This window comes from Antechinus flavipes, chromosome 3 (assembly GCF_016432865.1).
Source record: "Antechinus flavipes isolate AdamAnt ecotype Samford, QLD, Australia chromosome 3, AdamAnt_v2, whole genome shotgun sequence".
Classification (NCBI taxonomy): domain Eukaryota; kingdom Metazoa; phylum Chordata; class Mammalia; order Dasyuromorphia; family Dasyuridae; genus Antechinus; species Antechinus flavipes.
The window spans coordinates 90,830,593-90,902,681 of record NC_067400.1 but is presented as its reverse complement, the minus strand read 5'-3'; the positions used below and the strand labels follow the sequence as shown (position 1 = coordinate 90,902,681).

Here is a 72,089-nt window from a genome sequence, read left to right as displayed (position 1 = left end):
GTTACAAGGCTTTGCTTGGCTATTTAAGGAGCTTTGCCATTTCTGGATGAAAGGGGTTCTGTGTGAGTGCCAAATGTCAATAGTGCCATGAAAAAAAATGCATAAAAGGGCAGTCTAGAGGATAGAAGGAGTGTTTGCTGCAGACTAGTTTGGGTTTCATAATTAAATTTAAAGATCCAGAGATGAAAAAGGAAATATAGAGAAAGTAGGAGATAAGGGCTGATGCTTTTTCTTCTCTATCTCCGGTTAGATTTTCATTTGGGTTTTTGATTTTCCCTGATGTGCAGTGTTACTGGGAAGCTGCTAAGCTTTTACAACTTGGTGAGAATCATAAGATGAGTAGAGAACCAGAGGACTCCTAAACAGTGAATTTTAGGGTCACTGCTGTGAAAGAAGAGATGAGGAGGAGTGCATCAGAATACCTCCAAACCTCAGAGATATTGGATGTTGTGATGAGTCAGCTTTCAGGTACAAGGTACATTGCTTGAACCAGCCTAGAATATAGCCATCAACTCTTTGATCTTCACCAGAGCCATCAAAAAGATGAAAAATTTGTTAAAGGGCACAATAGCCTGGAAAGGAATATTTGCCAAGAGAAAGGGGAAATAAGGATTTATAAACCCAGGTCACAACCACTGAGAGGCTAGCCAAAAGTACACAAATTCCCAGAGAAACCAGGCAAAACTACAGCATAGTAAAGATAGGCTGTCAAGTAAAAAGGTTAATAGATATGAAACTGGAAAAGATTCTAGAGGTCATTGAACACAATCCTCTCATTTTACAGGTGAGAAAACTGGGGCTGAGAGAGGTTAATGATTTACCCATCCATAGGTAATAGAAAAACAAAAGATATCAATGAACTTTATTAAAATGAGATTAGATTAAATGATTTTTAAAATTCCTTCCAGTTCTAAAATCCTACAAACAAGAATGTGTATCTCCAGCTTGTCCTATTAGTGGTAAGTGGTAATGCCAAAATTCCAACCCAAGCCCTCTGATTCTAGATGCAGCATCTTTTATATTATACTATTCTAGTTTGTGAGATTTTTTCCTATGGGCTAAACCCAATTCATTATCATAAATGAACAAACCCTAAGGCAGTGATTCTAGGATTCTGACAGCAAGGCACACAAAAAAATGAAAGCTATTGCAAGTCATTTTTGAAATTATGAAACACTTCCAAAGTATGAAGGATGTGATTATTAATAATAATAATTTCAATCCATCAAACCTCATTTGCTTCTTGCTTCTTGTGAGATCTAGTTTGAGCCAGAAAGTGTCTAACAGTTAGATCCATGATTGCTTCTTAGCATGAAGAATAATAAATTGTCTTTTGTTTTTAGTTATTGTCTATGACATAAGCCTTGAGGGTTTATCTTTGTTTCTTCAGCAGAGTAACTTGCACATAGTAGGCACTTAATATATTTTTAATTGAAAAGAAATTCTATATTCTTTAGCTTAGATCAACAAACTTGGGATATTTAATAAACATTAATAATTAACATTGACTAATTCACACACTCTAGGAGCTCATTCAGTATTGCTTTCAACCAGTAAATTTTAAATTCCTTGAATATAATCCCCCACATCCAGGGAATAGTATGAATCCATGATCAGAGTAGGCTTTCCAGCCCTATTTCTAATACTGATAAGATCCAGGGGTAGTGTGAGTTAGTGAAAAGAGCAGTACATTTGGAGGCAGAATACCTAGGTTCCAAATATGGCCAAACTAAATAATTTCTCTGTACCTCTGTTCACTTATCTGAAAAATGAAGAGATTTAACACAATAGGGTACCCTTCAATTCTAAAATCTATGCTCCTGAGGTATTTATAGTATAAGTGGCTGGTTCATTCATTTGTGTAACAGATTCTTATGCAGCACCATTCTAAATGAGTCTTTGTATTCTAAAGTTCAATTAAGGCAGTACTCTGCTTTCTATCCTTATCCATGACCCTTATTCACTCTTCACTTTTTGTTTTAGTATCATCATTCATTTGTGTCACATCCTTGCACTATAAGTTCCTTCAAATCTTATCTCCACAACATTCTGCACATAGTAGGTATTGAATTTTTAAAAACTTCAATTCAATTGTAAGTATTTGAAAAGAAGTTCTGATTGGGAATGGTGACCCATGGCTGTAGTTTCTCCTACCAGGAGGTTGAAAATAGTAGATTGATTGGGTTTAGAAAGTCTTAGCTATAGTAGGGCTAAAACTCAAGGGATATCTGCACAAAGTCTGACACCAGTGTGTTAAGCACCTAGGAGATTAAGGGGCCAGGCCTCCAAATTGTCAAGGAGGGATGAATCAGTCTAGGTCAAAATATAAGTCAAAGATTTTCTCCAGTGGCAAGCACTTTCAACCTGGGAAAGATAGGGAGAGTCAGTCTCAAAAAAATTACAGACTCTCTTTTTTTGGAAGTATTTTAAAATAGGGTTGCTATCCATGGACTATAGTCATGCTTGAGATTGCAGTCATACATAGACAGTAGTGGATAAAATTAGCTGAGCCCCAAATGGTTTTTTCTGGACCTAGAACTCTTAAAGGTCAAACAAGAATGAACAAGGCACATATAAGAGAATATTTTAAAGGTCTTCAGATTAAGCCTTTTTCTAAGAGTACTAATCAAGCCAGTTTCATTTACATTTTTTTCATATGTAGACTCAAAGAGAGATGATGGGGAAAGGAATGTTTGTTGACCCAGAAGACAAGAGGCTCGATTCTATTTTCAAAAAAGATTGGAATTCTTAGACAAGAAGTAAGATCACAAGAAATAAAAGAATTGCTTCTCTCTGGATTTTTTTTTTCCCATCCCATAAAACAAGTAACCTTAGGAAAGGGGAACATAAAGGAAGAGAACTGGGTGTTTGTCCATCTCTAAACCCAGGATTTCAGAAATTTTTTTAGGAGAAAGGCTCAACAACATTGCTCTGCAATCAGGAGCGTCACCTTCAGGATGAAGAATAAAGAGATAAGAAAAGTATGAGAAAACTGCATTATTTACAATTAGCTAATTAAGTACATTAGGCTGTATTAAGCAATTAGCATACAAGCTAGTCAATGGAGTTAGAAATAGATTACAAACAAATAGGAATGTGTTATTTCCACATCAGAGTTAAATGAAAACAAGAGAGAGTTGTCCATTATTCCCTGGCAACTCAGAATTATCCTTTTGTGGGAGAAAAAAGCTTTGTCCTTAAAGGTAAATGTGTCCCTGAAATATTTAGAGTTGGGTTCTGAAAGACAGGAATTTGGCCCTTAGCATCACCTTCTCCCTCTGGGTACTGGCTGGCACCCGAATATAAATGATTCCCTCAGACCTGAGAACCCCTTCCCACCAAAATATGTTACTTAGATTAAAACTGTGCAGGTCTTTCCCTTAAACACATTTATCAAAAGAGAAACATTTTAGTCAGAACTATTTGGGAAGGTGGTAGTCTCAGAAGAGGGTGTGGAATGTATTCTGACCCATGATAGAACAAATTGTCTTTCCCTTATCACCTCCTCCCAGCTCCTGATCTCTTCTCCCATTTCAAGGACAATGCATAATCATCTCATTTCTCTGTGTGTGTGTGTCTCTCTCTCTGTTTCTCTGTGTGTCTCTCTATCTTTGTCTCTGTGTCTCTTTGACTCTATTTCTTTCTTTCTATGTCTCTGTCTCCCTGTTTTTCTGTTTCTGTCTCTGTCTCTTCTCTCTCTTTGTTTCTCTATCTATATCTGTCTGCTTCTCACTTTCTCTTTCTCTCTCTGCCTCTCTTTGTCTCTATCTCTGTCATTCTGTGTGTCTTTCAGTCTCTGTCTCTTTCTATCTCTGTCTCTATCTCTCTGTCTCCCTATCTCTCTCTGCTCTATCTCTTTGTTTCTCTCTGGTCTTTCTCTGTCTCTCTCTGTCTCTGAATTTCTTTGTTTGTGTGTGTGTGTCTCTCTTTCCCTCTGTGTGTCTCCCCCTCTTTCGCTCCACCTCCCTGTTTCTCTCCCTTTCTAAATCCTCCTCTTTCATAAATGTTTTCTAAAGGAAATCAAGGGGTCAAAATATCAAGGATCTCTGGGTGAATTTGGGGAATTAGAAATGGAAGTTGTTTTCTGGGCATAGTTTTTCTCCAAAAGATTTATTCAGGAGGCTGGCAGTATACTGCTTGCTTTCTTCTCCCCACCAATTGTCATTCAACTCACATCGTAGCACACATGAGAGTCAAGGCCAAAACACAGAGGCACAATAAAAATAGTCCAAAACAGAACCTTTTTTCTAAGGAATAATCCTCTTTTTTCTCACTTCACCCAAGGGCTGGCACCTTCTAGGAAGAACGTCCCATTTATCATCCCCCTTTCCCAAATGACTCCTTTGCTTTAGGATGCTTTGGTTTTATGGATTTGTTTCTTATATGTCAACCTGCCTAGCTGATTGAGCTCCTGAAGCTGGGATTGAGTTGGACTGTGGTCTGTATTCATAGGGTGTGGGTCTAGCCTAGCCTAAGCCCATTTTGCAGATAACTCTAGAAGTCCAAAATAAGGCTAGACAGCCAATACCCATTTTGTCAGACCCCTCATATATACCCATGCTCAAATCTTGGTTCATCCAGGAAAGTCTGAAGAAATATAGAATCATAGATCATTCTTACCATTGTGATCAACATTCTATTATTATTTTTATCATTTAGGTTATACATGTAAATTCATTTTTTTTACATAGTTCCATATGAGTTATATTAGGAGAGAAAAGTAAGGACAAAAGGGGAAAATGATAAGAAAAAAAAAAATGAAAAGAGTATGTGTTGATCCACATTCAGTCTCCATAGGTCTCTCTCTGCATGTGGACAGAATTTCCCATCCAATTTATGGGGATTGCCTTGGATGACTGAATTGCTGAGAAGAACCTAGTCTATCATACTTGATCATTATACAATCTTCTTGTTGCTGTATACAATGTTTTCCTTTTTCTGCTTGCTTCACTCAGTGTAAGTGCATGTAAATCTTTCCAAGCATTTCTAAAATCAGTTTGGGTTTTTTTTGTTGTTGTTGTTTTGTTGTTGTTGTTGTTTTTTTTTTTTTTTTTTTACCAAAGCTTTGTTTCTTTCAAACTTTTCTTGTGATTCTCAATTAATTAATTTCATGCTCTGCTTTCTACTTTTCTTTCTCTGTTGGTCTTTGTCTTGCTGTCTTTGACTCTCTGTTCTCTCAATATTTGTATGTATCTGTATATTATATACATACATACATACATATAAATAGATGTGTATAACTCAGTTTTCTAAATCTTAGAATTTTGCTACCCTAGTAGCAACATGCTACTTAAATATGACTATGGATTGTTGGTATAAAATAGGGTAAATGGCAATTAAGTGACACAGTGGATTGAATGCAAGTTTTAGAGTCAGAAAGACCTGAATTCAAATATGACCTCAGATATTTTATTAGCTATGTGACCCTGGACAAATCACCTAACCCTGTGTGTCTCTGTTTCCTACTCTGTAAAATAAGCTGGAGAAGGAAATGGCAAACCACCCTAGTATCTTTGCAAAGAAAACCCCAAATGAGTTTAAAAGGATTATACATGTTTAACCTGTCTTGGGGAGGGAGAAGATAAGTGAGAGAGGGAGAAAAAAAATTGGAACAAAAAATCTTACAGAATCAATGTTGGAAATTATCTTTACATATATTTAGAAAAATAAATTCTACTGAAAAAAGAAAACCCCAAATGTTGTCATGAAGAGTCAGTCACAACAACACAACAAAGGGAAAAGGGAAGATTTAGTATGAGATCTTTGGAGAGGAAAAATATTATTCTTCCTTCTTCAGGAGAGAATTTTGTAGTACCAGGCTATTTGGGAACTGACTTTAGGGAGAAAAAAAAATAGAAAGACTTTCTCGCAGATATGTCAAGAAAGTCAGTCCTTCACATATTCTTGATTTTCAGCTTGCTTCACCAAAGACTCAAGAGAATTTCTCCATGGGTCAGATCAGGACCTTTCTTTGTAGATCAAATTTTCAACTCACTCCTATCCAAATATCTAATTCACTCCTGTGTTTCTTTCCTGATGTATTCTATTCTGTAAAACTCTGATTTCTATTTACTTTATTCTCATACAAATTGATTTACCTGCTTTCCTCTATTTGTAATGATCTTTTCCATAAGTGTTTGAAAGGAACGAACCCAGTGGATAGGAATCTGGAGTACCATCCCAAGCTAAAATTTATCAGCCGGGAGAATAACCTTTTGTTTTTAATTGATTGTGTCAGCAGAGAAGATAGTGTTCTGGTCCAATGACTTTCTCACAGAGAAGAACAAGATAGACAGCTTTGTTCCTCTTGTTTCTGCTCCCTTAAATCAGGAATTGAAAGGTCCCTTGGAAAAGGGTGTACACATATCCATACATCAATGATGCTCAATATCTCAATGATATACATAAAGAGAAAGAAAGAGACAGTTACATCAGTATCTCTCTCAAGACACCTGTCTATCAGACATCCCTGGCTTTCATAAACAGCATGTATTTTACATACATACACACATGTATATGTACATAATTGGGTACATACATCATATACCTATGCATACATACATGTATATTATCTACACGACCCATGTGTGCACGTACATACATGTATTGCATGTGCAAATATACATACACATACATGCACCCACATGTATATATACATGCAAATATATGCACAATAAATACATACATTTATACACACAAATATATACATATATATATATACACATACATATATACACATACACAAGTATATGCACCCACATATATACATACACATACATATAAATACATTTATACACACATTCATACATAGAAGCAATGCATATACATATACACAGGCATACCTATACATAAATACATTCATGTAGCTACATGTGTATTGATGTAGCAGCTAGGTATTGTGGTAGACTGCTGAAAGTAAAGTCAAGAAAGCCAAGTTTAAATAATTTGTTGGGCACTTACTGACCGTGTAGAAGTCTCTATCTCTCTGAGCTCAGTTTTCTTCTTTCACAATGAGCACAATAGTAACATCTCCCTCACAGGATTGTTGTGAAGATAAAATGAGATAATATATGTGAAAGCTTTAAAAACTTTAAAGTGTTATATAAACATTATAGCAAGTATACCTAATATATCCATATATAAACATGTATATTACATAAATATATCTATTATATACATGTATGTGTTTTGTCAGATCCATAATTTTATCAGTACTGGAAACTCCTTGTGAGGAATTATATCAATTCAGGTGGCAAATTATTGCCTTAGAAATTTGCCTGGGGCACTAAGAAATAGCTACCTTGCCCAGAGTCATGCAGCCAGTATGAATAGGAGACTCATAAACTCAAGTCTTAGTGATTCCTGTGCTAGTTCTCTATTGACTATTATGCTGACTTTCATAGGCATAGGAACAGAGAGAGGAATAAAGATGCAGACTTGAGCTGTAAGTGATTTCACTGGTTTGAGAAAAATATTACGAGAAAATATAATACATTTTCCCACTTGCCTCCTTACTGGTCCCCAAATAATGGCAAAGGGGAGAGGAAAAAGTGAAATGTGAGAAAGGTAAGAAAAGAGAAGAAAAAGGAAGGGAAAAATAGGAGAGCAAGAATGAGGAGTGGGATGGTAAGAATCAGTGGGGAAAGTAAACAGAAGTATAGCATCTGCCTTGAAGGTATCTATAAAATTGGTGTTGACATCAATGATGGATGCCTGCCGATCAGAAGAGAAATCTCTAGTACAGCCAAGTCGAGTAAAACTATGTTTGCTTTAATGCTGCAGTTTGGGGGGAATAGGTAGGACTGGGGTGAGGGAAGAATGGCATGGGGAATCTGAGACTGCTTACCAATTCAATTTCCTACTTATTTATTCATTTATGTCTGTAAGTACTTTGAACTTGGGCTATCATTCATTTTGAAGATTTCTGAAACCATGTCTGTGTGACTAAAAATCTGGTGATATAACTCAAGTAAAAGTGACTTTGTCATTCCTAGAAGCCTAAGCAGAAGAAAATATTCTTCATGCATAGAGTCATTGTAGGCAAGGACCTAGACACAATCCAATTGGGTTGTACCTGAAAAACCAGAAATAAGTCTTTAGCTTAAGAATTGAGGTGGAGAGAGGTTTTTAAGTTTGAAAATGTGCATTTGCAATTCAGTCCTGTAAACTGCAGGTCTGGTATTTTATCTACAATCCAACCCTTAGTTGGCTCCACAGTTTTGTTTTCAGTGCTTTAGGACTGTTTCAGTCAGCCTTTTTGATAGCATTCGGGATTTCAGATGTACCTTTCTAATTGTCAGTATCTGATGTCAACCTCCAGCATCCATTGACTAGCAGTTTTATCAACACTGTGACTAGACCCATAGAGAGTGCTCCAACTTTACCTTTACATATCTATATCTATATCTATATATATATATATATATATATATCAGTTAATAACATTATTTTTTATTTTTACAGAATAATTTATTAAGATTATGAAATATAAAAATGTTTTTTGAAAAAGAATTTTAAAAAGTAAAGAATTAAAGTGATTCTAACTATATATGAAAGGAAAAGTTTGTCCTCATGTTAAGGAACAGTTGAAATCTCAGGAGAAGCAAGATGTGAACTACAATTCTAAGGAGAAGATCTAAGAATCTGTAGCAGCTCCTGAAGATCAAATATAACCCCTATCAAAGCATTGTATGGAAAGGTATGGGCTGCTGCTGACTGTATCCCAGGTTTTATATTAAAGAAGTTTCACCATTGCCACAACAGGGAGAATGCAGTCAGGGATACCACCTATCCCTGCTACAGTTTGTGGGTTCACACAGCTACAAAGAGTGATGACAGTAAAATACTTCAATCCTGATTTTGGGACAATGTGATCCTGGCTGAATGTAAGTCACACCCAACAATTGCTGAGTCTATAGTACTGTGGAACAGAATGCCAAGAATTCTACATTCCCTTTTTCTATCTCTTCACCTTCTCATTCTCTCTCTAGGGAGAGATGAATCAGTTCTATTAGTCCTTTTTGATAAATCTTTTTGCTTTTTGTTTTGTCATCTGTTCTCAGAGAAACTGAAGACACCAAGGCTATTGACTTTATTACTGGTTAATGTGTGCCCTTGGAAGTTAAATGTAACTGGTATCAAGAGTAATAAGTGGAGAAGCACCCAAGAAGGGAGAGATATTTTTTATAATGGTTAGGGACATTCTTGGAATTAGGGCTCAAAGATGGACTTAAGAAATTTTATTAAGTTATTTTTAATAACTTCCCAAACACAGAGAAATGCTAAGTGAATACTGACCCAAAGAAAGCCAGGTACAAGTGAGCTGAAAAGTCCAGCAGCTTCTTGTATGGTGCATTCCCTTCGTTCTTCTAGCGAAATGGGAAAAAACTCCACTCTCATCTTATCTCATAACTGATGGCATTGATTTAAAAGAAAAGCATCTCTGAAGAAAGGAGTTAGGAATGTATGAGTATGCAGACAAGAGGAAATAACCAATTTTTCTATTCCCTAACACATCACTTTCTACACTACAAACTGCTACAAGGACATAAAATCAGTATCAGAAAGTGTGAGGGAAGGAAGAGGAGCGAGAAGTAAGACAAAAGGAAAAAAAGGAGGAAGAGGAAAAAGAAGAAAAGAGTAGGGAGGGCAAAAGATAGTGAGAAGAGGAAGAATAGATGGAAGACTGAGAGGAAAAAAATTAAAGCAGAGAAAGAAATGAGTCAAAAGGAAGAAAGAACAGGGAAAAAAGTGGAAGAGCACGTGAATAGGTACAGGGCAGATAAAAAACAAAAACAAAAAAAAAAACACTGTTCTCCCTTGCCCATTTAGGAGAGCTTCAATGCGTTGTAAGCAGCACCCAGAATGCTCTAATGGTTTTTTATAAATGTTAGCCATGACGACCAAGGAAGACATCAAAGATCACAAGAATCATAGAGATCAAAGATTTAGAGTTAGAAAAGGCCTTTGAAATCTACTTTTGATTTTGCTTCTTCACAAACAAGACTACTTCTTGGAAAAACTGTGAAACTAGCAAAATTGGTCTGCCTGTCAGCCCTTTCTGTGCCCTTTATCCTGAAGATCATAGTACCATGTATCCCTCATCTTCCCCTGCAGATTCTCAGTATCCTCAAGACTTCCTCATTAACACACTATCCAATCCAAAGTTTTCAAGAAATGTTCTTATAAACATTCACACTAGGATATAACTGATATGGTTTAAGTTACCTCTCCAAAATGAATTTGCATTTCAAACAGATTAGGGGAAGGGGAGATTCTAAGTCTGGACTGAATTTTCAATAGTCTAATTTGCAAAATGTGTCATCAATAAGGGTATTCATCATATCTAGGAAACTATATCACATAGGTTGCAACTCTGTTCAGAGGTGAAAACCATCTCATCTTCCCATTTTTACTGTATTAAAAATAAAAAGTAAAAAGAAACTATGATACAGTGAGTTAAACCATGAAATAGAATTAGATGACCTCAGCTTGAATTCTCTCTCTGATATTTATGTCCTAAATGATTATAGGCAAGAAACATTCCTACTTGGGATCTCAGTTTACTTAACTTTAAAATGAAGAGATAATATTTAAAGACCCTTCTAGTGAAAATCCTGGTTCTAATTTTTGAACCCTAATGTTCACTTGCACGAATGGTCTCAGGAATATCTCAGGAATTTATACCTTCCAGACTGATTAAAAACAACTTCTGTGATTGTGTAATTACGTGTAGACACCATCCAAATTTAAGCAGTCAGAGAACTTAGGGAAATAACTGTTTGGGGGATGTCCTTGTAGATGGTTTACATGTACTACAAAATCTCCTCTCTTCCTATCAAAAAAAAAATGAAATTTTCTCCCTCCAGGCAATGATACTAGTGATGCAAATTCCCTGCATATATACACTCCACTGCATGGTTTGAGTCTACAGCCAGACTGAATGGAACAGCACCCAGCCAGAACTTCCAGAGGTACATCTTAATTGGGCATGTGAATTCCAAAGCAAGCTAATGACCATTTAAAACACTAGCACCATTAGCTGCTTCACTGCAGAACTACCTACCAGATGTGTAACAACCATATTTACTGGTTGGTTTGCAGCTGGTTGTACCTTCCCTGGGCTGATGCCCTGTTCATTTAAATGACTGCTTCTCCATTTGCTAAAATGAGCAGACCACATTAAAGCTACAGGACATGATGCCTTGTGCCTGTGCCCAGCCACTTCAATAAATATTTAGGAGGAAGAGGGGGGCAGAGGTCAAACAACAAGATTCATTCAGCTTTATTAAAAACAGCATTTAAAAAAAACAATCATCCTATTGCTGCCGGAATATTTTTTTTCTACTGGGAGAGTGAAAGCTCTCTGCATGTTTTATTCAGCAGCAACTAAAACAAATTAGATATTTTCTCTCCTAACTTAATTCTATGCTCCCAAGCTGCCAGAACTCCTTTTCACCATGATGGTCCCAACTTTCATCCATCAACTTCTGAGTCCCCACTAGGAAATAAGTGTTCTCTGCCACTGAAAAAAAAAAAAAGACTGAATTTTTCAGCAGGGCAAAATCACTAATCCATGTTCATAGGCTTAACTTAGAACATGACCCAGTGTGATCTGTAAAATATTAGGAGATGTAAGAAAGCCAAATCGGTCTTACTTGAAAATTCCTTATTTCTGTATGATAAGTGAATCATCATGGTACAGTAAAAAGAACATTGACTTTGGTGTTTGAGGACCTTAGGTCAAATCCTACCTGTCTAACACTGAATAAACCACTTAATTTCTCTGAACTCTTACCTATTTATCTGTGAAATGAAGGAATTGGACTCTATGGCCTCCAAGTTCCTTTCTTCATTAATGGTCTCTTCATTTAGTCCAACTCTAGATCGGATATGTAAACAGCTTTAATATTATAGAGGAAGATCTCGAGTCATGGAGTCCATCCTACCACCTTCAAAAAGAATTTTAAATGATTTATTCTGATAGAATTGGCTTCAGATAGGAGAGGGAGAATGGGAACATGTTCATTATAAGGTTGGTCAACAGAACAAGATCATAAAGGAACTGCATCCCACAGAAGGAGAGTAATGGATCTAATTTTAGAAATAGCTGTTTGGTGGTGGAACAAAAGTGCAAATTTAATTTGGGCCTTGTGGAGTTCATGGTTTCCTTTCCTGTTGCCAGGATGTATATCAGTAGCATTCCAATAACAGGCCTTTTTTGGGACAGTTTTAAAACAGCTGTTTTGTTATCATGATTCTGAAGTCTATTCATACCAAACATGCTGCCAAAGCAGATGCAAGTCTCAGAGACAAGTGGCAGGTCCGGGGTTACAGATGTGGGACCTGGCAACTGCACCGACAACTCAAATAATTTCTTGCATCAGTGAGCCAAGCTAGTTGGCATATTTCACTGTATGGGGGTTTCAGAAACTTGTCTGAATTTCAGTTTCTGACAGGCCAGATTTCATCTTTTTCTTCTTCAAACAAACTGCTGGAATGTCGATCATTCTCTTTGTACTGATGTCTTTCTGTGCTAAGCTATTGCTCTTGCCCAGAATCCCTCCAAACCTGTTCTAGGAATGACTTAATGATTTATGGACCATCTTCATGCCCCTGTACTTTCTTGTACCAGGATTTCCCCTCCAGCAGCACACATGTAAATCAAGAAAAAAACCAAAAAAAAAAAAAAAAAAAAAAAACATTTAAGGCCAAAAGTAAGAAAAAATCCAAGGAAACACAGATATGATAGTTAAAAGAAGCATAAAAGCCACAAACCAGGGTCCAATCTTCTTTGAGATTCTGATGCCTTTGGAAGCTGTAACAGAGCATTTAGAAAACATAAATGAGCCAGGGACTATTCTCTATTTTAGACATGTTTAGAGGATGAGATGTGACCTAGCCTTTGTTTCATCTTTCACTGGGCCAAAAAGAAAAAAATCAGCCTCAATTTTGGCTGCAATAATATTGGAGATAGAAAAAATAGAAACTGGCAGTTAAGGCCAGGATTAAATATGAAGCTCTATGATATTAAAGCTAAAATGAATACCATTCTCAAAACTTTGTTATAGCCAAATGCCATCTATTTCAAAGAACTTCTGTGCTAGTGGTTATAATAGAGAGAATATTTAAAATCTTCGTCTTGGCTTTCTGTATCAGGAAGTCAACTAATGCCTTCTCTAAGCCTCAAGTCTCTCTCTGACAAAATGGGTAAATTCCAAAAGAACAAAGAAGATAATAGTGCTATTTATCCCCATCTAAAAAAAAGGCAATGAAGAAGATAATAGTAACTATAAACCTATATGCTTATTTTCTTAGCTCTATAAAATTTTTATGAAAATAGTCTTTGTACAAATTTAAGGTATCCCTGATGAAAGTCTGAGAGGAGAGCAAGTAGAATCTTGATGACAAACTCACCTTAATAGTCACAAATCTGATGGAGATGTAGGTTTTAAACCAACTCTCTTTATTAGCTGGTCCAGATCCTTAATGATAGACCATGTCTAGGTCTCTCTTTTTCCTTTTACAAATAATTTCTTATCTGTTATGTGCTCTTCTATTTTTAAACTAGATATTCCTTTAAGTACCATAAACTTACAGTTCATCAGTCTCTTTTACTAGTGTGACTCATATCTTCATTCTAGTTCAAGTATCCACATGGAAAATCATCCATTGCATCTCAGTCTAATCCACTACTGTGCCATCTCTGATCTCTGACATTTCCCTCTCCATCTATGATCTCCTCATCTATCTCACTCTGTGTATCATTCATCCTATACCTACTTTTTGCCTTCACTAGGTTTTCTGGTCACTCCATCCCTTATTGTTCTCCCTATTAATTACCCCTATCTGGCCACACTTTTCTCTTTTCACAGTCTTCAATCTATTTTTAGCAACTCAACTATGCATTATACCACCATCTTTGACTTTCTTTTTGTCTTGTAAGCTTGCAAACCTGCATCATTCCCACTAACTGCTTTCTCTGTTCATCCTCCCAAACTGCTATATATTATGATGGAAGAAATCATACCACTATACCAACTGTATCCACTAGAAATTTACTCTTACTGATTCATAGAAATTTTTCTATTATTCCATTATTGAATCACTATGTCATTTCTCTTACTGATACTTTCAAATTCTCTCTTCTCTCCTCAAAGCACCTATAACATCTCTCTCTCTCTCTCTCTCTCTCTCTCTCTCTCTCTCTCTCTCTCTCTCTCTCATCTCTATTTTCCTCAGAAGATTAAGATTATGTATTTTGAGATCTCTCAAATTCTGTATTTAACTACTAACTCCTCCATCACCACTAAATATTTCCATAAAAAGTCTCAAACCTTCTTTAAAAAATCTATTATCTAGTTATCATCATATATATATATATATATATATATATATATATATATATATATATATATATATATATATATATATATACTCTCTTTCATTGCCATACTCATGGCAATTCTATATTGAGTATTCTATACTCACTGTTTCACCTTCTTACCACCCTCAACATGTTTTGGCCCCCCTATTACTCAGATAACCAATTCTCCCAGACTATAGATGCTAATGGTAACTTATTAGGTATTAATTCCACTGACCTTTTTTTCTCATTCCTCATTTTCCATTGCAGCTTTGACATTGTTGATTATTCCCTCTTTCTGGACACTATATTCTTCCTTCCTAGGCTTCTATAACACTGTTCTCCTTTGCTTATCTCCATTACTGGGTATTTTCTAAGTTTCTTGAGACTTCTTTTCTATATATATATATATATATACTCTCCCCTTCAATGATCCCATCTGCTCCTATGAGTTCAAGGATCATCTCTAAATGTATAACTTTCAAATCTACTTATCTAGTCTGCATCTATCTTCCCAACTCCAGTTCCTACATCATTAATTGCCTGATGAATAGCTCCTGGATTCACCCAGAAGGATAGGCACTCAATAAGTGACTTCATTGACATAAGGAACTTCCAAGTGATAAAAAGTCCTTTGTTAATGCATTCTGGGACTGTCTTTTGGAAGTTATAATCATAGGGAATGTCCTCACACACTTAGAGAGCCAATAATTTGCCCAGAGTCAAAGGGAGGATTTTAAACTAGGTCTTCCTGATTTCAAGAGCACTAAGCCATATGGCTTAGGATTCATTTTGTCTAAAAAGGAAGTTATTTCTGCCCCTACACCCTTTCCCAAACTACCTTATTTCTACTAAGGCTACCATCATCCTTTCAGTTATCTAGCTTGGAGTCTATAAATTTGATCCTTTCCTTCCCTCTTACCATCCATATCTAACGTTGCCCCATCTCCAATGCCCTTATCTCTGTTCATATGGCTAATCATCCTGATTTAGACCTTTATCGTGTCCCATTTGGACTATTATAATAGTGCCCCCATGTTTTCACTTTCTGTTCTCCTCGATCCCTTCTGCAAACAGCTACTAAAATAATCTCCCTAAACTACTGTCACTTCCCTAGTCAAACATTTTCAGAACTCCCTAGTGCCTTAAGGATAAAGCAGAAACTCCTCAGGCTGGTATCTACAAACTTCTACAATTAGTTATAATTTAACTTCTCCAGACTTATTTCATACTGTTCTCCTTCACAAACTTAACATTCCAATTAATTACTAGTTCCTGTTCCCTGAATGTGACTCTAACTTCTCCTTAGCTCTAATATTCACACAAGCTAGTCCTCACACTTGACTCCTCCTCTCTCTCTTATTACCTATTCTCTTTCTTCAAGGCTCAACCCAAGTGTTATTAAGCCTTTGTGTGATTAGGTCCCCATCCTCTAATTATTAGTGTCTTCTCACTCTTCAATTTACTTCATGCAATACTAATTCCATTATAAAGATTCCTACCTCCTATTATCTAAACTCTAAGGGCAAAGACTTATTTTTCTTTTATATCCTCTGTTTTGCATATAATATATGATTAATAAACATTTTAATTGAATTTAACATACTGATTTCTCTATTATTTTTTGATTATAAAATGATTCTTTTTCTAAAAGCTGTTTTGCAATATATCTTGACATCATAGAAGAATTTTAAAGAATCCTTGATCAAAGCAACCACAAAAATAACTTTGTTTAACAATCCTGTGATTATTCGTTTAATAGCTGATATTTATGAAGCATTTTAATGTTTACAAAATTATTTACATATATTATCTCATTTGATCAAGTATGTCTTAAAATAAGGATAAATTTCTTACCAAAAGTTTTTCCTATTGTCATAGAGTAGACTTTCCTACATAGAATCCAAATGGAATTTCTTTACATAGTTGTTTCCACAAATAGTCCCGTTTTCAGCTGACCTTGTGTTGACTACATCAATCCCTCCAACTCAACAGGGTATCCATTATGCCTCAAAAGATATTATCCTAGCAAAACACACAGGAAAAATCAAGAGGCTAAAGAATGTCTGTTGTTCCAAGTATAATACAGTCGGAAGAATAACCCATTGAGTACACCAGAATTTATATTTGGGCAAGCATGTTAGATGGACAGTGAGTGGATCACCTAATAGTAGAAGGGTGTTGAGGGGAGATTGGATTACATTTGGAAAATTGTCCCTAACTTTCAACAATTCCAAGTAACTCAAACTATTTTCTGATATAAAGGTCATTTCCTCAAAACCAACATTCCCCCAGGGATGCTACAAAGCTTGTAGTAATTGTTGATAATTCAAAGTCCACAAGAGAATCATGAACTACTACTTTAATAACCATTTAATTGAATTTCATGCTCTCAGTATCCCTCTTCATTCTATCCTTCATCATATTGACAACAATGGCTTGTACCCAACAAGTAGTATAAAAGACAGTAAGGATGTATCTGACCAGAGAAAAAGATGACCAGTCATAAAGGGAGAACTAGAGACAATATATGAACAGATTAAATAACTCACTGCCATCCATAAAATACTAAAATGTCTAAAGAAAAGCCTCTAGGTTGTCACTGTTGTCTATAGAGTTAAATAATATCAATTAAGTCATTCAAAATATAATTGTTAAATATAATAATTCCTGAGTAACTATTATATGTTGAACATTGTAGTAGGTGTTAGGGATACAATTACAAAAATGAAATTATCACCTTTCCTCAATAGGTTTACACCCTTAGGAGTAGGGGTAGGAAAACACACTAAGGAGTAAATTAAAATATGTACAAAGTAAATAAAAGATAATTTAAGGACTAAAGAAGTACTAGAAGATATAGGAATCAAGATAGTCTTCATTATGAGGTAACTTAATGAGGTAGCTGAAGCTGAGCTTTGGAATTCCAAAAGACAAAGTTAAGGGTGGAGAGCATTTCAGATATGGAAACACTGTAGAAAGATATAAAGACAGGTGTTGGAATGGTTTGTAAACAGAACAGTTTATCTGGACCATAGAATACATGGAGAGGGGAAGTAAGGATTAGGGAGACAGTTTGGTGTAGGAAAAAAGCAATGGCACTGACATTCATTTACTACCTTTATAGAAGATACTTGAGACAGGGAAACTAATTAGAAAACCATTGCAATAGTCCAGGCAACAGACAACTGAGAGACTAAACTAGAATGATGGCCTCTAGTTGTAGAGAAGGGAATGGCTATGAGAGATGTTCGAAGGAAAAGAAGCTGTAGGAAAGTGGAAAGTCAAGGATAACTGAAGTGGAGAAATTGGGTAATAGAAAAAAACAGTGAGGACTTCGACATAGTTACAGAAGTAAGAATAAGGGAAGCTTTTGAGAGAAAGACAGATAATTATGTTTTGGACACATAAGTTAGAAAAGCCTACCAAGACATATTCTAAAGAAAGCATTCATCACATGGAACAAGAATAACAATCACATAAGTTGAGAAGGCATGGATGAATCAGAATCTGGAGTGGGAGGGATACAACAATTTTAAAATGCATACAACATGCATACACTTAAGTATATTTAAGATAATTTATAGAAGGAGAAAGCAGGAACAATGAAAGGAAACATGAAATTTTCTACGAACTAGCACTAGATCCAAAAAAGGAAGGGATCCAAAGAAGTGGAAATGAGGAGAGATTGCATCCCAACAATGGGAGACAGTCTGTGCAAAAGCATAGAAACAGGAAATAAAATGCCTAACTGAACAAAACCAATATCTAAGAGAAGGCACTAGACCTTGGCATATGTGTACCATTTGACACTAAACAAATGTGAACTTAAAAATGAAAGCAAAAGAAAAGGAATAATGTTGTCTTCTCTGTGTGGTGATTTTCTTCTTTTTAATATAATAGTTCTCTCTGTGAGAGAAGGTTTCTCGAGGAGATTTTCTGGAGGCAGCCTTAGTATCAGTTCAGATAATAATTACCCCAAATGCAGCCAGCTGGTAAAAATACAAATGTTTATTTCTTCTTCCAAGTCTTGTCTCTTTCGTTGGCCCGGATAGCTAGATTCTTAGAGGCCTATCTTTCTGCTCTGTTCTGAGAGCTCCTGCCGCTTTGTCCTTTGCCTCTGCTCCCTTCAGCCTCCAGCCAGCACAAAGATGAATCTGTCTCTCTTGCCTTCCGAAGTAATTCTCTCCTGGCTCTAGCTCAACTCCGACTCGTGGCTTCTTCTGACTTGTCGCTCTCCTCTCCATGTAATTTGGCTGAATTCCCCCCACTGGGCCTCTGCTTTCTTCTTATATACCAGAGAGAGGGATTATGGATTTTCTCCCATAGTGCTCTCTGGCCCTAAGAGCTTCAAGGGAGGTGTGAATTCAGATCTCTCATACTAAACCCTGAAATCTCCCAAACGTGTGAACTCCAATGAGTAAAGGTGTAAACACAAGCATTGTATTAATTAGTTCTACTTAGTACCTTGTTTCAGGTTCTGGCCCAAAACATCAACTCTAATGAGTTAGCAGTTTGTAAAGGTTCCAACATCTCTGGAGTATATAGAGAATTTGTCTAGTTATCAGCAAACTAGACAAAATTTCTCCTGAGACAAATTTAGCAATTCAATTAATGGAGGAAAGGAAGGAAAGTGTAGGATTATAGAAGCGGGGAGGGTTTACAGGAACCAATGGAGTTGTTGAACTAATTTGTGCAGTGAAAAGAGGTTGGCCAAACAGTCTTCATGCACTTCTAGAAGACTGGGAGATAAGATACAGGATAGCTGGGGCTAAGGGGATCAGGATAGCACATAAATATACACCCACAAATACATACATACACATGTATACACATACACATTTGAGTGTGCACCTGCACATACTCACATACATATTTGCACCTTGGAGCAAAACTTCTTTTTTGTTTTAGCATTTTTTTGTTATAATTCTGTCAGAATAAAAGACTGGTATACATGTTACCTGGGGAACAGCAGGTCTCACTCAACAGAGAACTCTAGGATAATTAAAACCTAATGATTCCTTCTGAAACTGCACTCTGGCTTCCAACAATTCAACTGCAATGCAACAAAACAACATGTGAGAGGCACCTGGAGGCAGCATGGCCAGACCTAAATGATGGGCTTGGGATAAGAAAGATTAGGGTTCAAACTCTATTTAATAGATTTTACTAGCTTTGTGACCCTAGGCAAGTTATTTAATTGAGCCCAGTGCCCTCATCTATAAAATTAACATTTTCACAGCAGTTATCTCAGAAAGGAGATAATCTATGCAAAAATATTTCACAAGCCTTAAATCCTAGGTTTATATCACCTCTCTTGGTTATCATACAATTAGAGATGGAGATCTCTTGATCTATAGTTTTTATTAAGCCATCATGCTGAGCTTTAGGGAGAGAAGGAAAGGCTTGCTCTCAGAAGCTTGCAATGTGATGGGACAGAGTACAAGCAAACAACTAAGTACATACAAAATACATATAGAGTATATATGGAAAAGATTAGAAGGAGATATTAGCATTGAGGTGGACCTTTCTGGCTAAGGAATTCTCTCCAAAAGCAACAGAGTGGTCCTCTAAACTCAGTAAGGAAGAATTTCTGCAATAATCCTTCAAATACATGACTACTGCTGCAGTTTCCATGCAAGAGTGATTTTGTGTGGGTATGTGGATAAAATCTATGAGAGGGAAGAGTTTATCATCACTCTTTGTCACCATTTGACCATTCTTATTGGGTCTGGTTGGATTCTTGGTATAAAATTGTTTTAATTTCAGCTTAAAACTAGCATCATTGTTTTTACCCTGGATTTTATGAAATGTGTGTCCTTATCTTTACACTGATGACCTTTGAAGCCAGTCATCCATGCAACTATTCTCATTGCTGGAAAACTAGAGGCAAACCTAGCTTCCCGTCATTAAATGCTCTGGTTAATGTCTGCCTCAAAGTCCTTGGCACAGATACTGAAGGAAGTTGAGATAAGAATATTGGGTCATTATTTTTTGAGCATTTCCCTCTAGCTTTTTCTTATCTCTCCAGCTATATGTCATCTATCTCCTTTGTATATTATCTATTGTAAATTCATGTCTTCTCTCACTTATGACCTCCTGGAATCCCTTGTCCTTACATTCTGATTGTTGTTTAGGGAAAAGTCATGTGGCTTCTGACCCGTGTTAATGATTCTAATTGGAAGAAGATCAAAAGTCACACAAATACAGCAGAGGATTCAAAATAATTAATCTATTCATGCAAATGAGGACATGTGGCTACATCCTAAAAGAATAAAAGCAGTCCTTTAGGATATTCAGCTACAGAAAAAAATGAAAATATTAATGAAAAATTAAAATAATAATTTTACTAAATGTTTTTAGACCATTGAAACAGTCTAATATCAAATTCAAGCTCAATCAATTAGCAAGCATTTATAGAGAGGCTACTTTATGCTGGAGACTGGGAATAGAAAGACCAAAATGAAAGCATTTCTGCCCTCAAAGAGCTTATATTCTATTGGGAAGGAGGACATGTACATATGTCTACAACAGTAGACACATATACAATTTTATGCAAAATGGATGCATGATGAGGTAATTTGGGTCAGGATTCATTCATTTATTTATTTAAAACTTTATTCTACCATGTGCGAAACATTGTGTGAAATGCTTGGGAAAATTCAAAATTCAAAGATATGATTCCTACCCTCAGAGAAATTACAGTTTAGTACAGGGATAATATGGAGACAAAGGAATTTATTACATATATGATATATACATTAGAAGAATGCAAAACAAAATCCTAAAGACCCAAAGTCATTACTAAGGGAGATCAAAGAAGGTTTCATGGAGGAGATAACATTTGGGCTTTAATACACTCAATGGGCTTCCTAATGATAAGAAGAGGGAATAATGGGAAAGGGGGAAAAACTGGGCAAAGACACAGAAAATGTTTGGAAAACATGGTGGACAACTTAGAATGAAGTTGAGGACACATAGAGGGTAGTTATAGGCAATGAAAGTTATAGACTAGAAACATAAGAGGATAATAGGTTCTTAAAATGATTGGGAAGTAATAAGGGATCCACTGAAGATTTCTGAGCAGAAGCATTGCATAACCAGATCTATGTATAGGAAAGATTCTGGGAGAAATATGGAGGAATTAGAGAAGGGAATGAATGGAAATGGCAAGATCTTTCAGAAAGCTCTTACATAGATTAGGAATTGGTAATAAGAGACCTTTCTAGAGGGCAGATGTTCATCTTTCATATCAAAGAAGACCAAAAGCATCATGGAGTGGTATTTTGACTTGTGCATGAAATGAATTTGTGAGGCACAAAGTCATCAGTGTCTCTTCCAGAGTCATTGATGTCCAGTAAGACAAATATCAAGATGTCTGCTGATGGCCTGGAATGCAGTGGATGACCTTGGCATCTTCAATGTCTGACCAATTCCTAAGTGCTTCACAGGATCTACTTTAACTGCCTTCATGAGCATTGGAACAAGTTTTTCTCATCTGCCAGTCTTTACATGGTTGGGATAGCCATCCCCCCAACTCACTGACAAGTTTGAAGCCTGTCTATTATCCTCAACCTGGTTTAGACTGTATACCAAGACATTTTTATCGAGATATGGCTGCTTTAAGTGCTATAGCTTCTTGGAGCCACAAGTGAGAGTTGGGTGATGGATGGATTCCAAAGATGGATGAGTGGTCCTGGAAAGGATTCATCAGGCCCTCACACCAGAGGAACTAGTCCTCCAAGGACACTGCATAAATCCCTAGAAAACAATTAATGCAAATAGAAAGGAAGGATAATCTTCAAGGCTCTACTCTAGACTTTTTTTCTCTCCACCCTCTCTGGGTGATTTCATTAGCTCCTGTGGTTTAAAATATGATCTCTGTGTAAGAAGACTCACAAATCCAACCAACTATATTCCTTTTCTCGAACATTTAACACAGTATCTGGAACATAGTAGGTATTTAATAAATGTTTATTGTCTGACTGAAAATGCTACATCACCAATTAGACATCTTCAATTGATTGACCTGTAGATATCGCAAGTTCAACATGTGTAAAATGGAACTAATTCTCATTCTTCCCCAAACCAGTCCCTCCCCTAAACTTCCTAATATCCTACTATCCTTCTAGTAATTCAAGTTCACAAATTTGGAGCCATTCATGACCCTTCTTTTCTCCTTCACTTAATTGACCCATATATAAGCTATCAAGACTTGTCAATTCTATCCATACACAAAGAATTTTATGTGTTTACACTTTATATCTATCCCCTTCTTTCCACTCATTTCTCTGGACCAGATCCCTATCACCTCATACCTAAATTAAATACAATCCCTTTGAGATTACTTTCTACCTTTTCTGTATTTTATATCTTCTAGTATATAGTCATTTCTATGTTGTCTTCCTTTTTGGAATGTGAACTTCTTGAGAACCATGATAGCATCTATGCCTTTCTTTATATTTCCAGTTCTTAGCAGAATCTGACACATAATGAATGAATAACAAGTTTTTATTGACTGATTTGTAGTTTTCAACCTTTCTAAATAGAAGGACGTCCTTCTATTTAGGCCATCCTCGCACAGTTGACAAAATAGTCTTTTTAAAATACAAGTCTCAAGAGGTCACTCCCTACCCAATAACTTTCAGTGGCTCTCTAATTACTCTAGTATAAAATAAAAGCTTTCTCAGTTTTTCATTGAACATTCTTTAAAATCTAGATCCAATTGACCTTCTACATGTATTTCACATTGATCATTCTTATACACTCTACATTCCATCCAAACTGACCTACCTGTTTTTTCCTGCACCCCACATTATACCTTTGCCTACATTATTTCTACCTCTTAGAATTCCTAACTTCACTCAAAGTTCAGCCCATATTGGTGAAGGGAAAAGAACAAGCATTTGTTAAAAACCTATTATTACCAGGCACTGTGCCAAGTAGACTACAAATATTATCTCCTTTAGTCCTCATGACAATCCTGGGAGATAAGTGTTATTATTATCCCCATTTTGCAGTTGAGGAAAATGAGGCAGGCAGAAATCAAGTGACCTTTAAAAGGTCAAACAGCTAGTAAAACAGATGATGAGGCTGGCTTTTTCAGTTCTTCTAGTTATTAATGTGTTCTTATTCCTCAAATTACCTTATATTTATATAACTGGGTCCATGTTTTAACTTACCAGTAACATTTAACCTCCTTGAGAGCAGGGACTATTTCTTCCTATTGACTTTTTATTCCAAGTATCCTAAATAAAAACACTCAATAAATATTTGCTGGATTAAATGTTGCAGAGTTGGACTCAACAGGACTTAGTAATTGAGTCTGAGAAATAATTGGATGCCCCCCAATGAACAAGTGGTCAAAAGGTATAAGTAAATAATTCTCAGAAGATGAATTGAAAAGTCTCAAGAATCATATGAAAAATTGCTCCAAGTTGCTAAAAAGAGAAATGCAAATTAAAACAACTCTGAGGTTTTACCTCACATCTAGCAAAATGGGAAAAAATAGCAAAAGATTAAAAGAGTTCACATTGGAAAAGCTGGACACACTAAGGCACTATCAGTGAATTGTGAATTGTTCTAACTATTCTGAAAAGCAATTTGGAATTATTCTAAGAAAGGCAATTAAGATATTCATATTCACTCATTATTACTATACAAGTTCAAGGAAATCGAAGATAAAAAGAACTGTCCCATATATACCAAAATATCCATTGTGGCACATTTTGTTGTAGCAAAGAACTACAAACAAAGTAGGGGGCCATTATTTGGGGAATAAGTAAAAAAAAGGCAAAAAATGATAAATATTAAGAAATTAGAAAAACATGGAAATATATGTGTAGATGCATGTGAAAAGGAAAGATCTGATATAAACAAAATGAGTAGAATAGTATATACAATGACTGTAACCATGCAAACAGAAAAAAACAAAAAACATGAAATTGAATGCATATGATTATAATGACTAAGATTGGCCTTGAAGAGAAAATGACATAATATACTTTCCTCTGTTCATTGTAGAAGAAGAGGACTATGAGTGTGAAATATTATAGAAGAAAAATGTTTAATTGTTTTGTTTAACTGAGGGTTTTTTGTTCTTTTTTTAATGACTCATTGGATAGGATGGGGAGATATATTCAGATAAAGTGCAATATAAAAATAAAACTGTAAAAAAAATTTAACATGAAAAGATAATTGGATGGATGTCTGTGACACTGTTATATTTTTCAAAGCAAAGACTTGTTGTACCTAACAATAAGGCTGAATTAGATGAATGTAATTCTTAGGTTGAGGTTTTTCTATAGAAATGTAATAATAAAACTTAAGGCAACTGTGAAAATATGACCCTGTTCAATTAGTGACTGGAGAAGAGTCTAATAAGGATATGTAACATAATCACTACCTGTCCCATTTGGTTTTGCTTGAAAGTTTTTTTTTATAATATATAAACAGCTTAATCTTAGTGTTTTTCTCAAACTGAAATTTACTAATCCATTAAAATTAAAGCTTTTACATCTTTATCATCTAACATCTTCATCATATCCCTTGAAGATATCCTTATATCATTCAGAAAAGATGTAATACTACATGGACATAATCTTATTTGTGATTAAATAATTAATCTGATTAAACCAGTAAGCAAGAAGATGGTGAGTCTAAGAACTGATTTTCTATAGTCAGAAAATGGTCAGAACAATAAAAATCAAAACAACAGAGTCCCACATACTTTGAAATGGTTTTTAAAAGCATCCAGTCTATAGATCCAATCAAGAAAAGAAGGACCCCAAGCATAAAGGTAGGATATAAAGATGTGGTTAAAGCCAGTAACTAAGAATAAGGCCTTAGCTGTTCCTTTGTTTGAGAAATGTCAATAGGAGATTAAGGTTTAGCCAGGGTGAAAAATAAGGCAAGGCACAGCATAAGGATACAAGATTCAGTGAAGAAAAATTTCACCTTGGAGTCCCGGGTCCTACTGTCTGATGAATCAGAGTCCTTAATCTTTTTTTGTATGTCATTGGCTTCTTTGGTAGTTGGGATGAAATTTATAGATCTATTCTTTGAATAAAGTTTTTAAATGCACAAAAGCTATAGAATTATAAAGAAAATGAATTATATTGAAATTCAGTTATCAAAATATTGGAGGGAGGAAAATCAAGTTCATGAACCCCATATCAAGAACCCCTGGGATTCTAAAGTAATAGTTTAAAATAACAGCCCATCAGAAATGTAAATGATGGAGGGAGAAAGGTAGAGAACTTCTAGGAATTATAATAACAAATATTAAATAATAAATACTTGTTGTCTTGTATAGAGAAGGGTAAGGGAAATAGCTTTAGGAGATATATAGGAAATTATCATTTTTGACTAGTTAATTGGGAAACAAGAACATTATATTCACTGGTTCATGGTCAGCAAGAGTAGGATAAAAGGGAAAAATGTCAGAAGCCCACAGTATGGCATAATGGACAAGGTTCTGAACATGGAATCAGGAAGAACTAGATTTAATTGCCATCTCAGATTGCCAGAGATGAAAACCTCAGTTTTCATGCATAAAATGGAGAAAATAACAATCTCAAGAGACACAGGATAGAGATGTCTTAGAGTCAGAATACCTGATATCTGACACATATTGCCTCTATAACTAGAGACTAAACCTCTCAGTGCCCCCATATAATTTTTTGCCCCCATGTAACTTTCTAAGCCCATGTTGCCAGCATAGGTACCCATCTACATTAACAAAGGTAGTTTCTTATACCAATGAAATCAGAAGTATCATGCAAAAGAAAAAATTGATAGTCTCCATTTCAAATATTCTTGTGAGGATCAAATGAGATGATATATTTAAAGCACTTTTCAAACCATAACACTAGATATAAAAGTCACTCTAGCATATCCAATATATTTTCACTTCTTGATTTGTACTTTCATATCTCTGATATTATATCCTCTTCTCTTCACCTTCACAGCTTCCATCCTCATTATACATCTTTATTGTACATCCTCATTGCCTCATACCTGGATTATTACAATAGCCTTCTGGCTGGTCTCCCTACCTCAAGTCTCTTCCCATTCTAATATGTCCTCTCTTCAAGCTCCAAAATAATCTTCCTCAAGTTTGTCTGACTATGTCACACTTTCCATATCTACTCACACTTAATAGATTTCAGTGGCTCCCTATTGCCTCTAGAATCAATCAAATATTGTTTGGCAATTAAATACCTTCACCAATCAGTCCTTTCCTATTTTTCCACTCTTCTTAGACTTTATTCCTTTCAATATACTCTTTTTTAGCTTTTTATTTTCAAAATACAGGCATAGTTTTCAATATTTGCATTTACAAAACCTTATGTTCCAAATTTTTCTTCCTCTCTTCCACCTAACTCCTCCCTTAGACAGCAAGTGCAATTTTTCTAAATATATTTCCATATTTAACATGCTGCACAAGAAAAATCATATCAAAAAGGAAAAAATGAGAAAGAAAACAAAAAGCAAGCAAACAATAACAGCAAAAAATGAAAATACTATCTTGTGACCCACATTCAGTCCCCACAGTCTTCTCTCTGAATGCAGATGGCTCTTTCCATCACAAATCTACTCTATATTCTCTTGATCCAGTGACAATTAACCTCTTTGCTTTTCCTTTCTCTCCCAACTCCCTGCTTGTTTTTGCTATCTGTTCCTCACTCCTGGAATGTTCTCCTTCTTCCTCCTGGTTTCCCAAGATTCCCTCAAGATTCAGCTCAAATCCTACCTTTTGCAGGACTTTCATACTTCCATCTCACTTTCATATTAGCACTTCCCCTCTGATATTACTTTCCATGTACATGTTTGTACAATTTGATTTGGTTTTTTTGAGGAGCACAGACAGTGTTTTTCCCTTTATTTGTATTCCTAGTACTTAACACAATATTTGGCACATAGTAAGTACTTAATAATTTTTTTTTTAGTTGACTAAATAACTGAACTAACATTAAGAACAAGACATACTTGAAGGGGGAGGGTGGAAGAACAAGAAATGCAAAGACAGCCAAGAAATAGTAAGGCTTACTTTCTGTAACTGGTCTGTTGAGTTCTAAGAACTTTAATTTATTGTCAATCTTACTCTTTAAAAAAAAATCTGTTGCCACCCACCCTCCGAACTCCACATGCTAATGCTTTCTCTATAATGCTTGATAATTGTTTTTAGATACTGAGGATGGTGAAGGGCTACTTCTTAGGGGAAAGGATGGAAAAGACTCAGCATTCTCCTCTGAAGAGTCAGCAGCATTTCTAGGAACCCAATAAAAAGAGGGACAGTGGTTGATAAAATGAAATTTGAAGTGACTATCAGGGAGCTGTCTTGGGATTAACTGTTGCAGCAAAGAAATACCATCACTTGGCAAAGAGTCACAGGGAAGTATGGGTGGCATTATCTCTCCCAATGCACTCATCCCTGATAATCAAACAAGAATTTTCAAAACTGCACTTTTAACAATTTATTAACAGAAATCTGAGGACCTATTTTTACATACTCAATCATAAGAGGTAAACAGAGGCAATTCAAATATATATATTGAAAAGGTATATTCCACCTCTTTCCCCCATAGCTTTTCCCATAAAATAAGTATAGAGCAAGAAAAATAGTGATTTTTTTATTCTTAATCATTCTACATTTCTAAAGGGGAAAGAGAAAAACATATTTTTAACATATTTAATAAAACAATTAAAAAGGTTCACATTAAAATTTCCAAATACATTTCAATCACATTATCACATAATCAAACATCACAGAAACAAAGTAGATTAATATTACCATCAGCCCTATACCTTATGTCAGTAACACCATCATCCACGTGCCTATACACCTGAAACAAGTAAAACTTTATGAGGAGCCAAGTAGTAAAAAATTTAATTTTATTTGTTTTATGGCCTGTGCCATAGAAAGCAAAACAGAATGGACTGGTGCCTCTTTGATTCTTATGTTCAAAGCTGCCATATATGCAAAGTTATGCGATAGGTGGCTTGTGTCAGCCTCCTTTTATCGATGGAGAAACAGGGCATATAAGAGTTAAGTAGCTTGCCTGTAGACACTACAGGGACAGGGACTGGAACCATGATTATATGAGTTCAGGGAATTTCCAGATGAAGAAAATTTCTTTACCAATTTCAGTACCTCATCTGTGATTTAAAGTCTTAGAAACTGTTCTAGAATCATCAGAGGTCAAGTGTTTTGGCCTGGATCATAGATTAGCAAGAACATAGACCTAAGTCATGGTGGATCCAAGATCAGATTTCCATCTCTTACAGCAAGCTGTCTGCAAATAGACAGAATGAATCTTCAACATTCTGTGTGACCTACAGAAGTGCCTTTCCACAAGTTCAAAACAGTATGTTGATAGAATAAAGGACATTATACCAGATTCCACAGGGAATGAGAAAATATTTGATATAGTCCCTCAAGGAGCTGACAATGCCTTAGTCCCAAAATTTATTTAGTTATCAAGATCATGATGGAGAAGCAGGGGATATAGCATAGGTCCCATAGCTCAATACATCAAAAGCAGAGCATCTGCCAAATACTTTCTTTGAGGCAATCAGATTAATAATTTAGCCAGGATCACATAACTACTAAATGCCTGGTTCAGATTTAAACTCAGATCCCCCTGGCTTCAGGGCCTGTGTTTTAGCCATTGTCCCATGCCATATACTTTCTTCTTCATAGTAAAGTCTAACCTTTCAATGCTTTAGTTAAGTGATTTTCTAGGTTACCCTAAAAATCAGTGACAGAGAAAGGGGATATAATCTAAGTCTCTAGCACTGTGTGACTAATTTCTTCAAGGACTACAGTTAGAATTACATCACCTGTGTCATTGCATTCTTTCCTTGGAGAATGGAGGTAGACCCTTTGGGTCACAGTACAACTTTTCAGTTGTTATCATTATCGCTCTGTTATCAGACACATACACAGATAAATCTGGATCTCTGCAAAATCCCTAGCCTTATGATTGAAGCCCCCCATGGGGACGCAAATAAGGTATGGACATTGAATAAAGGTATAAGCAACTCTTATAAGTTATAAGTTATATAAATTCTTTCCTTCCATGTCAAAAAGGTCACCAGAGATTGACTAGAATAAGCTACTGCAATGAATGACAGAAGCATTGATATCATGCACTGGTGTTGTGCATGAGGTAAGTGTTATAAGTGCTTCATCTTTCAGAAATTCAATCTCTTCAATTAGTTAAAGTCACTGCTAGGTTGGACCAAGGATTTACAGAGTCATCTTTTCTTAGCTGTGCCAAGGAGATACAAGACACACTTCTATAAGCACAGGTCAAGTGGAGCACTCTCCCCAATATGAGGCTTTTGTGAATTCCCCAGTTGTTCATGTCCTCTGTCTCTTAGAAATACTGTTGATTTCTTGGTTTTGCCTGTCTGTGTATGTGTGCTGAAATACTCTCAATAGAATATAAGCTCCTTTGGGCAAGGACTATTATTTTTGTCTCTTTTTTTATCGTCAGCAACTAGCACAGTATTTGGCACACAGTAGGTACTTAAAATGCTCACTGAATTAGGAAGAATAAGATTCATTGGAAATATTACTATCCCAAACCCCTAAAATATTTTTGAAGATACAAAAAGTGATCCAAATATTAAGCAAACTCAACTTGGCTATAAGTAAATAGGACACAAAGAAATGGGAACATTTCACTTTTTTAGGAAAAGTTCAATTTAACTCTTCCCCTCCTATTTATCAAAGTCATTGTAACTGTTGAAATGAAAGATCATAAGTCACAAGGTAACCATTATTATAGACATAGAGCTTGTGGTCAAGGGGGTTGTAGTTGATACTCTGTATTTTCTCTAGCTTTTTGTCCATGATGATACTCAGTCTGCCCTCTTTCCTAGTGTTTGTGTCATAGTAGTAAAAAATCTCCTCCTCTCTGGTGTTCATAGGTCGAACGGCATATAGAACCCCACATACAATGAAAGCATTGGTGACAGATGGCTTGTACTGCATGGTTTGCCAAGTGTTTAGCACCTCAAGTGAAGTGTCATTGATTCTGCTAATCACAATGTTACCAGTGCTGGCTTCAGTTGAATAGATAGCCCACAGTCCACTTTCATCCACAGACAAGTCTATATCTTGCCAATTGACTCCAGCATAGGAAAAGCGGTTGTTATAAACGGCATTGGGAAGAGTCTTTCTCAGAGTAATACTGTTGGTGTTTAAGTCAAGCTTGGCAATGTCACGTGTGGAACGATAGTTGAAGTACATGAAGTTGTTGTAAACGACCATACCACTGCCTTCTCCATACATGATTCGAAAGTTTTGGGCGGGTCGGTAGAGCAGCAAGTCATCCAGAGAGTTGTAAAGTCGATAATACTCTAAATACCTTCCATCTGTGTTCAGGGGGGCCACCCAGTAGAGGGTTTTCTCCGGATTTCGTGGGGTATAATCTTTCCCCCAGGCTCCATAAATATAGGAAGCCCCTCTCCAGTTTAGCTGAACAATGAAAGGTTTACTGATATTCACCACACCTCCATGCCCACAGCTTCCTATATCCAAAAAAGAAAATAAGAGGAAACTTTTTAGAACTAAAGAATCCAAATGTTATAACATTCAAACAACCAGAAGAAGTCATGAATGATCTGTAGAGATTTAATGATAGTAGTCTGGACTCTCAGAGGAGAGATAAAAATCTCAATTCTATTTCAGTTTCTGAGGCTGACTTGCTTAATTTTTCCTAAAAATTAATCCTCCACTATGTTAGAAAAAGGAATAGAGACCAAACCTATAATTTATTGGAAAAGGAAACTCCTTCTACCAAATGCAAACCAGCATCTTCTCTGCAACAAATAGTCTTAGAGCACTGAGAAGTGTGTCCAAAAATAGGTTTTCCTAGCTTTGTTTAATCACTATGCCGAGCTGCCTCTGCATCATTAGGTAAATAGAGATCATTCAGCTTGTACCCAATGTTCTTTATTTCCTAGGATGGTATTTCACAACTTTTCTTCTGGGATATTTGTTTATTTATTTACAAAAATAGGAACTAAAGCAGGAAAACATATAACATGATATAAGGGAAAGAATGCTATATCTAAAATCAGGGAAAACCTGAATCCAAAACTCAGCATTGGCACTTAGTAGTTCTGTGACTGTGGTCAAGTCACTTAAAGGAAGAAGAGGGCAACAAGCATTTATTAACCATTAACTCTGTGTTAATCACTATGCTAAGCACTGTACAAATAGTTCTTCATTTGATTCTTGCTATAACCCTAAGAGTAAGTTTATTATTATCCCCATTTTACAATTGAGAAAACTGAGGGAAGCAGAGCTTAAATGTCATTAAATGGCACACCTCTAGGAAGTGTCTGAGGCTGGATTTGAACTTAGGTCTCCCTGACTCTTAGCTCAGCACTCACTACTCCACTTAGCTGCTTCAACTAACTACTCAGTCTCAATTTTCCATCTATAAAAGGGGAATGATATTCACACTATGAAGGTGTAATGAAAAAAGCACTTTGGAAACCTGAAAGCCTTGTGTAAATGAGCTCCATCCCTAAGGAAAATTAGGCAGTGATGATTTTGTCCTCAACATCTTCCAGACTCCTACCCTCTCCCAAATAAACTGTCAACCATTCCTTAATAAACTGTTAGCTAATGACAAGTTAAGACTCCTCTTCTTTCAGGAAGTATTTGCCTCCTAAGAAGGAATCTTAAAAACTGATGAAAATTAACCTTTTAATTCTGGCTTTTCTGGTCCCCTAAAACAGTCAATGGGAAAGAAATGTAATTACAATACCTAACATTAATATAGTTCTTTAAAGTCTGCAAAAGGTGATATCTACATTGTCTCATATCTGAGGTCCCCCTAACAGCCCTGTGAAGTGGGTAGGATAGTTATTATTGATCCCATTTGACAGTTGAAGAAACTGAGGTTCCTTGGAATAGAAACATGAAAGTGATGTGGCTGACACATAACAAGTACACGTCAGAATCCAGATTTGAACTCAGATCTAGCACCTTAACTATTATGGCAGATTTCCTCCATATTTAAGCAGAGGAGCTTGACCAGTGTCCTTTAATAACTTCACTGACATAACCACTTACACCACATATTTTGGAAGGCCATTATCATCATTAGAGAGTCCTGCTGATCCTTTTGGATATAGTAGAAACAAACCGAAGCTTTGTCATTCGGATCTTAACACAACAAATCTACCACAAAAGACCCCAGAATCAATGATCTAGCCCATCCGTGGGAAAACACCCTATCTCTAACATGTGGATAAATGATTCAGGGTAGGCATCTGGCCCTCCTCATTGCTCTCATTCTGTAATGACTGCCAATCCAAATAGCTCATGAGCTATAAAGAGAACAGAATTCTGCCAGTATTTTTGCAATAACAATCCAAGTAGTTTACTACCCAGTTTCTGAAAAACATTTCAGAGTTTCTCTTAGAAAGAATGAAAGGGGGGGATACCTAGCGAGGTGGCTTATCACATAACATAGCAAATCCAATTTCAAAAACATTTGAGGTCATTCGCCCTCTTCTCTCTCTTTCTCTCTCTAAGCTACACAGAGCAAAGCAAGAGGGGGAGGGTAGAGGGAGGGGGTGGCAGGGAGAAGAGCCAGAGTTACTCATTGTACATTGGCTTAAGTGCATGGGGGAGATCAGTGAAGCTTACCAAGCCCATAAGGAGAGTAGGAGCCAAGAGCACAGATCCAATGACTTGCCTAAGATTAGTACTGGGGAAAAAATCCCAGCTTTTGTCTCTGAATTTCTGTCACTGACTTCAACAGAGGACAGTCCCACATTCTTGGTTTCTCAAGGACTGCTCAAAGGTGAAACTATTACAAGAAATCTTTCCTTTATTTTTCAAATGTGGCTGCATTTTTGTTCCAGAATTAAGTACGTGTCCCTTAAATGTTCCCATAAATCTGCAACTGGGTGAGAAAACCTACCAACCATTACAGCAGGTAGAGAAATGAAACCATTCTGTACCCAACCTCAAATAATTTTGCATATCATTAAGCTGAACACAGTCATGGGTTTATTTTAATAATGCATGTCCCGTTTCATAAATAAAAAAGTGTGTTCAGCCAAGAGACTGCTTTCCACCAAAGAAATAATAAATAAAATTATAAATTATTATTTCTTCCCCTAAAAGTGATCTCTCAGATGAATGCTTGTTTGCTTTTGTTTATGAAACAATGCATGAATTATTAAAATAAAGTTAGCAGTGTGTTCAGTTTAATGATAACAGAAACTGTGTTGAGATTCCATGTGCTATAAACTGACTTTCCTGTTTGAAATCTCTTCCAGAGCATTTATTTATTAAATTACACTAGACCGAGTAGTAGTGAGCAAGGTTATTTTTTATCTTTGTCTGATCAAAAGAATTCACAATTATTTACTCCCCACCCAACTTTCCTGATGGAACCTTGGGAAGGAAATATCCCAAACAAGTAGTGCCATGTTCTTTTTGAAAAGATGATAAAGCAGTTCTTATTCAGACACTTCCATGAAGCTCTAGGTTTTTAAGTAATTCAGCTTTCACAGGCCCAAATTCTAAACTGTGGAAGATTTGGTGTGTGTCTTGGAAAACAATTGGAATGATTCGTCATTCCAAAATGAAGACATTTCACAAGTAAGTCTCATGCATGTATAATGAACCTATATGTGATGTTCATTACCTTATTCAAAAAGCATTTATTAATTAGCTACTATGTGTCAAGTAGGCATTAGGGGAACAAAAATGAGACCCCTCAAAGAGCTTACATTCTATATGGGGGTGGAAGGAAAACAGCATCTAAGTTTCCATGTAAACATGATACAATTTAAGTTTCCAGACATATAAACATAGAATATATATACCCAGAAATAGTAATACCAAGAGGATAGGGCCCTTGAAGCAACTCAGTTTTATATTTACAACATTCCTATGAAATGGATAGGGTAGGAATTATTACCTTCATGTAATTTATGAAGAAATTAAAATTTACATAGCTAAGTCACTTCCTCAAGGTTACAGTCACAGAGGTAAGATTAAAACCTATTCTTCTGGAAGATGCCTTTTCTACTATACTATGCTGTTTAACAATTGCCCTGGAATTATTATTGTCTTCCCTTTAAATCTATTCATCTCGCTATTCCTTTATTTTATCCCTCCTTCAGTGGCAAATAACATGAAGAAGAATGGATCTTTGTGTCCTAGATTATATGGATAATGGATAGAGAAAAAGTAGTAGTAACTGTCCCACTAGGGACTCAACTAGCAAATTCCAATTGAGTAATGCATAATCTTCCTCCCTTCCTTCCCTTTTTCCTTCCTTCTTTCCTTCCTTTTCTTCTTTCCTTCTTTTCTTCTTTCCTTCCTTGCTTCCTCCCTCCTTCTCTTTCTTTCTCTCTCCCTCTCTCCTTTCCTTCCTTCCTTTCTTCTTTTCTTTTATTTCCATTCCCTTCCTCCCTCCTTCTCATAGGGAATCATGTCTTTACTTATGGGTCCTCTGACCACGAATATAAATTTTGATTGCTGAAACCTTGCAAAATATCTTGGAGTTTATGGGCTAGATTTCTTTAAGGACCTTTCTTTAAATCCGAATCACTTTGGCTTTCATTGATTGACTAACAATAAGTCCCAATCCAAGCTTCACTTGGTCATTGTTTGGGCCCTGATGATTTAAAGTGAATATAAATATAAACGATTTCTGTTTTAGCTAGAAGCCCTGAGGATCTTCACCTCCCAGATTGATTTTTTTTTCCTTGGAACTAGGAATAAGAGGCCATTCTTTATCTCATTTTTTTATCTAATCTTAATCATGGAATTGCATTGAATTTGCATTATCTCAGTCAAACTGAAACTTGTTAAAGACCTTAGCTTAAAAATGCCAAGGTTTCCCAACTGCTTCTGGGACCATCTCCAGTCATCTTGATCTATATCTTGCCACTAGACCCAAATGGCTCTAGAGAAAAGAGGGAGCTGGTAACTGCACAGTCCTCCCTCACTTAAATTCAGTTTATTTGCAAGTCATGACATCACCTTCCTGATGTCATGGTACTCTTTGAAAACAAATGATTTGTCAACAACAACAATACCTATAGTCTATGGTGAACAGAGAACTGGTCCCACACTATAGAAAGAGCAATTGTGATGGTTCACAGAAGGGAAAGCTATGCCAGACTCTCCCTGACTTATGGTCACCTCGCAGAAATAACAGGAAACATCAACCAGAAAGTGCACCATTGCTTTACAATCTTACCTTCATTTCCACCCTCACCTTTTACTCAAGGCTGAAGAAGCAACTTTTATCTCATTGCTCGGAATATTCTCACATTCCTCTGTCAACTCCTTCTTTAATTCCAAAATCTTAAAAACACCATTCCTCTTTCCTTCTTATCTCTAACCCAACTTTCTTCATTTCTTCCACTTTACACTTCCTGCTCAAAAAAACATTCTATTCCTGCCTCACCTACTAAGAACATGACCAGTTTTGCATTGTTCCAATACTACAAAAGATTTGGGACCAACAACAGCAAGATTATTCTTTGTAGGGGTCTATACTGCCAAGATAGAACATCTAAGAACTAGCTAGTTGTTAGATTTGATTTGTTTGTGACATGGGGAATAGGTGTTCTAGTCCTAAGGTCAAGAAAACCTGAAAATCAGACATTTCCTAGTTTTGTGTGACTCTGGGCAAGAATCTTAACCTTTGTGGATTTAGTATTTAGATCACCTACTTCCCAAGGTTGTTGTAAGGATCAAATGACACAATATTTGTAAAGCATTTTGCAAATCTTAAAGTGCTACAGAAATACTAGCTATTATTACTGTTATTATTGTTTCCCTCAGAAACCAAACCAGTCTAAAAGTGCATGACAACCATCAATCAATGAAAGCTATTATAAATACTTTCAAATTCACCCCCTTTGGGGCAATTAGATGCCACAGCAACAGCTCCAGGAGTCAGGAGGACCTGGAGTCAAATCTGGCTTCAGACTCTTAAGACTTACTAGCTGTGTGATCCTGTGCAAGTCATTTAACCACAATCACCTGGCAACAACAACTACAAATTCACTTCTTAACTTTATGTTATAGATTGGAAAGAACTCTGCCTATAGATTCTGAGACCATGGGTTTGAAACCTGACTGCTATTTCTGACTTATATGACCTTGAGCAGATTTTACTAACCTCCATCTTGTTACCAATTAAATAAGTTCTATGCGATTCTCTCCAGCTCTAAATCTTAATGATCCTTATAAATTCTGGGGAAACTTTGGGAGAAATTCTTTTCTTTTATATAGATAAAGGAAAATGAGAAGTTTCTTCCCTCTCCATTAGAAATTGATAAGATTAGCCACCTGTACATTAGATTTAAGATTAGAAGACCTAAGTTTGTATATATCTCCTCTTTCTCATCTGTTTCTTATTACAATGTGATCTTGTTCAAGTCATTTAACAGTAAGAGCCTTTATATCCTCGTCTAGACAGACTTTGATATCTCATAAGATACTTTCTGACTCTTAATATTATGATTCTATTAATTTTTCATAGGACCAGTCACATAAGACCATAGTGCCATGGCTTTCTATCCACGTGTAATCCAGGTAGTCAGATTTAATTGTTTGTTTGTATACATCTCTAAATTTGCTGGACAGCTTTTCAGCACTCTGTAAAAGAACTTGAAAAGCCATAATTCAGAAATGATTTGTGAAAACTCAACTGTGGCTATTTTAAAAGTGCTGTGGTTAATGGCATTTTCTAAAATGCCATTTTCAGATATCTGCAGAGAAGCATCCTCTAATCTTAGATCTACTATTAATGCTATCAGCTATTAATGCCATACACTGTTAATACTAATACTATCCAGACCTCATAATAATCTCCCATGGGCAGGTCACTTAACCTTATCTGGCAAGCAGAGAATACTATTGACTTATGATATTAACTAAATTTAAATGTCCATAGCTATCAAATTCTAGATAAAAACTAAAGAAAATCAGGACAGCTGGATACACAGCTTCAGGCTGAATCCTTCTCTAGTTTCTTGGCTTCCAGGAAGTTCATCCTTTCCCTTTTAGAGATTAGCTTTACCAGAGCATTAATCAATCAATATTCATTAAGCATCTACTATATGTCCAGCACTGTGCTAAGTATAGAATCAAAAAGATTTAGAGTTTAAAGAGACCTTAAAGATCATTTCATTCACACACACACACACACACACACACACACACACACACACACATACCCCTCACAAATAAGCAAATTGACTTACAGAAAAGTAACATGATATGCCTTAGGGCACACAGGTATTCAAACCAAGCCTTCTGATGACAAATCTAGCACTCTTTCCACTGGATCATATTGCCTCCCCATGACTGAATTCTATCATTAGAGCTTCCAATCTAGTCTCGCCTGGATGTAGTCACTTAGATTCGGCAATAGGAAGATATAGTCAGTTGGGTTTTTGGGCAGGCACAGAATTAATGGGGATAAGGCCAATTATCTTGGTTCAGAGGGTTCTGTGAAATGGAGCAGAAAAGAAGGATGCTGTTTGCAGCAAAAATAAATGATAGTATGCTTGGTATGATGCTGTAAATATATTGACTGAATCTGAGTTCTGGATGGGACAAGAGCTGGAAATTTGTAGCTGCAGGGAAGGAAAAATGGAGCCCAGAATTCTTTTATAGCTGACACTTGCGAATAGGTTTCCTTACTCTGTGCAGCTTTGCAGTGAAAAGTCAGACAGGCCAGATTTTAGAGTCCTATAATCGGGAGTAACTTTAATTAAAGTCTCCACAGGCTCACAACTTTGTGGTGCCTGGGGATTTTCCAAGCTCTCTCAATTCTGCATTATCAAGCAAACCAAACAGAAAAGGAGTGAGAGAAAGAAATTGATTTTAAAAACATGACAAAAAGTCAGTTTAATATAAACATCATAAATATAATATGAACAAAACCTGGAGAGTAGCCAAGTGGCTTGGCAGGAATTCAGGTATGTCCAAGGTTGTTGGGAAAGTGAAAGAAAATCTGGGATCAATTTGCTCAAACAACCCAGCTCAGCTTGGGGTGTTATTCAAAGTCTATGTGTGGGGACCCAAGAGAGAACCCTGAAAAAACACAATCGAGAAATTGACCATGCTTTATTTCTGGCCTGACTATTAAGGAATAATGGCTCCTTCTTTCTTGAGTCACTGACTCTTGATAACCCAAGTAAATGAAAGGTTGATATGATGTACTGAAGGGACTCAGGAGACCTAGATTCTGATCCCAATCTTAAGTGTAATTATCTGTGTCACTTTGAGCAAGTCATTCAACCTCTAAAAAGCTCTGTTTTCTTATCTACATATAGAGTTAGACTAAATTGCCTCTGAGGTTCATTCCAACTCCAAAAATGTTGTGTCTAAGGTTTTCTTAGTAATTTTCAAATGCTGGAATAATCTGTTCCACTGGGGAACCTTTCTGAAGTTAAGAGGGAAGAAAAAAAAACACCACCTTTCTATTTCCAGAAGCAAAGATCAATTCCTCTATTCGCAGACTTGAATTTATCCCCATGGAAACCATAAGGAGATGTCATGCATAGGTCTAGGCAATAACTACTGGTAGACAAACACATGTTTTTGGAGTCAGAGAATGTAGGTCTGAATTCAAGCTCGGCTCTTTCTAATCAATTAATTAATTAACAAGCAACTATTATACATATCATAAATTTCTAGGTGTCAAATGTGGGAAAGACACTTAATCTTTTAACATCTCAATTTCCTCTTCTCTATAATAATGGGGTGAGACTAGATGATATCAAAGTCCTTTCCAGTGCTAAAAGTTATCATCCTTTAAGGTTAATTAAAAAACAAGAACATTTCACCTCACTAACAAGGAAAAATTCATCCTCAGTTAGGCCCATAAGTGAAGGAAAAGACATTTTCCCAATTCTCCCAATTCTGCATCACATATTGGTCTCTAATCAGCTATAAGAAGGCTTGGAAGGGATACTGAGTGATTCTTCTACTTGGCACAAAACTGAAAGGATTGTAACCATGACACACTTTTTAGGTGAGATCTTCTATAGAAGACTGACACCTGGCCATGTAGCACAAAGTAAGGGCTTGAAAGAAAATTGACTGTAGGCAATAAAAATCAATAAAAATGGAAAGCACTGAGAAAGTCAATGCAATGATCCTCACTGTTATCAGATGCAGCCTTCCTCTGTCGTTGATACAGCTAGAAAGGATTGGTGACAGTGCTGTTAGCTCATACCCATTTATTTAGCTTGTCTAGAGAATGCATTGAGTGCATTGGAAGCTAGCACCGTCTGGTTCACAGAAGGCTTTTTCATTTCATTCTCTAGGTCAACAATTTTAGGCCTATTTCTTTAAAGAGAGACCAAATTCCATCCCTTCTCTGGACAAAAAGGTCCAGTACTTCCCTACTGCCTTTCAAAGTTCAAACCTCTCTGACTGATGAATAACTGTCCACAAACCAGTGCCAGCTATATCTCTTTCTCTTCCACTGAGTCAGAGGAAGTATGGTATGTGGTAAGAGTTCTGTACTGGGGATTCAAGAAAACTAGCTCCCTAAGACTCCACTTATGGAGAAAATACAAATCTGTGAGAGGCATTTTGCTGACCCAAAAATTTCTTATATCAATCAAATATTAATCCAGTTCCTATCCCTATCCCTCCATTGGAAAGTTCAAATGAGATAATGTGTGCAAAGCATGATGTCATGCATTGAGTACAATATTGATGTCAGTTTTTTTTTTTTTTTTTACTTCTTGCTTCTAGCCAGCAGAAAATTCTGTTTCTCAGATTTTTCTACACCTTCCAGCTTCCATATCTTTGCTAGTTGAATTTCCTGATCATTCTGATAGCCAATAACCTCTTCTGGGAACTAGCCCAGTACTTTGTTTAGCTCTTTCTCTGGTGCATTTACAGCATACTCTCTTGTATATGCATTCACAGTTTCCTTATCATTTCTATCAATCAAGTTGGGTATCTCTTCATATCTAAAACTACATTTCTTTCATTACTGTGCTCTGCATATAAGAGATGCCTAATAAATACATTGTTGATAAGATTGACTTTTAAACATCTACTCTTTGCACACTATTCTCTGTCCAAGGTACTCTGTGGTTTACAAAAAGCAAAATATTACTTTTTGCTCTCCAAGAATGCATTCCCTATTTTTAAAAAGGCAAAATTCCTAGCTATAATCCAAAATAGCAACAATTCAAGTTACCAAATAATAAGTGTAGTATGAGTGGTACAAACAAACAAAAATGCTAAGAATTCAGAAGGGTCAGAGATCATTTCAGACTGGGAGTAATCATGAGAGTGATTAGATTTATGCTGAGCTTTGAGTAGGATTTCAATGAGCAGAAACACAAGGGGAGGGTATTCCAAGTGAGCAATTTGGTTCAATTCATGCTAGCTGAATTTTAAAAAGCCATTTACAAAAATCTAATAAAAAATGAAATCCAGATGGACAAAAAAATAGGTTTTTTTCCTAAGGCCTTGGTGGTGGATTTGAGGGATTGCTCTAGCCCAGGAAGCTGAGCTCTGCTGATATCATGTCCATCAGGACATAATTAGCCCAGTAAGGAAACTATTGCAATAGTTTCAGGCATGAATCACAGAATCCCAGTCCAAGTTAAAAGGGAAATTAGAAGCCATCTGGTCCAAACTGGACCTAAACAGTCATTGCCTCAACAACCTTCTGACAAGTGATCATCCAGCCTCTGCTTGAAGACCTCTAGTGATAGGGTTCTTACTGTCCATGGAGGCTGTCCATTAGATTTTATAGTTCTCTTTGTTAAGATTTTTTTTTCTTGTAACATTAAAGCCAAGATCTGTCTCTTCACAAGTTCTGCCTATTACTCCTATTCCTGCCTTCTGGGGACAAGCAAACTTAGTTTAATCTCTTTTCCAGGTGACAGCCCTTGAAAGGTTTGAAGGCTGTAAGCATGCCCTTCTATCCACTCTCCAAATGTGCTCTTCTCTAGGCTATATATGTCCAATTACTTTAATTGATCTTTACAGGGCATTGTCTTCAGTGTCCTCACCATTCTGGTTATCCTTCTTTGGACATGTTCCAAATGTCAATGGCATTCCTTAGACAGTGATTCCTGGAACTAAAATTTGCTCTCCATATAACAGGTACTTAATAGATGCATTGTTGATAAAATTGACTCTTAAATACATACTCTTTGTATACTCTATATTCAAGGAGCTCTATGGTTTACAAAGACCAAAATACTAGTTTTGCCTTCCAAGACTATGTTCTCTGTTTTTTTTAAAGACAAAATTCATAGATATAATCTAAAATAGCAACAATTCAAGTCATCAAATAGCAAGTGTCTTACAAGAGGTACAAAAGAAAAATGCTAGAAATTTAGAAGGGTCAGAGATCATTTCAGACTGAGGCAATCATGAGGATGACTGGATTTATGCCAAGTTTTGAAGGATGAGTAGGATTTCAATGAGCAGAAATGCTAAAATGTGTTCTGAATAGGGTCAGTTTCCTTAGTTTTTTATAAGCACTGTCAATTATTTATCATTTCATTCTACACATAATGTTATCATATATAATTCTTTTACTCTTTGAAGGAACTCTATTAAATGTACTCTTATAATCTGGTATGTGGCAGTTGTATAGTAAAAACTATAGAGGGAATAGGGGAAAAAAAGCTAAAATTGAACATCAGGTTTTGATGGCACTGAGAGAAATAAAGTAGAAGGATATCAGTGATAAGGTCTAGCAAATCTTTGAATCTAAAAAGTCAGTCAGGCTCAGAGACCAAACAATTCATGAAACTTAGAACCATGAACTAGAACTTAAAGGTCATCAGAGATTATAATATAATAAAGGAAGAAGTCCTGGACCAAGACCAAAAGTGCCTTGGCTCAGCTCTGGAAAGAAGCTGATTCCCTAAGAAGTTAATTTAATCATCAAAGCCTATAGCCTAGGATACCATCCTTAATACAGGATACTTATAATTAGACAACATTTTATGCCTAAATTTTTCACTTCCACTCTGAATCCTTTTCTATTAGTCCTTAACTCTTAGTTATTCTCTCTACATATTCTCTCTATATATACTTTAATCTCCCAACATTGATGTCAATATGGATTCATTTTATCAAATTCTAAAGCCAAACGTAAGCTGAGATATCTGCTTCCTAATTGATCTCTCTGCTTCCAAACTCTCTCCTTTCCAATCCAGCCTCCTCGCAGCTGCCAAAACAAAAAAATTCCCCTAAAGCACAAATTTGAACATGTCATTAACCTGCTTAAAATCCTTCAGTGCTTCCATATTGTCCTATTTTCCTTGTTCCCAGAAGGCAATGGGTAGAAGATGCAAAATCGCAAATAGATGTTTAATGTAAGGGGAGATATCTATTTAAATTAGAGATATCAAAAACTGGAACCTTGGGAAACAGAGATTCTTCCTGCCTTCAAGCTTTAAAGGAAAGGATAGATGACCACTTATAGGGAATTTGGGGAGGGGAGGGATACTTTTCAGGGTGATGTGAAATGGGTGTCCCTTTCAATTTTCAAATTCTATGATTCTCATAAAATACAAACTTCTCACTTCTCCAAATGACTCGACTCTACTTTTCCATCTCAATTCCACATTATTCCACATTTGTACACTTGATGTACAGCCAGGCTAGATTGTCATGTGTTTCACAAATTCAGTCTCCCATCTCCTACATTCAAGAATTCATCCAAACCATCTGCAGTGCCCAGAAAGTACTTCCTCCTGTTTCTAAGATTCCTTATCTTCCTTCAAGACTCAGTCTATTGAGATTCAAAAGCAGACTACAAAAGGTTGGGGTTGCAAACAAGTGTAGAGAAGTGTCTCAAAAGACTTTGCAGACTTGAACCCATCTCCAAGTCAAGGGGCAAAGTTTATTGTAATTGTAATACCAATTGAAGCAGGCTAAATTCCCAGAGAAGTTAGCAAGGAACCAGGAGCAAGAAGATAAAATTACAGGAAAAGATTGAGAGATCTGGTTCTTCATGCCACTGATATGCTAATTTCATGACTTAGAGGTAGAATTGAGGAGTAGTTTGGTATGCACCTCACAAATTTGTCTCAGAAATCCTGTTATCACTGACCAACAGATTGCTATCTGGCAGTCAGCAATGTTCATGGGATTATAGTATAGTATTCCTAAAGCCAGAAGACTTTAGGATCATTGACAAACAGATTGTTAGAACAAAAGCATTTCTAAATTTTGGGAGCATCAGGATTACGGCATTATTTCTCCTAGAAGCTGCACCCCATCAACTCCAGTTGCCACATCCTTAGAACTTTCCTAGTTGTTAGTATTAAATCCCCCAAATCTCCTATTTATTTGTCTCCAGTTGTGTTGCATCTCCCCTACCCAAATGTAAACTCCCTGAGGTCAGAAACTATTGTGTTGTTCTCTTTCTAGCCCCAGCAAACAGCACAGTGTCTTTCACGCTGCAAAAGGAGCTTAATAAATGTGTGTTGTATGGAACTGAAGAAAATAAAACCAATCCAATGTGTTGGCACCTTTCACAGAAGAGTCCCCTGGTGTGTATTATGTAGAACTATGTGGAAAGGAGATTTAAAATAATGAGAACAAACCCCTGTAGGGAACACTGGAGGAAGGTGAAATCCTATCCCTTTTTGACTTCAGCAATCCACTTATTCTGCTTTCCTACATCAAGAATGCAATCCACCAAGGTGTCTGAGTACTTTGGCAGATTTATAATTACATATTTTTTGTCTTCCTGATTCTTCAGTGTCAAAAAACCTCCGCATTCTCCCCCATTTCCTCACCTCTTTGACCCTGACCAAGTGGTAAATCAAAGAATGCTTACCAGGTGGGATAAAGGGATCTGTATTGTTTTGACCTCTAAACTCTTCACACTCCTTCAGTCTATTCTTCAGGGCCACAATTTCCCGACGGATTGCAAGGATATTGTTTTTATCTAGTGACTCCAACTCCTGCACCAGGAGAGTCATATTCCTGATCTGAGGAAATAAAAATTCAGAGTGACTTTATATTATTGTGCAATTTCTTTCATAAACATTTGGGGGATGAATTTGTCATTTAGTGAAACATTGCCAGAGAATACACCAGAGGGCTTGTGAATGGTTTCATTTGGAAGAATACATTTTATGGGTTAGCGTGAATGCCTGTCAGATTTCAGGCAAATGTGTGTGACAAGAAGAAAATGGCAAAGATTTTAACAGCTTTAATAATAGACTGTAGCCTCTTTCAGAACATCTACACATGTCCATTAAAGTTCATTTCTAATAACATGCCCCTATAAACACGTGCTTATTCATTCTATCTTATAATTATGTTTCTAATGAATGTTAAAGCTCTCTGTACACTTCAAGTTCAAAAGTGTGTATTAAGAATTGTGAATTTTTCTATTGGTGACTTTTTTATTAATGTCCTGGTTAATATTCATTATTAGACTATAATACTATAAAATAGTCTATCTTCAAAGACCAGAAATGACCTCACCAAAATGTATTCTCCAAATATTATTTTAAGGGTGGTAGCAAATGGTGGAGTGCAAAGTTATAAAAGGATCTAAGGGACAAAACCACATTTTAAAAAATAGACCAGATTATATTATTCTGCATTTCAGTTCTTTAGCAACTGAACGCAACAAATAAAAGCATTTCTAGGTAGGATTAGAGAATTGAGTCCAGACAAGAGAAGGTCTCAGCTGTTTGATTTGGCATGATATGCAAGATTTAATTATATGTGGGTCACACCCATTTTAAAGAAGGAGGAAGACCAATTTTATTCTGAAACCCTGTTGTAATTATTATAACAACAATGATATTAATGAAAATGAATTGTTAATATCTAGTGTTTTGTAATTTTTTAAGTGTCTATACAAAAATTCTTTCATTCAGCCCCACATTTTGCAGATGACAAAAACTGGGATTCAGAAAGGTTAGAGGTCGTTTTCAAGTCCAATAATCTTCCCATTGCCCCACCAGGTGATGTTTGATTCATGTGATCAACCTCACATCAATTCAAATAAGCAAAAATCTTTCTGATCAGGATCCATGTAGTTACAGTCATGTTTTTATTCAATAGAGATAGTTTTTTTTTTAATTATTTGAGAACTTGGAGAATCTTGTGGACTAAACAATGAGCTATGAATAAGAAACAGTATTAGCCAAGAAGCACTTGGGACCTAAACTGGATCATAGCTCAGGATTGTTATTTGTCCTTCATTCTCATTCATTCTTCATTCTCAAAGAGGACCATGAGATCAGGGAGGTGATGTTATGATTTGCAAGTGAATTGGATTTAAGTAAGGGAAGGCTATGAACGGTCACCAGCCTCACTTTCCCCTCCAGAGTCACCTGGATCCAGTGGCAAGACATAGAACAGATTGCCTGGAAATGGTACCAATATGCAATGGAAGACCTTTTAAAATTAAGGTCTTTAACGGGTTTCAGTTTGACATGAGGCAACATCCAGTCTTTGATTAAGGCTAGGTTATCATTAAAACAGTTCAGGGTAACAACCTTGACAAAATCATGAGATGCATTCAAGCAGATTTGAGTAAGAACAGGAAAGAGAATTTGGCAAGAGAGCAAAAATAAAATGTAAATGAAGTGAGGAAATGGACATGTTGTTCAAGAACATGATAAAAGAACTATATGTATCAAGTGGGAACTCATTGATCAGTTCATTCGTTTATTGGATAAATTTTGGTAGAGATTCTATTAAGCACTATGGGAGAGACAAAGATCAATTAAGACATGAATTAAAGCATCGTGACTGTCTCCAGAAATTTATTCTGAAGTCCTATGGAAACACAGAAGCAAGAGAAATTCATTTCCAGTCGGAAAATCTACAAGAAATCATAAAGTAGATGGTATGTGATCTGGGATTTGAAAAACATGTAGGATTTCTTACCTTCAGGGATGGGAATGGGAAAAAGACAAGATAGTACTTTCTAGGCCAAATGGTATGGAAAAGTTGAGTGAAAAGCTAATTATCCATGCAATAATCTTTCTAAAACGCTATGAAAGTGTATGCATAAAAGAATGTGATCTCCCACAGCATAAAAAGATTATAGTATGAAACCACTGTCCACAAAATATGCAGTTTAAATTATTTTTCCAGTAGAAGTGATGGACAGGTCTGCCTGATAATAGCATACATATGCAAGATGTTTAATTCCCAACTTCTCTTGATGTTATGGCCCCTAACCATGGAATAGCTCAAAAATACATGGAATACTGAAATAAACAATCTATTTAGAACAGATGACTTGGCTTTAAATCCCAGCCCTGCTACTTATTCCCTGTAGGATTGAGAACAAATTGCTTCACTTCTTTAAATCTATCTCTTCATTTATAAAATGAAAGAGTTGAAACAGATGACCTTTAGGATCTTTTCTAGTTCTGAATCCTATGGTTCAGAGAAAATAGTGAAGTTGTGGGCTGCACAGAATGAAAAAATTGGTGGGGGTGAGGTTCTTATTGCAAATCACTGAATAAAGGCAAGAAGATAGACTAAAGTGGGAGAAGACAAAACTCTTTCCTGCTTGACTAGCTTTTGTTCCAGCCCATCGTTTTGTTTATATGCTAAGCAAAGAAAATTTGGAGAGGAAGATGATCCTCGCTGCCTTAATCTCTGAGCAGTCATGTGGTGTTTGGGGGTGATTCAGTTTCACAATTCTGCATTTAACAGGAGTTATCTATAATTTTCCAATCCCAAGTCAGTTGAGTTGACATAAACTTCAGAAAAAAAGAGTCAGAATAGCAAAATAGATTTGCTCTTTTTCTAGGGAATTTGGCTTGATTTGATTTGATACCTTAGTCAGGTATAGTGGCTCATTACCTTGGATATGACCTAAAAGTTCTCCAGCTTATGTTCTAGTCATTGCACTTCAGTAGATGGGAGCAGACAGTTTTGAAGGGCTAAAGCTTAGCATGCCAGAGAATATCTAGTTGACTGCAAGACTAGCAAAGATGTCCAGCAGATACTATGAGATGAAGAAGAGAAATTAACAATGATGAGAAGAGATGTGATTCCCCCAAAAATGACATTCACTCAACAGAGAACAGAGATATAATAATACCTAAAAGAGGGCAATTCAATGACATCCCTTGGGAGCATTAATACCTTTGTGGGGTTGGAGGTATATTGCCTCAGCATCCAGACCCTACTTATTGTAGCTTGTGTACTTTTATGAATATAACTTGACCATTCAGATTCTCTTTATGTTCATGTCCTTCTTCACATGGGTGTCCTTCACAAATGTACCCTGTGAGTTCCTGGTAGCAGACCCTCCATAAATATTCTATACATATTTGCCCAATTTTACTGGTTGTGGGATAATCTGCATTTGGGTCTATGTAACATATATATTCAATGAAGATTCTGTTCTTTTGACTTTACTGGCTATCCTATTTGAACAAATGTCTTTTTCATGAAATGAAAACTTTACTTTTACTCACAAGCAAAAGTAAAATAAATTATGGGGAGTGTCTCAATTTTGGTATAGTTTTCAGGGAAGCCCATGACATAGGGCTACATAGGGATTGAGCCTGCCAAATTTGATCTCATTAGCACTGTGTTTTAAATAGCACAGTTACCTGGTCCCCATTGAGTGAAAAAAAGAATCCCGATTCATATAGCACTGACTACCAAACGATTAAATATTACAATCCTATCTCTTTACCCAATCATGTTTTTCAAGGAGGACTTGATACATAATCTTAGGAAAGGTATTTCATCAGTTTCCTTTGCAAGATAGCAATGGAAATAAATAGCAATTATGCAAATATGTAGTTGTGGCACAAGAAAAATCACATTTCATTTTTTTCTAGCAAATAATTCAAAAGAAAATAGTGAACTACTTACCTCTAACTCCAGTTGGTCAATAATGACATTGCTTCCAACAAAACTGGATTTCAGTTCTGTGACCAGTTTTTGCATCTCACTCACTTCTAATTTAAGCAACTCAAAGTCCAGTTTATTGTAAGCAACACTGGTCTCTTCCATGACCTGAATTCTCATGCTTAGGTTTAGGAGTCTCTGTTCAAATAACTGCATTGTTTTAGTATACTCCTTTACCTGAAAGGTGGAAAAGAATCCAGATCAATAACAATATGATTCCCAAAACCCTAACCTTCCTGAATGTGTCCCATCAATTGACAACCAAATCTAAAGGATTTTTCTCTAAAGAAGCTAAATAAAAGCATGTATTTGTGGATTTCAACTAGTCCTCCAACGGGACTGGTTGAAAACAGTGTGACCTTTCATTTCATGTTTTGTAAATATGTCATCATCTCCAGTAATGCATGAAGACATATCATTCTTATACAACAAATAAAAGCACTAGAAAAGCCGAGCAGTCTTGGTTCTGATAACAAGGAAAATGAGGTGACTTGATTTTTATTTTTGATTGCTCTACAAAGGTCAATTTTGAGCACCTAGACTTTTCAGCAATGCACTTCATCTGGCACAACCCTGATTGTCTCCAAAAGCAACAACAATACAAAAAAAAAAAAAAAGTGAAAAAAAGATTTTTTTTAAAATAAAGATCCAAACACCTGGATCTTGGATATCCTTTGCCAAAGAGCTAGCCATACGCTTCTCTGTACTTAATTAAACTGGTACTCAAACAGTAGATTTAGTCTATTAGAAGAATTTATATATTAATATGACCAGAGCTTACCTTCTTCTGATGTAGATTTGACATAAACTTCTGACATAGATTTTTATTTTTGGTTGCTCTACAAAAGCTAATCTTGAGCATCTAGACTTTTCAGCAGTATTGTAAAATGGCTATCAAGGTCTTGGACACCCTTGGCTAAAGAACTAGCCATGGACTTCTCTGTATTTAATTAAGCTGGTATTCAGACAGTAGACTTCATCTGTTAGAAGCATTTATAGCTTAGTAAGATCTTCCAAAGCTTACGTTCTTTTGGTATAGAACTGGAAAATCCAAGGTCACTTTTACACCATGATAAGCCATTACAGTAGGACTTGTGAGGAGTTTTGAAAAGGCATGAACAAGAGCTATGTGGTATGATAAGCCATGAAGTAATTGCAATTGTACAAGTGGAGAGAGTCATACCATCCTACCCCAGCCCACCTCAATAAGAGAGTAGATATCTTTATGTTACTGAGGTCTAATGGAAACACCAACTTAACATGCACTCTATAAGTGTGTGTACAACAGTAAAACTGCACATTTCATTAAATGCACCTACATTTATTCCAAGAACTGATTATTGCAATCAGACCTTCAAATTACACATTTGTTGCATATATTTGAATGTCTGATCATTAAGTTAAAATATTTCCCAAAATTCCCTCAGTGTATTTAGTATGTAATTGGAATCTCCAAATGGATATTTCAATAAACACAGTTGGTGGTTCTTTCTGTGCACGATCTCTTAAGAAAATGTCAGGGCTTTTTAAAGAACTTGCTTATTAAAAGTTGCTGGCTTTATTTTTCTCTTCTTGCTTTAGTCATACATTGCAAGCAGGCTGCATTAATGTCACAAAGCAAGACCACAATGTCTAGATTAATTCAATGCCAGATGCTCCCCCACCATCAAATCAAATGCACAAGTATAGATGACAAGAGAGTATGTTAGTGTAAAATATCTACAAGTTTTAATGGATGAAAGATTAATATGAACAATAGAGATTTTATTAATTTGTTGTTGTTCAATTATTTCAGTTATGTCTATCTCGTTGTGACCCCATTTGGAGATGGTTTTTTGTTTTGTTTTATTTTGTTTGTTTTTGGCAGACACTGCAGTGCTTTGTCATTCCCTTTTCTAACTCATTTTGCAAATATGGAACTGAGGCAAATAGGGTTAAATGACTTGCCCAGGGTCACAAAGCTAGTAAATGCCAGATTTGAACTCAGAAAGAACTCAGAAAGAAGTCCAGGTCCAGAGATCTATCTACTGCATCATCTCTCTGTTCCATTTTTCAAAATAATATGACCATAATAACATGAGAATATGGTAAGAAATCCAAACCAAAAAAAGCAGTGATTATAGCTCTTTAGGAGCTGGAGTAGGTCAGTGATTTTATGCCTAGTGGGGAAACTCTTTCTGCCAATATAGATTAGCATTTTCCCTTTAGTTTAAGTTTCCGATAACTGTCTATGGTTCTGAGGTAGAATGCCCAGGATCACACAACCGTGATCACACAGTCACAGGCAGGACATTTAAATCCAAGTTTCTTTGGCACTGAAGCTAATTGTTTTTTTTTATCCACCCTCACATTGCTTCTTATATGCTACCTCTGAGTCTATGTCACTGGACCCTTTATGGGTAGAATTTTGATATCTGCCCAATAATTTCTTGGTTACTGAAACCTTAGAGGAAAGGACAAGGGGAAGGGACCTTCATAGCAAAGTAAACAAATTAGGAGAAATGGTTCCACCATACTTGGACTTGGTCAAATAACATCTGAAACAGTGTTTGATTTTTGGCATTACATTTTAGGAAAGGGACTGACAAACTAGAGACCATCAAAATAAAGGGAGTGGGAGTAGGATATTAAGATGACTGGAGACTAGGTCATACAAGATCAGATTGAAAGAAGAAATTATACTTACCTTTGAGAAGAGATTTGTAGTAGCAGAGAGGTACACAGTAAAAATATTATCCAAAAACTTGAAAGGTTTTCATACCAAAAATAAAGAATTAGATTTAACCTACATGGTCTCAAAGGGAAGAACCAAAGAGGAATTGGTAGAAATTACAGATACTAAACAATATTAAGCCCAATATGAGAAAACTTCTCTAACAATTAAAACTGACTACAAATAGAATGGGATATTTTTAGAGGTAGCGAGTTTAGCAACACCGGAATTATGTAAGCAAAGGCTGAATATTCATTTGTCAGAGATCCTATACAGTTAAGTGTTCTTAGTGTGGCATCTGTGAATTTTGTAAATAGATAACTATGTTCAGTATAATTTCCTTTGTAATCATGTATTTTATTGAATGTATTTAGAAATAGTATTCTGCAAAGAGATCTATGAGCCTCATCAGATTTCCTATGTATTTTATTTTATGCATTTAGAAATGGTATTCTGCAAAGAGAACCTTGGGCTTCATCAGACTTCCAAAAGGGTCTGTGATATGAAAAAGATTATTTTTCATGTTGGAGTTGGGCTAAATAATCACCATGGTCTCTTCTAAATCTAAGATTCTTCCATTTTTTGCCCAAAGGCAGTCTTGTGTCTCTGTCATTTCTACCCTCCCACTTAAATCAGCCATGTAAATTTGACTAGACTCATAGACCACAAACTGGAAAGAACCTAGGCTACAGGCAAATCAGGCAGGGAATAAAAGTAGAAAATGCAGCCTCTAACACTGCTACTATATTTCTCCAGGCTACTGATGCTCACTGTCATCAAATATCTAATCATCAAATTTGACAAACCTAAGCAACAATGGTGACATTTAGGTGGGTACATGGATTTTTTAAAATTGCCTGAAACCTCTTAAGATTCTATCAGAAGCACATACACATGTACAAGATGACTGAGTTTCTGTTTCCATGAAAACCGGGAACAGACTCACATATTGTCAGGAATAGTGAGCCAAAATTTTGCAGAAATCCAAGTTTTGGAAAGAAATCTGCTTATTGGCTTTTGGTTTTGTTAGCTCTTGGAACTAATGAAATATTTCTCAGCATTCCTTGAATATTTTGGTGATTCAGTGCAGTTATTGTTCTGCAAAAGAGGAAGCTAGCCACCATATCTACTCAAGGAAATGTAGCTCTTGCACAGTTTACAAAAAAGTCCAAATGTGTCCTCGGCACCATACTTCCCACAAAAATGTAAGAGTGTTTTGTCTTTGTCTGCCACAAAATGAAGAGGCTCTATAGTGTCATTTTTTTTAAATGGATGAAAATTTTAGTGAAAAGAACTTAAAGAAAAAAAATAGATTTTTGGTCTAGTCCCTGTAGGTGACATTTAATTCAACAATGTTTTGAACAGACTAAAAGGCTTAACACAATGGGAATTCTGAGAGGAGGAGGTGAGGTTCCTAGGTTTGAGTAAAATTATTTTACATGTGATCTTCCTCTGTGATTTAAATGGATTACCAGCATAAATTTTCCACACCATGCCACTAATTTGTACAAGAGATTCAGAGAAGGGACACCAACAGCCAAAGTTATTATTTATCCTTCATTCTCAAAAAGGACCAATGACATCAGGAGGGTGATACTCTGACTTGCAAATAAATTGGATTTAAGTGAGACAGAGTTATGCAAAGTTCTTGGTCTCATTCCTCTAGTCATAAGAGTTCAGGGGCAAGACACAGGTTAAGATGATTGGTGAGAACCATTTGGTTAGAGCATTGGTCAACCATCCTAAATATGGTACCAAATCCAAATTGGTCACTAAAAATACCTTTTGACTGACATCTTACATATCCTCCTGCTTACTAAAAATCCTGTCATTATGGATTTATATAATGTTTCTTCACTTGTAATATGAAGCATTTGAGCTATATAGTCCCTGAAATATAATGGAAAAAGTGTTGGTTTTAGATTTCAAGAACCTGAAGTTCAAATAAATTTGGACAAATCTCTTAGTGTTTCCAGATTTCAGTTCCTCTCTAAAATGAGAGGGAGATGGACTTAAGGACTTCTAATTTCCTTTCCAAATCTAAATCTATGGATTCATAGATTTAGACCTAGAAAGGAAGGAATCTTAGAAACCATCCAAACCCTTAACAAGAAAATTGAGAAAGTCCTGAAGAAATTAAAGTACTTGCCCTGGATCACACAAATAATGTCTTAGGCAAGATTTGAACATAGGCCTTGATGATATCAAATCCAGGACTCAACCACTGTAATACATTGACTATTTTACAATGACTTTCAGTTCTGTATCTCTGTGATTCTATTTGGGATTCAGGTCAATAGCATGCCCCTCAGGGCTTCCCTTTATTTATGTTATATCCTTCCTGCTCTGTTAATGGACTCTAAGAATGGAAACTAATTTCTTCCACTCCTTACTAGGACTGTGGCCTTGTTCTATTTCTATAATTAGCATGCTGTTGTCTATTGAGCTAAAAAGCGAGTCTTGTTTGTGTTTCTATAGGCTTCTCCAAATCAAGGTCTTTAATAATGCCAATGGATTTTTAAGTGGATTCATTTTTTGTTTTCTTAAACAGTAAAACTAATTAGGTCAACCAGGTTACAAAATGATTTGGTTGTTAAGAACCATAATAGACACAGATCTATTATTTTTTAACCTGTCAAGCCCTGTATCACCAATTGCTCCAAATTAATGTCCTATAAGCATCTCAAATTCAACATATCCAAAATGCAACTTTTTCCTCATAAAACATTACAATTTCTCCATCTTTCTCTCTTTTCATTGAGTCTGCCATCTTCTAGGCACCAACATTCATAATCTTGGAATAATCATAAACTTTCCCTTCTCCCATATTCAATCAATCTATTAAACTATCAAGTCTTAGCAATTCTCCCATGAACATTGCTTTCATCTATTCCCTTTCTCTCTACACACTTTGATACCATGCTAGTTTAGTTACTCATCACCTCTTATGGACTATTGTAATAGCCTCTCTATTGATCTCTCTGTTTTCAGTCTTACCTCCTTCCAAATCCACAGTAGCCAAAATTATTCCAAAACAGGTTTTATATTTCTCTGCTCAATAAATTTGGTGACTTTTATTGACTCAAAATTCAAATTCCCCAGTTTATTTATAGATATTAACAATCTAACTCTTGTTTACTTTTCCAGACTAATTTTATAATGCTTCCCTTCATGCATTCTAGATTCCAGTCAAATTGGACTGCCCCTGTAAAATATAAACTTCTTGAGAGCAGGGCATGCTATTTATATGATCTTTGTACTTCCAGGGAATGGCAAAGCATCTTGAAACATCACTACTTAATTAATGTATGACAAAGCTTCTTCTCAAAAGGAGATGAGGAAAAAGATCCCTTTCCTTTGTTTACAAAGTCAGGGGACAATGAGCATCAAATATTGTAAGTGATATTAGACTTGGTTGATATATACTTTAGTTCTTGCCAAACTGCTTTTTTTTTTCCTTTTTCTTTATTTTTTTCTTTTTGTTATAAGAGATGGATTGCTGGTTAGGAGGTGGGATGGGCTGTCCAAAATGGAAGTGATTTAAAAGCAAAAATTCAAAAAAAAGAGAAAAATGTGTTTTGAGCTGATCTGATAAAAAAAGATCAACATGTTATCTTCTCTTTTTGATAACTAACATTTATATACATTTTAAGGTTTACAAAACATTTTACATGTATTAAACAAGTCTTGCAAAATTTGTATGTATAAAACTTCATAACAACTTTTTGAGCTGGATATTATTATAATACTCTTCATATTATAGATGAGTAGTTAAGTCATAGCTGAAGGTCACAAAGCTAATAAGGGGAGAAGGATGACTCAAACTCAAGTCTTCTTAACTCCAAGTCTTTCTTTTTATCCTTTACACCAGTGAATAGAGAATCAAACCAACTCAGAAAGAGAGAAAGAAAGAGAGAAAGAGAGAAAGAAAGAAAGAGAGAGAGAAAGAAAGAAAGAGAGAAAGAGAGAAAGAAAGAAAGAAAGAAAGAAAGAAAGAAAGAAAGAAAGAAAGAAAGAAAGAAAGAAAGAAAGAAGAAGAAGAAAGAAAGAAAGAAAGAAAGAAAGAAAGGAAGAAGGAAGGAAGGAAGGAAGGAAGGAAGGAAGGAAGGAAGGAAGGAAGGAAGGAAGGAAGAAAAAGATCATAAAAGGGATGAGAGAAAGTTTCTGAAAAGATGCTAATATGAGAGTTATGTCTTAAATAAGAGTAAGGAGGTTAAAAACAGTCCAAGTTTAGTTGTGCATAGAGCCCATCCCACCTCCAGCATGCCATAGAGCAAGGACAACCATTGACACTGCTCCCAAGGTGCCGAGGAAGAGCCAATAATGAGAGCTCTTCCAGGGTGTGGAAGTACACTCGGGCATACCCAGTCTATAATATATACTCACCAGTCTCTAGCATAAAGAATAGCTTGAGCACTGGGAAAGCTCACTAGAGAGCTAATAACTAGGGAATAGAATTACAAGTTTAACAGTTAGTTAAAATCTGGAAAATTATTTATGGAGAAGAACATGGAATCAAAATCTGGAAAAGTAGGTTAGAGTCAGATCACACAAAATCCTACCTTCTACACTATGGAGTTTGTATTCGGTAGTTTTGATGACATTACTGATAGAATTCGTGTCTTCCTGAGGCGAAAATAGAATAATTTGTCATTGGCTTCTGATAAAGCAGTCTGGAATAGCAGAAATAGCACTGGACTAGAAGTTGAGAAAGCTGGATTCCAGTTGCAACTGAACCAATTAACTGACATGTAACTGAGCAAGTTATTTAACTTCTGAAAACTGTTTACAGATCTGTAAAATAGGTTTTATGATACCTGCCTTGCCTTATTTCATAAAATTATGGTAAGGATCAAATGACACAGAATATATGAATTAGCTTTGAAACATAAAATGTAGTCAAGTCTGCTAGATGGCACAGTGGATAGAGTACTAGCCCTACAGTTAGGAATACCTGAGTTCAAATCCAGTCTCAGAGATTTAGTAGCTGTGTGATCCTAAGCAAGTCACTTAACCTCTGCTTACCTTAATGCATTGGAGAAGAAAATAGCAAACCATTCCATAATCCCTGCCAAGAAAACCTCATGGACAGTATGGCCCATAGTGTCAAAAAAAGAATCATATACAACCAAATATCAACAACAGTCTCCCAGGGTTATTGTGATTATCCAATGATAATGTAGCAGGTATAGTAGGTGCTTAATAAATGTTTGTTTCTTTCCTTCTAATGCCCAATTGCAAGTTATCTACAGAAGTATGGTTCCATCAGGACCCACTCAAGAATTTTTCTCCCAATTTATAACTGTTGTTCAGACCTGAGAGTTTTTCCACCTACTTTACTTTCCTTCCTTGCCAATTATTAACAAGGCAGCTGCTGCCTGCCCCGACTTACAGACTGGGAATTAAATGTCCCATATTCATGGATCTGCCAAGTTACACATTCCCCCTTAAGCAGCATGCAGATTTCAAACTGTCCTTCACATTCCTGCCGGCAAGTGAAGACATGTAAATCATTAGCTTCCCTTATTTCAAAGCAAATGATTTTAACTGAAAAGATCTCTACCTAGGATTCTCCTCCACTTGTTATGTTTTTATGCATAACTTCTTATCTACTCTTGATTATGCTAGAATAGGGTTATGAATATTAATGGCTAGAATTTATAATTTAGTGCTGTGCCTTTCCTGCTGATTAATTCAAGGACATTTTATTTCTTAAGAAGCTTGGCTCCTGGAGCAGTCAAACACATTTCTTGGACACCTCATTTAAACTTGGAATATTTATCTACCAATTCGAGTTGAAAGCAGGGTCTCATCCTCACAATAATTTTATTTTAAAGGATAACTATGTTTGAAATTGAGGCAGTTGAGCTTAAAATTGCCAGGAAAACTTATTTTGAATCTTGCAGTAAAACCACAAGATGGTAATAAATTAATAGTTGGATAAAATGGTAATTCAAAATGTAAGCATCTTATTGCTGAGTCTTCATTGATGATGTATATGGAAGTCTTTTCTAATTGGCTTTTAAACTTGGCCAAGACAGTGGGAGATGCCAAAATTGGCACTCTCTGTCACTTTACATCAGTTGACTTCAAATTATTTTTGCCTTATTTCCTTTTGGATTCTTCCTTCTATCCCTCCTACGCTCAGATGCTCAAAGAAGAATATGTCATCCCTAAAGCACAGCTTAGAACAGTCAATGAGGCTAAGAAGGTTCTTTTGGTCAATGGGGCAAAGCTGTGGTTCAAACTCCCAGGGCAGTCTTCTCTTAGTTCCTCCAGAAGCTTAGCTTATCTCATCTAATGCACCAGTGCCTCCACCAAGGCAATTTATAGCTAGAAACCAATACCTAGAGAAAAAAAGAAAGTATAAGAAAAGTAGTGAGAAGAAAAGAAAAGAAGGAATAGAAATTGCATGGAATGGAAGAAAGAAAAGATAGAAAAAGGAAGATTAAGTCTGGAGTAAAAGGAAGGAAACAAAAATAGAAGAGAATAAGAAAGGGACATGAAGAAAAGGGAAAGAAAAGAAAAAGAGAGAGGAAATTAAAGAAGGAGGAAAAGAATAAAAAGGCTGGAGAAAAGACAAAGAGAAAAAGGGATGAAGAAAACATAAGAAAAGAGAGTATAAAGAGAAAGAGGATCAAAAAAGGAAGAAGGAATGAAAGAAAAGGAGAGAAAAATAAAATCAAGATAGTAAGGAAAATACAAAAATAATAACATAGGATGGAGAAAAAGAAAAAATCCTGGGAAAGAATCATAATGCCTCTTGAAGGCATTTATACATTTATACATGACACAGCTAATTTGTATTTTCTTTATAAACCTACTATCCATTGAAGTCATCTTCCAGTGCTTCATCATAGCATAGAGGTAAACCTGTATTCTTGAAGGCTTCCAATAAAGAATAAGCTCTGCCAAATCCTAGCAAACAGGAAAAAAAAATCTTCTAACATAGTAATGGCTATCTATATCCTGAGGCCTTGAATCCCTGAATCCATTGTCAGATGAAAAAAAAAAAATGATTGGAGATGTCTAGCCTCTTTAGAGAAGAAAAGATTTGGGAAGTGGGATTAAGGGAAATATGATATCTGTCCTTACGTATTTGAAGGACTGTCATTCAGAGGAGGAATTAGACTAGTTCTGTTCATCCACAGAGGACAGAGCCAGCAGTGGGTAGACACTGCAAAAAAAAAAAAAATTTCGTTTAAGGTCAGGAAAAAACTTCTTAAAAATTTGAGTTACCCAAAAGTGAAATGGGACACCTCTAAAAGTGATGGGTCCTCCTTCCTTGAAGATCTTTAAAAAGAGGCTAGATGTCCACTTCTTAATTACATTGTAGTGAGGGTTCCTTTCATGTATGGATAGGAGTAAATGGCCACTGAAGTCCTTCCCAGCTTTCCAACTGTTTGATTCTAATCACATTGGCCCACTAGTAGATCAAGAAATTTTCAACCACAAAAACTATCTAATAAGACAGGGAGGAACTTTCAATTTGCATCAATTCAATCAATAATCACAATGAAATTATAAATCCTTCAATTATAAATAAAAGTTACTGGCCTGCATTTTTTGTTCTATAAAAACAAAACTAAGAACCCAGGAGACACTTTGCATACCCACTATTCACCAACACTGCCATATACTCAAAACATGGCCCCACATTCTCACCTTGATATAAAAAGAAAATGTTTACTTACAAAATAAGTGAAACATTGCCCAGTCTGAGTTCACTCATTTTAGTATAAGGGATGGATACTATCTTGGGAGGTAGGAAAGGGGGATGCTTACTTTAGTCAGTTCTTTCTCAAATTTCTCTGTGAGAGCATGAGCTGTGATTTCCAAATTTTCCACCTTCTGAACAGGAAAAGATGTGTCTGGCAGTTCTATCGAACATGTGCAGATTCCATGGTCATCCAGAGAGCCATTGAAATTGGAGAACAGCTGGAAAAACAAATTTCATATATACAGTTCAGAAAAGCTGTCACTGTCAAACTGAATGACAGATCCTCATTTATGAATAGAGTACTCAGAGAGAGGCAGACAAGTGAAGTTAAATACATAAATGAATAGGATTAGAAAAGAATGTAATAACTACTTCATTTTCACAGGTGAGAGCCATGTATTGACATAAGCTACAAGTGAAATTTAGGGGCTAGAGAATTTTTTAAGGAAAAATCAATAGACTAAACTAAAAGAATGGTATTTTATTTGTATAAAGAGGGGAATTTGTAGTCAGAGAACCTGAGAGTCCTAGAGTCAGAGTTCTTAGGGGGTCTTGAAATTGATACCTGTCTCTATTACTGAACTCCAGTATGCCTTCAGAAAAGTCATATCATCCCTCAGGGCTTGGGTTACTTCACTTATAAAATGATGGACATTATTTAAATATCTCACAATTCCAAATCTCACAGACCTTATGAACTCTGAAGAATACTGGAGAAAATCCTTCTCCTACACCCCAGGAAAAAAAAAAAAAACAGGATGCTTCCTCCTCCTCTAGTAACCACAACTGTCCCAAATGGGTTAGCTAAGTCACCATCTTTGTACAAAGGAAAGAACAATACATTTGAGTTTGATTCCTAACTTTATTTCCCACTTTTTTAATGGAACAAGTCATTTAACATCTTTGAGACTCCATGTGTTCATTTGTAAAATGGGAAGATTGGCCTAAAAAAACCTTAAGTTTAAACTCTATGTTCCTATGACCAAATTCTGTTATAAGTTTCACTAATCCAAATGAAAAGGGCCCTCTCTTTTTCTCTTAGTAAAATTGTTCCTCACCAGTTCATCGCTACCTCAACAAGAAGGAAACAACTCCTTTTTAGACCCACTCCCATCAGCTCCAAGTTCCCTGAAATTCCCATACTTCTATTATAATTGTTTCTCAAAAAGAAAATGAACACATACGGATAGCTATATGGCTACCTCTTGGTGGTCTGATTGTCAAATCCCAGGAACAGTGAAGTACAGACGTCTCTGTTAAGCCAGGCAAGTTAGCTGTAGAGTTATATAAGAGGTTGCTTTTCCAAGGTCAATTAAAACTCTTCAGTGTTTGAAAAGAAGAAATATTTTCCTAACTTGATTAGGAACTGAATATATTTTGCATAGGTCTGAAAATCAGGAGTTGTAGATTCTAAGATCAATTCTTGGATCCCAATTTTCTGATCTGCCAAATAAGAAGCTCACACTAAGTGATTATTAATGTTCCTGTTGGTCCTGACATTCTGAAAACAAAATCCCAGTGGTTTTATTTTCTTGTGTCCTTTGGAAATATAGGTCTTATATATCTTGGTTCAAATTTCACCAATTCTACCCCTACTTCCTGACCTTCACACCTTGCAATGAAAGACAAAGGGGGAGAACATGAAGTAGGTTTTCATCTCTTCCACACCTGGAAAAATGTTCAGTTAACACACCCTCCAAAAAAGATGGAGGGAAACTGATTCAGTCATTTGTCTGTAAGAAATGGTAGAGTATATGTTAGTTTGAGGGAAACCTCTTTGCTGAAATCTAATTTTTAAATAATACAGTTTCCTTAAAACATCAGGGTCATGCTTAATTGCCATTGTATATTTTTCAAAAACCTTTCTTTCTTTTGTCCTCTTTCTGCCCTCTTTTGTGCCCCAATTAACATTTTGATTACTATCATCAACATGATTCCCAAACACCCAAAGTCAGTACAGTTTCTGACCTGAGCACTCCTTGGACTTTTTCAATGATTTTATCCGCCTGAGTCAACAGGCGCTTCTGCTTAGGGCTTAGAGCTCAGGCCACAGGATGTCAGCCTGAATGGCTTCTCTGTGAATCTGAACAGCAGTGAACTGCAAAGTTTGAAGGGACTTGGTCCCCGTAGTTCAAGTCTCAGGAAACTGTGATTACATACTCTGTGTGTTCTATTTTCACCAACCACTGTGACTCCAGAACAAGACCAAACTAGATGACCCTATAAACTAGACTTAATCCATCAGGGATCTGTGGACCAATTCAGCTTCCCAGAAATTGAAAAAAAAAGCTTTCAAAAAATTCTATCTCTCCAGGTTTCTTTGGCAAGCACAACAGAAAATGGTATTTGTATCTACTGTATTTTACTTTAACTAAAAGTGTAACACTGAACTCTCATTCTATGACCACAGAGTTGAGGGCATTGAAAAAAAAAAAAAAGGCTTCTGCTAAGGGAAGGGCCAGGCAAAATGGGCCACTGGTGACAATCATCAACCCTATGTCATCCATGGGAACAGTGGGTATGCTCCATGTTATTCAACTCATACAGGAGTTCCTCATACAGGAAGGATCCTATGATCCTGAAAGAGTAGAAACTTAGCTTGACAAGCCATACCTCCTTAGAGTCAGAATTGTGTTATCTGTCTAAACTTGAAAGAAAGATTCCAGTTCAAAGACACTAATACTTTAGCAGTGGGGAGTAACATGGGAAGGAATTCTGAAGAAATTACATCATTATAATAATTCCAAAAAGAAGAAAAGAAGGGAGGAAGAGAAAACTTCAGAAGTATTTGATCAGGGGAGGTTAATTAACTGAGCAATGAGGTGTTAGACTGTACTTCCCTTCTCTGGGAAGTCCTTTCAACTCAAAAAACTGTGGACATTAAGAAGACTCAGGACAACATCTAGGAACCCCTGGCTAATGACTACACTCTTGAAGCAAACCTGAAAGGCATGCAAATGGGACATTTACCTAGTACCTCCTGCCTAGTACAGCCAGCTTGCCAACTCTGTCTTTGGACTTGTCATCAGTCCATCATGCTGTGCTGACTACAAAGTGGCCCATAAATTTAATCAGTGTCTCACAGGAGATATATCACTGCTCTTCAAGTTCAAAGCTGATGATACTAATGGTAATCGCTTTTTTTCTATGGCTAGTGCATAAAACTTACTTGAATGGAAAAACTGAGCTAGAAATTGAAGGAATGTTCTCCTTTCCCCCTAAACTTGGAAAGGAAGTTTGTTTGTACCTTTCAAGGGCAAAAAGGAAAATTAGAGTCACAGTCTTACAAATATCCCAAAATTCTTGAAGAAAGATAACATAACCTGCTGCCAAATAACACAAGATAGAGCAGCCAGCATGGCACAGTGGAAAGAGCCCAACTTCTGCAAAAGACATGAGTTAAAATCCTGCTTCTGATGTTTACAACTCAAACTATATGACCTTGTGTACAAATCCCTTTATATCCCTTGCTTTCATTTTCCTCCTCTTTAAAAATCAGTGAGTTGGACTAGGGAGTCTCTGGGGTCCCTTCCAGATGTAGATCTATGATTATGTATTGAATATCTGTTGTATAGTTCCACCTACATTAGTGGTTGTGTTAAATAAAGCATTTAGCCTCTTTATATCTGTTTCCCCATGAACAAAATGAAGACAATAATAGCTGCCCTAATTCTGTAGGATGAAATCCAGGGAATGTAAATTACCTTGAGCTCCCTAGGAGATGGTTGTGAGCACATATTTTTCTTATTCCAAATTTCAGACTACTCTGATTAAAAACAGGGCCTAGACAACTGCAAAGATCAAGGTGTTAGATAACTGAAAGAATGAATAAATAAATGGATGGATAAACATTTGGAAGGGGACAGTGAACATCTTAAAAGTTTAGAGAGTACTATGTTTGACACCAGCCCAGTGACAGTTTAAAGGCAAAAGGTTTACACCACCATTTTCAAAGGGTTCATCAGGCTTGAAAGTCCACAGCAAATTATAAGAACCCAATCTGGTGGCTTAGGAAAACCAGATTTACAATAGAAGTGACATCTAGTCTTTAACAAAGAATAGTTGGGGGATGCCCAAAGATAATGTAGATTCAAAAGCTATTTTATCTAACAGGAATAGTTTGCAGCTAGATGACAGAATCATGTATTAGGAGTCTCTGATACTGATTTATCAACTAAAGATAAGTAAAATAGAAAGAAAAGTAAAAACTCTAAGCATGATAGAACTGCAATTTCTTATCTACATTCAAATCATTATCTCCTTGACATCACCTCACAACCAATCAGCATTTTGGATTTCTCTGCATCCTGACCCACTTCTATCTAGCTAAGGGAGCTGACTCGTGTCTGACCCAAATGCTGATGTCTGATTGGTTGGTGAAGAGGGCTGATGAATGATTCATATTCACTTTCCCCTAAAGGAGAAAAAACAGCAATGAATGCTAATCATATCCAAAAATATTTTAAGGACATGTATTAAAGAAGAGCTTGGATCTGAGTTTGGGCTACTAGGAGTTATTGCCTTGTTTATTATGCTTGCATTTTTAACCTGTATGCTCACTAAATAAAATGGTCCTTTAAAAAATCATTACCACCATTCCTATATATACTCCCTAGAAAAATACAGAGATACATTAAGAGATCTTGAGTCCTTTCAAAGTATGGTTTATTAACATCAATGTTTTAGTTACTATTTAATATACAAAGAATTCCATTTATTTCCTCATTTCTATAAGGATATAATCAAACCTAGATTCTTAATCTTTTATGTATCTTGGACTCAGCTTGGCGAAGCTTTTGAACTCCTTCTTAGAATAATATTTTTATATTCATAAAATAAAACCAACTATATTGAAATATAGTCATCAGAATTTTTTTAAAATAAGCTCAGGGATCTCAACTTAAGAACCACTTATCTACTCAGGAAACAGCATGTATTGTTTTAACATCATTGAATTTAGCTGTCAGAAGAAATGAGTTCTAAATCCAGCTCTGCTATTTACTACCTGTCTGATTTTAAATAAGTCATTACATACCTCTAAATTTCAATTATCATGTCTATAAGAAGGCCAGGCTAGAAGATTTCTAAGGTCCCTTCCAATTCTAAGTTCCAAGATTTGGGAAGTGGAAAGCCTGCTGTTTCCCTACTAATTATTCTCTATTTCCCCCTCTAGTGAGCCCCATACTAAGTATACATATTCTTAAACTATGAAAAGTACTTGAAGAGAAAAATTACTACTGTTACAGTCAAATTGTTCTGTTTCATCAGAAAAATACCTAAAAACCATATATAAGGACCATAAGATCATCCATTATATTCAACTTTTGAATTCTCCCGGTTAAGGAGAAAAGTCTCAGGGACAGGACATGGAATATATGGAAAAGATATTACACTTGCTCTGTTTGGCCCCAAAAAGCAGAACCAGGAACTGGAAGTTGCAAAGAGGAAAAGTTAGATTGGATCTCAGGAAAAAATTCCTTACAATCTGAGCTATCCAAGGGTAATAGGCTGCCTGAATAGTAAGTGGGTAGAGTCTCTATGAATGTCTTTAAAGAGACGTTAGATGAACACCTATTAGCTCAGTGTGTGAATTGGACTATATAATAAGCTCTGAAATCTGCGCTTGTGTAATTCCTCTCTAAATTCAATGATTTTTAACCAATGGACAACTCAGAAGATATACTGGAAAAGAGTTCCTGCAGAAAGAGAGTTCAAGTTGATAAGCAAGTTTTTGTTCTTGTCCTTCATCCTTTCTCCTCCTCCATCTTACTATCTCCCTAAAAGGAAAACTAGGATTCCCTTGTGTCACATTGCACTACTATCCCAGCCCTCTAGGAAAGTGAGTTTACAAAGTTTTAAACTAACCCTATGTAAATTGATAATATATTGAATTTCAATCAAAATATGCTTTGTACAAATAGAAATAGTGATATCTGTAGTGCTTACTTCACAAGGTTATTTTGAGGTTTAAAAGAGATAATGATCATAAAGCAATCTGAAAATTTTTAAAGTCTGCAAAATAAAGTGCTACATAAATATTGCTTATTACTATTGTTATCAATTAATCATTGTCTCATCAACAGGAAAACAACTGATAGTATAGATAGGATGTTGTCATGAATAGCATTCTACTTAAATCTACACTGGGGGACTTTAAAGGGGTCTCTGCATCTATTTTCTTTTTTTTTAATTTTTTAACATTTTTATTTAAAATTTTGATTTCAAAATTCTATTCCTCTCTTCCTCCTTTCCCCCTCTCCCATGGTAGGCAATCAGATATAGGTTATATGTGTGCAGTGATGTAAAATATTTCAACATTAGATATTTTGTACAAAAAGATATTTTTTGAATAAAAAAATGAAAGAAAGTGAATAATATCATGTTTCAGCCTTATTCAACCAATATCAGTTTTTTTTTTCCCTAGAGATGCATAGTTTGCTTCATGATTAGTCCTTTGGAATCATGTTGGATCATTTTATTGCTAAGAATGTCTAAGTCATTCACAGTTTTTCACTGAATCTTGCTGTTACTGGGGACAATGTTCTCCTGATTCTAATCACTTTACTATGCCTCAATTCATATAAGTTTTTCCAGATTTTTCTGAAATTATCCTGTTTTTCATTTCTTATGAACAACAGTATTCCATTACAAACATACATCACAACTTGTTTAGCCATGCCCCAATCGATGGGCATCCTTTTAATTTCTGGTTCTTAGTCACCGCAAAAGAAGTTACTATAATATTTTCCAATGATAAATCTCTTCCTTTCTTGGATATCTTTGGGATATAGACCTAGTAGAGGTATTGCTAAATCAAAGAGTATGAATAGTTTTATAGCCCATGGGTATAGTTCCAACTTGTTCTCCAGAATAGTTGGATTAGTTCACAACTTCATGAACACTACATTGGTTGTCCTAGTTTTCCCACATATCCTCTGAAGTTAATATTTTACTTTTCAGTCATATTAGCCACTCTGATGGATGTTAGGTGGTATCTCAAAATTGTTTTCATTTGCATTTCTCTGATCAATAGTGATTTAGAGCATTTTTTTCTACTTGCATCTATTTTCTTTTGGAGTCACTTTTAAGCAACACCTAAAACATGGAATAAAGTCTGGCCCCAAATTGCTCGTGCTCCAGCTAAGGAGCTAAGATATGACACCTTTTTAGTGAGTAGAAATTATGTTTCTTTTATGAGGGCTGTACCATAAAGAAAATGAGTCAAATTATTTAGCAAGTCCTTAAAGTAAGGCATTTGTGAAATGTTATTGAGAAGCTCAAAGAGCAGAAGGAAAGGCATTAGAATGATTGAAAAGACTGAATGTTAGGATTCAAGGTTTCTTCTTACCTCAGAATGCAGCTGCCCAGTGATGGGGGTGGTCTGAAGGTACAGAAAGGCTAGCAAGATGGCTAAGCCTTTGGTCTTCATCTTGCTGTCTTTGGTGGAATAGACAATATTTAAGAGGAGGTCTGTGGAGGCTTTTTATACTATTCAATGGGAATTTCCCTAAGAAAGAAATTTCTCTGAGCATGTGATTTACGATTAGTTCACACACACACACACACACACACACACGGAGATGTATGACTCATGGTCCTACTCCATAAATTAGCAGCATTGTATACCCCTACATCAGAGCCAATTATCTTCTGCCAATATTAACTTTTGCAATCCTTTGTGAAATGCAATATCTTGTTTCCAGACCTGTACTTTATTTGAAGAAAAGGAGGAGGGGGAGAAGAAGAAGGAAGAGAAGGAGAAGGAGGAGGAGGAAGAAGAAGAAGAAGAATAGGAGAAACTGAAGGAGGAGGAAGAGAAAGAAGAGGAAGGAAAGGAGGAAGAAGAAGAATAGAAGGAGAAATAGAAGGAGAAACAGAAGGAGGAGAAGGAAGAGGATAATTAGAAAGAAGAGGAAAAGGAAGAGAAGATTGGATCAAAACAGTTCCTATGGGTAAGACCACCTGGAGCCATATGAAGGAAAGACAATTATCCATCTTTTCTTTTCTAATAATTTCTTCTCCTTGATGGGCATTTGTTACAAAATGGGGTATAAACAATGAACCTCATCAGTCAGTATCCAGAGGTTCCCTGGGTGCTCTATAATTATGATTTCCAAATGATCCACATAATTCTTTCTCTGTTAGCAGAAGTGAGAAGAAAGAGAATTTCAAGGATGGGAAACAGACAATGCAAAAGCCCAGATGAGAAATGGCCAAAGCACTTTACACACATTATCTGATTTGAGCTTTACAGTCCTCATATTATATGTGTTTGAGTTGTCCAAGCAATACTAAGCATAAAATTACCTCCTCTGACCAGAAAGACACATTTCCAAAAGAACTAGCAAGAAGAAAAAATTTGTCCCCCTTTCCTGAATTGTAGTCCTTCTCATTCCCATTCCCAGTCTCTTTGGTACTCTTTTCCCATTTCAGCAGGCCTAAATTTGGTCCTCTTGTTCAGGTTAGGGAATAAATGCTCCATAAACGTGGATGGGAGCACCTGATCTGTCTCCTAATGAAATTCTCCTCTTTGTCTCTAATTCCTTCAGCCATTCCTCATATGCTATGGACTCCAGGACCTTCATTGTTTTTGTTAGCCTCTTATAGACACTCTCCATCTTATTAATGATCTTTTTAAAAGGTGACACCCGAAACTGAATATAGTATTGTAGATATAGTTGTAACAGATCAAAATATAGAGGGATGGCAGTTCCTTATTCTTGGATGCTATGAATCACCCGTTGCAGTTGAAAGTTGTATTTGGTTTTATTTGGAGTTAGTTTTTTTTTTTTTTTGGGGGGGGGAGAGAAAAGGGGATTGCCATATCACATTTTAAGGATGCTTTTAACTCATATTTAACTTAAACTAAAACTCATATATTTTTATGATGTGAACTTCAGAATGGCTATATCTCTTCCATTTTGGGTAGGTGACAATAATTTTTAAGTGTAAGACTTTTAACTTTTTCCCTATTAAATTTCATTTTTTTAGATTTAACCTAGAGTTATAAATCTTTTACCTTCTCTGGGCCTCAATTTCCCCCTTAGTGAAAGGGGGAGAATTTTTTATACCTTTAAGGACTGACCCCACAAGATCATTATAAGTCTTAAATGGTTAGTAAATGTAAAGCACTCTGCAGAAGATTAAACTCAAGGTGCAAAATGTAAATGACAGATTGAGGGAGGAAATGGGTAGAAAAAATGACACCCATATTGACCATCTGAAAGGGTTTTTATAAGGAGAGCACTTTGTTCTACATTAAAGCACTAAGACTCCAGGTATTGTTTCTATGACAAATGGAGCAATTCACCCTGTCTCTCCTCCATCCACACACTAACACACACACACACACACACACACACACACACACACAACTCTAACCTGAGAGGAGTGATCCTCCCATTAGGCTTATGGTAGACTCTTCTCTTCTGTTTTGTTTTGTTTTTTTTTTAACAATCTTCAGAATAATAACTCTAATTTATTCAGTAGCCATAGAAGCATGAGAGCCCTGGTGATGCCTGGATAATGAGATTATTAATAATAATGGTTTGATCAGTCCCTCTGCAAATACCTTTGTTCTGGAGAAACAACAGATCTGCTAGTTATTACCTGACTCAGAGATAGGAGGAAGTTCTCAGGGATAGAAATCACACAGTATATGATTTATAAAATATATTCAGAAACTCTGTGTTCTCTCCAGTGTTAAGGCTCACAATGAGTAATGGGACATTCCACACTTGAATCTTACATGGAAGCTTTTGTTTTCATATCTTTTTTTATGGGAATGTTCCAAAATTGCATTTTACAAACCATTGTGACACATGGGGAAATGGTTTTTCCCTTATATCAAGCATTATCCTGGAATGTTGAAAAATAAAATGAAATATGTCATTGTTCCTTTGTAAGATATATCCATATGTGTTTGTAAAGTCTGGGTTTGGTATCATCCATTCCTCAATTTAGTTCTGCCCCCCAAAACTTCCACTCTGTCGTGTCATCAAGCTAGATAACACACACACACACACACACACACACACACACACACACATATACACTAGGATGCAATTAAACAAACATTTATCAAATGCCCACTATGTATAAAGTTGCTGGGGATATAATAGTGGAAAATTATGTAGTTCCTATAACAAGAAGTTTATAGCCATGTATTGGAATAAATGGACAAAATAAAGAAAATAAAGGGATATGACTTATCCCACAGGTATCTAATTTCAAAAGAGGACTTCTGAAATCTGTTTGTCTCTGTCCTCTTCAGGAGCAACTTAACTTTTGTATTATTGTTATAAGGTCACGATTATAAATTTTGAATTAGAAGAACCTGGAACCAGAAAAGAGAAGGAAAAAGGTAGAGAAAGACCATATATTAGGTGTCTCCCACATGCAGGGCACTAGGCATTTTACAGTTGAGGAAACTGAGCCAGATAGAGTTGAAGTGATTTGCCCATGATCACACATTTAGTAAATGTCCAAAACTAGAAACTCAGGTCTTGCTGATTCCAGGGCCCATGCTCTATCTACTGCACCACCTAGTTGCCTAAGAAAGTTTTGTATTCTAGTGCTTGGCCAAGTTCCTTAACCCTTTTAAGCTTCAAGTTACTTATCTGTAAAATGAAGCTATATTTGTGTTATTATTGATTAGCTCATGAACATTTTAATCAAATAATTAGAAGTACATATACTCAGACATCGATGTAAATATACAGACATCTGTCTTTATTTCAGTTTTTTTACCTTTCATAATATAGCAAATTCACATTTAAAATTATCTTATTTACAAGTAAATGTTTTTTTCTTCTAAAGCAAAAGCATCAATACTGGACTACTGCCCAGGGTTATTGAAAGCTAATAGAAATGATAGGAAGGCAATGTCCAAAATGAGGAGGGAGCCACAAAAATATTTATTTTTAAGAAATGGAAAAAAAATATTCTTCAATATGGAATTGCTGCTGGGCGATTCAAACCAATGATCCACCCAAGCATATAGAAGAGCCTGCTGGCTTTTTCTGTGCTCTCAGAGGTCAGAATGACCCTTCCAGGAGAATAAAATAATTCAGCTTCAACTAAAGTATGTCCTTATGGTGGAATTCTTCAAGAACACAGATCTGTTACAGGCACATCTCCAGGCATAGGTACAGACCAGGAGCCAAAAATCAATGCTCCCAATATAATCAATGTGGTAAGGTGAAAGAGCACAAGAATTGACGGATAATTTGTTTTGCAGTGAATACATGAATTAATTCTTCTAGCTAATCATTATCTTTTACTTAGTTTTAGTGATAATCAGGCTGACTACAGAAATGTTCATTTCCATAGGATTGTCCATAATAGAAGGCCAGATCTTGGGAAGTTAGTACATGATGAAGAGCAGAGTACTGGAGATCATCATCACCTATTAGGCCAAAGAAATAAGGATGTATAGAATCACCCTATGTGCTCACACGAAAAATAAAAAGATCACAAGCAACAGAGTAACCAGAGGCAGTTTATCCCACAAACAATGGGTGACTATGTAGTAAGAATGTTGAAAACAATTGGACCTCATATATGAATTAAAGACTAAGTTCCTTAAGCCCATGGAACTGAGAATATTAGAATGAACATGAAAATGGTGAATACCTTGAGAGGTAGTAGGCTACCTCTCCTTGGAGGTCATCAAGAAAAGCTTTCTTCCTTTTCTATGGTGTCTATCCCATTAGATTGTAAGAGTCCTGAGATTAAGGGACTGCTTTGTGCCTGCCTTGTATTTCTAATGTATAGCACAGCACTTGATATGTTGAAGGTACTTACTGGATGTTTCTTGTCAGGTAAGTTAACACAAGGGATCTCTCTCTATATCAGTAAGACTACCAAAAAAGCTTCCAACCATCAAATTCAGTGATTCAGTGCTGATTTGAGGTACTTTAGCACTGGTGCTGGATCTCATTAGATGAGAAAATGACCATCTATTCCATGAAATCTAGATTACATTTTTTACCTGACCTCAAATGCAACATAGTCTCCATATCCTTAGATAATCAGTAGCTCAAAAAATTCTTCAAATAATGGATACTGTAATTGTCAAATTCCCCACCCACGATGATTGCTCAATAAGTTCAACCAAAAAAAAAGGGGGGGGGGGAGGAGGAAGAGTTATTTCCAATGTCCATTGGATAAAGGAATGTTATTATTGCACGTTGAAACATAAGGGATTATTTATTCTTCCTTATTGCAGAATGGCAATGTCTTAAACTAATCCCAGGAGAATAACTTTCAACATGCTATCAGCATATTACTAAAAAAGTAATTTCCAATAAGAAAAAATATTTCCTCATTCATTGACTTTTGAACTGAACAAATATTGATGCTATCTTAAGATTTTACAATCCACTATTATAGTTGTACAACAAAAGACTATTTTGTTCATCAAAAGCACAATTTGTTTCCAACTCACGATTCTTTATTTAGGGGGGTGAGGGTAGGAAGGGTGGGGAGAGGCAAATCCTGCTATTAACTCATACTGGCTAAAAGACTCAGCAAGTCCCTTATCCTTTCCAAGCTATGGACACATTCAAAGACTCTAAAGTGGCAGAAAGGTCACTAATGTGTGTGCCTTAGTAAAAGGAGATAGCGCCCTAGAACTTTCTTACCCCAATACAGTCTCTTATCTGGACCAAAAAGAAAGATCATTATTGTTAGTATTGGTGTTCTAACTCAGGCTCCTTGTGTTTTTGGTAAAATGTAGACAATGCTCCCTGTCACCTGCTCTTCAAGCACCGCAGACTATGGCAAGTCAGAAGGGTCACCTTAGCAGGGGGAAAACCTTTTTTCTGCCAAGAGCTATTTGAATTTTTATAACATCATTCACAGGCCATGCAAAATTATCAACTTAGAATTTCAAGCATTGGAAGGACCTGCAGTTGCTTTGGCAGGGCCAGACCAAATGATTTCTTGGATCTTATAGGGCTCGTGGGCCAGATGTTCCCCACTCCTGTATTAACTCATTAAAACTAAGGAAGGGGAGAGAAAGAAAAAGAGGAAGAGAGGGATGATGGAGGGATAGAGAAAGAGTGAGAGACACAAAGAGAAATAGAGATAGAGAGAGACAGAGAGAGAAACAGAGACACAGAGAGAGACAAAGAAACACAGACAGAGAGACAGAAAAAGATAGAAAGAGACAGAGAGAGAGAGAGAGGGAGGGAGGGAAGAAGAGAAAGAGAGAGAGAGAGAGGTAGTGCATATCTTGTGGATACAATCAAAGTTGTCAACCCCCCTAGAAGATATACAGGATGATGCAGTTAGATTCTATATTTCACTAGAATTTTTCACTAAAGCCTAGTCAGTTTATAAAATTTAAATGTTTGGGCTATTTCAAGAATAATGC

The 72,089-nt window shown here is 36.1% G+C and overlaps 1 protein-coding gene across 1 annotated transcript; it reads right to left on the bottom strand.

The window, feature by feature from the left end:
- Positions 1-27,828: 27,828 nt before the first annotated feature.
- Positions 27,829-66,209, bottom strand: OLFM4 (olfactomedin 4). Its single transcript, XM_051983885.1, has 5 exons — positions 66,060-66,209; positions 58,777-58,929; positions 48,243-48,455; positions 44,212-44,365; positions 27,829-30,907 (listed from the first exon to the last, which is right to left on the bottom strand). The coding sequence occupies exons 1-5, from the start codon at positions 66,138-66,140 to the stop codon at positions 30,108-30,110; spliced, it is 1,401 nt and encodes a 466-aa protein (XP_051839845.1). The 5' UTR covers positions 66,141-66,209; the 3' UTR covers positions 27,829-30,107.
- Positions 66,210-72,089: the final 5,880 nt, after the last annotated feature.

Bases quoted from the DNA above. Each gene is read 5' to 3' on its own strand.
- OLFM4 (XM_051983885.1), bottom strand. From the start codon at position 66,140: ATGAAGACCAAAGGCTTAGCCATCTTGCTAGCCTTTCTGTACCTTCAG. The intron at 58,930-66,059 runs GTAAGAAGAAAC...TTGTTTTTCCAG, and splicing joins CTGGGCAGCTGCATTCTGAG to CTGTTCTCCAATTTCAATGG. The intron at 44,366-48,242 runs GTAAGTAGTTCA...TTATTTCCTCAG, and splicing joins TTGACCAACTGGAGTTAGAG to ATCAGGAATATGACTCTCCT.